The sequence below is a fragment of the Ascidiella aspersa genome, chromosome 4 (assembly GCF_963924565.1).
Source record: "Ascidiella aspersa chromosome 4, kaAscAspe10.2, whole genome shotgun sequence".
NCBI lineage: Eukaryota > Metazoa > Chordata > Ascidiacea > Phlebobranchia > Ascidiidae > Ascidiella > Ascidiella aspersa.
In genome coordinates, this window is record NC_139450.1 from 1,420,313 (window position 1) to 1,492,401 (window position 72,089).

Below are 72,089 nucleotides of genomic sequence, written 5' to 3' on the forward strand. Positions count from 1 at the left end.
ACACTCTTCTCGATTTGCCAACCGGTGTGGTCAGCATCTACATGGACATGACGGAGCCCAGAACGCCTGGTTTGGTGGTGGCATCCGGTTCAAGTTTGTTTGTGTACAAAAACATGAGACCCTACTACAAGTACAATTTGGAATCCATGCCTTTGCTGCAAGATGAGGTGCAGCTTTGGAAGAATGTCGGGGAATCGAACAGCGACATGAGCGTTTCTACTTTTGCGGATGCCTTGAACGACCTCAAAAAGCAACACCCTTCTTCTGAGTTCACATCGCAGACCGCTCATTTTCTTAAGCTTGAATCGCGAGAGGAAGCCATTCAATTTATTGAGGACCACAAGAATGTGCCGCTAAAAAGAGAGAATATCGTTACTTGCATCACCACGATGAAAAAGTCAATGGCTGAGGATGACGCCATATCGTGCATTGTACTTGGCACGGAATACAAAGAAATTCAGATTATAGATTGCGAAGCATTTACCTTGCTTAAGAAATACAAAATCCCTGGAATCCCTGTTGTAGCAAATGTTTCTGGACTGTTTGACGTTGATTTTCGCCTATTTGTTGCCTGTCGTAATGGAAGAGTGTACTCTTTAAAAAAAGACAGCGAGTCTGCGAGAATATGCCTGGATCTAAACTCACACATTGTCAGCATGGAAAGGGTTCACAAACACCTAATTGTAGCTCTGATGAATGGCACTTTATCATGCTTCACGACCAGAGGAAAGCAGCTTTGGAGTTTGGAAATGCCAGCAGGTATTTTATGCACTACAATCATGGACCACAAGTCAAAAGGATTTAAAGCAGTCATGGTGGGCCTTGACAACAACGAGGTACATATTTATCGGGATAAAAACCTGGTTGATACAGTAAAATTAAATGACAGACCCCAGGCTCTTTGCTTTGGTCGTTATGGACGCGAAGACACAACACTAGTTGCAGTTTTGGCATCTGGGGCATTACAAGTGCTGATACTGAAACGTACCGCCGAGTATTCTGAACATTCACTCCATCGTGGTCCACCTGCATCGCAGAATGTTAAGTTGAACATTCCCAAGAAAACTCAAGTGTTTGTCGATCAAACTGTGAGGGAAAGAGAAAACGGCATCGACATGTTTCAAAACTTCCAAAGCGATTTACAAATGATGAAACTAAACGTGGCACAAATGTATCTTAAGGGTCTGCAGTCGAGCATATCGCCACTTTCTGATGACCCCGAAATGCCGCTGAAACTATCTGCGACTGTGCAAGGAATCGGGCCTATGTTTCAGTTGCTTTTAACAATCGAAAATACAGCAGCTGCGACTACTTCAGATCCGAAACTCGCGATGGGGTTAAAAGTTGTTTTTAAATATTCTGACGCCATTTATGTGGTTTCGCCAAGGATTTTAAGTCTCCCCGCAATGGTTCCAGATACTCCTTACAGGTTTTCCATCAAAGTGCAATGCATCGCTTCTGACCAACCAACACAAGATGCGATTTCAGCTCTAATCATAAAACCTGGCTCAGCATGCCCGGTTGTAACTGCTAACATTTCAATGCCAGTTTCTGAAGGGGTTGTGGTTGTTTAAAATAATTCCCTGCAACTTCACCATCATACAATTATTTTGGAAAGCTCAAGAATGAGTTAAAAGATTACATTAGTAACAAGCCGCTAACTTTAAATCATAACATATTTAAAGTGCTTCTTTCTGTGTAAAATTTAGAAAACTGTATTATTGGTGTTTGGCAATTATATTGCTCCTCTTTATTTTCAAACTTGCTATATTTGTATATATTTGTTAGCTTACTTACAACTGTTAATAGCATATATTTTTATAAATGATTTTCTATAGTTCCCCATACATTTTATTAACAATATTAAACCATCTTAACTAAAATATGATTATTTGGAATGCACATTCGTTTTGAAAATTACTATTCACTGTGTTTTTGTGAGATATATGTGACTGTAAATCATTTTACTTGTTATGTGCCTGATTAAATATCAACAAGCCTAAAAAACTACAATTGTTTTTTTAGCATAGATTTTAGACAAAAACACATTAAAGTAACCCCGATTACTGGCGGGTTAATAGAAAGAATGATAAAAATAACAAAGCTCTCTTTAATTTTACAAAAGTTTTATAGCAACTTCTAATGTGTGACAAACATTTAGAATTAGGTAAAAAATATTAAAATATACAAACGTTTTTCTCTTACCCAAACTTATTTGCCAACCATTTTATTTCAATTTATTAAAAAAATACAGTACCAATAGTAACAACTTTTGCTCTTGGCCTAGTCTGGAAAGTATTTATAAAAACCCTAGTTTATATAAGTTTTTTTTGTTTTAAAATTTTGGTAAGCTTGGCTTGTTTTTTTACCTAACTTGGTAGATCTGAAACATCTTGATGCCCCTTGGAAAATTAATTTTTTAATGATTTGTCTTGAACTTGCGTATTTTCAAATTGCCTTGTTTATAAGTAATCAGAAAATCTTTAGTTAACAAAATTTGGGGGTATCTAAGCTTCATATATTTCACACAACCTGTTATGATTAATCAAGTGGAATTCTTTGGGTGTGGTTTACCGTTTGATATTCGTTTGAACGGTTGTTGTAACTGTGAATAAATAATTATACAGGATTATTCTTGTTTGGGAATCATCCTTTTAATTTATTTAAACAAAGGATAAATCGCCTGAGCTTATTGATTAAATTGAATTTGTTGTGTTACTTCGTTACTACAACAGACTAATTAAAATTACGGGAATCCCCTATTTTGGTATGTAACTTAACTAAAAAAAACTAAAGATAATTTGAATCATTGTTGCTACACATATTAACGATTATTTCCAAGGTTGATTTTTTGTTAATTCTGCAATCCGTAATTCTACTCTACGCCTATTAAGGTTAGTTTGGACTTCGCCTAGCTATCTTTGTAAGATTTTTATGTCCCTGGTAGTTTGTGTTTTTATGACGCAATGATGAATGAGATCGTCTTTAAACTATCAGAGTAATTTCAACAAAGGCTTAAAAGGCAAACAAAGCTGTCTGGTTGCTGGCATGACAGAGACAGAGGGTAGCGTTCTTGGCGCGAAGGTCGTTGTTCAACTTTGTAGAAGTGCTCTATACTTGTAGATTGAGGGTAGATATATATTAGGCTATAGTCACTACAAGGGCGTTGTTCTTTATTTTTTCAAGTCATTTTTTGGTAAATTTGTTTGTTTATTTATATAACCAATTGGATTTTTGGGCGCTGGTCTAGAATCCTACCACAGCTATTAAATTAACGCACAATATTTGGGTTAAGGTCCCGGTTAGTGTTTGGGAAAGGGTGGGTCAAGTATTATTATATTCATTATTTAATAATAATTCTTGACCCACCCTAACCCTAACCCAAACGCTAACTCGCACCTTAACCCAAATAATTTGGGTTGTGGTAGGATTCTAGACCAGCGCCGATTTTTGTGTGAAGGCTATTTTTATTGCAAATTAGTCCAATCAAATGTTTTACAAAAATTCAAGCAGGGCCCACTGTGGAAAGTGTGGCATGTTCACCCACGAGTTCTATTAAACAAATCCAACCTGCACCCCAAAACAAATAAATATGCCCCATGTTTGGCGCTGGTCTAGAATCCTACCAAAATGCACATTATTTGGGTTAGGGTCGGTCATGCAATATTATTACATAATGAACATAATAATACTTGACTCACCCAAACCTAAACGCAAATCAGCACCCTAACCCAAATATTGTGCATTGATTTCTAATTGTTTGAACGCTGTGATAGGATTCTAGACCAGCGCCCCATAGGGGTGACAGGGTGCATCAGACGTCAAAAGTAAACCCCGTCGACATCTGCCATACTTTCCCGATGCTACAGAGTCATAGTCAGACTTGGGACTCAACTGAGGCAGTTTATTCGGCTAGGGTCTGACTTGGGACTTTCATTAAAGTAAGACTCTGTAAAGATTAACCAAGCCTCAAGTTTGGCACACCTATTGTCAGTATTAAGTAAGGAACCGAAAGGTGACATGTTGTACATATCGTGATGGTAGAATGGCATAATGTGGAATATATCCCAACCTTGTATTTTGGGTGGAGGAGTTATATGACACCCCTTAGATGAGTGAAATACATGGCTGGGTTGTTAAAGTCCGACTAGGGACTTAACAGAGAATCAGACTTTATTTTGTTGGCCCACAATTTGATTTCAACCGACTTGGCAGCCCTTAATCTATCCTAAAAAACAAATCAATAGAGGTACATTGGATAATGGATAACCACCATTTGTGTAATTTTATTGCTAATTTTTGTTGGTGTTGAGTTGAGTGGTTGGTGTTGAATCTCCAAACTCTTGTAAGTGCATTTTTAATGACACTGTCATGTCAGTTGCTTTCGTAAAATTAAACTCGGTAATTATACTCAATGTGCGGAACCTAAATTTGCGCATTTACTCGCCTTTGGATCAATGTTTGTGTTATGCGCCAAATGTGAAATGCTTTATGCCTTGATTAACTAGTTTTAAATACTTACGACTTTCCAACAACAATTATGATAATAGTTCTAATGAGGTGTAACTATTTATTTTTTGCCTGATTTGAAATTTGTCAAATGAACCAAGCATTACTATTGCATTCATGTGAATCATGATTATAACAAGTATTCAAGTAAAATAATATTATACTTGTTAAATACAATCTGTTTTGAATAGTTCACATGTAACGTTTCTTTTTTGATATATTGTATTTAGTCCCATTAAATAGTTAGGTTTGCTCAACACATGCAATCAAACTTTTAAACTTGAACTTATTTATGTGTAGCTGAATACCCTGATGTTGATGTTGACTTTTTATTTATGGTCGACTTGAGTGTTTTGGTCATATAACTTAAATTGGACTTTAGTCATTGTGTCAGAGCCTCATTTTGGGTGTTTTATCAATTTTTTATAATATTCATCTAAATTTTTGCATGTAAAACAATTTTCTTAGAGGATGTTACACTTTTTTTAATTTTATATTTGAGGTAATGTCTTGGCTCAAAGTTTACTTACTTTATTGGGACTTAAAAGTTTTTTTTAAATTACTTAACTAAGACTTTGATGGTCTTTCTTAATTTACATAAAAGCAAACAATAAAATTAAATATAAAACATATACAGACTATTTTTATTTTAGGAATTTGACATTATTATCAAAATGTTAAAAATCGTTGAAACATTTTTGTTAAAAAATATATGCAAGAACTATGTGGTTTGCTTTGAAGTAACTGTTTTTCCTCACAGGACACAAAATACTGTTTGTCATTTCTCTTCATCCCTAATTACATGTTGGACATTAACAGCCGTCATTTCCTTTCCTTGGTAGTCGTCTGTGGGACAGGGAATGCAATTAGGGTAATAGGTGGCCTCCAAGCTAATGATTCTCTTTTCCAAGACTGTTTTAGCAGTGCCAAACAATACATTGTATGTATTTTACTTTACTTATGGTAACTGATGATGCCAGTATAGGCGAAATATATATTTTCTTGTAAAAAGTTTAGGCCAACAGGTTTTTTGTGTCTGATCCTGGCTTTACTTGGGTTTTTAAACTTTGCATTTTATTGGTAATCTACTGCAAGAGTTGTATTGTAACTTCCATCCTTATGAAAATACGTACGTTGGTAATCGTACATAAAAATATTTGAAATATGGTAAATTTAGACTTGTATGTTTTTTAATTTTTTAAACAACTTAAAACTTGAACAACTGTTTTTGCTCTGTTTATACTAAGGCTTTTAGCGTCGATCAGTACACAAAAAGTCTCTGAAACGTTTATTCAAAACTACAGCGCCTCCTTGAGACAATTCCTCCGTTGTTTTGTTTGGTTCCAATTGAATTGTAGTAAGTTGCAGGCAAACAAATCAAGTGTTCCAACGTCTAAAAGGCGCTAACGAAGTGCGTTCAACGCCAAACTGGGCGCTGGTCTAGACTCCTACCAAATTTATTTTAACACTAACGAAACGAGTTGTCAAAATTGAAACTGCAAGGAAGGCATAAATATGTAAAAATAAATATAACAATATTACTTGACCCCCTTTGATTAGGAATATGAACCCCCGGACAAAAATGTAGTAGGATTCTAGAGCAGCGCCACGAATTGAATTATTTGAAAACGTTTATTTCAAAACTACTATACCTCCTCAAATCGATCCCACAATTGTTTTTGTTTGGTTCCACTCGAGAAGTAGTAAGCGTGGTGTAGGCAAACAAATCAAGTGTTTCCAACGTCTAAAAGGTGCTAACGAAGCGCGTTCAACGCCAAAATGTACACACAAAGGCGCGAAAACATTGATTCCAGAGGGACTGACCGAGGCAAACATTTAAACAGGACGCGTGAAGTTGTTGTGCCATGACAACGCTAATTGTATTTTGTCGGCCAGTTAGGAGACTTGCACTTTACATGCCCCCCGTCTTGCACATAGCACCAGGGGTGCTTTTAAGTGGCCTTGGAAAACTTGTCATGCGGTTTAGAAAAGCGCCGACGTGTGGAAAAAACAACAAGTCGCTAAAATATGTTTGTGTACATCGGTATACGCGTATGATGCAGTTAAATCTGACAGGCTAATATGCAGCGTTTACTGATGTTAGTTTTCAGCTAAATCTGGATAATCAGGTGGCACTACAAAAAGACAAATACCGCTATTTTGAATGAGACAAATACAGCCATTTACTAAGATTCATATAAACCAGTATTTCTCGAGTAAACGCGTATGACGGCAGTTAACTTTGACAGGCAAATATGCAGCTTTAGCTTGTAGCAGTTTTCATGTAAACGCATTGAGTGGATTTCCTTGGATGCGAAATTTCATTGCATTCCACGAGTGTCTGCATTTAGCGTTCAATTTTAATGAAAATCACCTGAACTAGAAAGGCCTCGTATAGGTCGGACTTATTGTGAGGTTTAAAAGACATGATTTTTACTAGAATTATTTCGTTTCACAAGTTATGTGGATTTGTTGCCGTGAAACACATTTTTCTTTTGTGACCTTGAAAAAACTGATGTATTAAAAATATGAGGTTGTTCAGAGGCTGACGTCAATCAGTTTGAACAAATGCAGTTTCTATAGCGAATAAAACAATTTGACTTGTTTCGGTTTTTTGCCAAGCGACATCTCTTTACAATTTCAAACCAGTCTGGTCAGATATTTAATCTGACTTATCTCCTGCTAAAAAGGATTTCCGATTCGCCATGAGCGAGTCTGTTTCCGTAGATAGCAGCTCGTGGAGAGAACAACAGCATGTCACTTGTTGTGAGCAAGAATACGCGCATATTAGCAAATTAGTCGACGCTGGTCTAGAATCCTACGACATTTTGGTCCTGGGGTTTATTGCTAACATTATTTGGGTTTGGGTGGATAAAGAATTATTATATTAATTTTCTCAGCGGCAGTTGGAAATGTAGGCGCAATTAATTTGCAAATTACCCTACTTTAAAACCAGGTGCTATGCAACTGAGCGACAACTGTGAAAGCGGCAGGTGGTACGCGAACAGAAACCGGGCGGAAATCTGTCTTGTAAGACTCGCAATCTTCTGATTGAGGTTTCAGCAGCTTGCTGGCATAAAGTTTATAAAGGATAAGCAGAGTTTTATTTTTTGACAGATATAAATTGTGTCAATAAGAGGCCGAGTTGTGACTGTAACAGGCAAGGCTTTAACTGTTTAAATTTTGTTTTCCTTAACGTTCTAACAATATCGAAAAGTTTGTATCACTAGTGCTGTTTTAAGTTACAATACAGAAGCAGGAAGTTTAGATGCAGTTCACCTTTCGAATAGATTTTAGCGTTATGGGTCACTAACCTAGAAAAGTCTGTTACGCAACCCATGCTTTACATTGCGCCTATCACAGGAACCTTCGCCTAGTGAAATAGCTGCTATAAAACTCTTGTTGTAATGGCTTGCACTTTAATCACTGTTTGCTTTACTGAAGTATTTCGACCAAAATGACTTGACTTAAATCCTTTGGATAAACGGCTTGACAAATAACTTGGGTTAAATTAAGAGTTTTTCATTAAAATTTATCTTAAGTTTTGCACACTAAAGATTTGTAGGTTTTGCACATGAAAACATTGGTGTATATTTGTGTTATTTTTTAGTTGAATTGTTGCTCATAACCGAACGAGTTTACCAATTTTAATAGTTTAAGAGTTTATTTTTATGTCAATTACATGACTTGAAATTGACTTGATCTCATAATGACTTGAATTGACTTATTTTCGCAAATGACTTGACTGGGACTTAGGTCTATTCAAAATGACCTATTTACAAAACTGTTGCAAATCTCTCACGTTTCACGTTATCCGTTTAAACCGGCAAACTGCATGAAGCGGTCTAATTGTCTTTTAGCGTTCCCAGTCGCTTTGTCTTTGAACCTTATAACGCTGCTTCCGCAAACATTCAATTCTGTTTGCTTTGGCGCCATTGACCCTAACGACTTGTAATCGGTTCCTGTCGGTTTTAGATTAGGTTTGCCCCTTTCACTATCAAAAGTAGATCGGCGGTAATTTGTACTAATCATATCGGTCGTTTTGTCAGCCATTATCAGCGCCGAAAAAATATCTGAAACCCTTTTTTGGAGTCTTAGCGTAAAATTCTCGGTTTACCTGTGCTATAACGCAGTTTTGTCAGTTCAGGTTGGCAGATGATAAAAACTATAACGTAAAGATCGGGGATCAGCCCCCCCCCCGCAAAAAAAAAGTTGAACTCTGTTTAGCTGCGTAAAACTTTTGGTTCTTATAAACAGCTATCAGTTCCAGGTAGGCAGCGGATAAAAGGTGAGAAAATCAAGAACGGGCGCTATACTCCGAATTTCCCACGATTTTCTCGACTTTTCCGGCAATTTTTTACAGTTTCCGTCAAACGAGATAAAGTTTTGCGACGCCAACGCGTATTCACCGAAGTCCAGTCGTGATTCGCCCGAAATTAGCTTAATTCCACATTTAATTTCCCGGCTCGCCCCGCGGCAGCCGTGTGACTCAGTGAGAGGCTCTGCATAAGTTCGTTCAATGTCGTGGATAGATTCATCACCGCTGAGGTTTTTCTTGAAACTGGACCTCAGCGTTAAGGTGTCTTCTTAAAAGTGATAGTTCGACCACCAGTGATTCATATAGGCCTTGTGTTTCTAGAGCACATCATTTTTGTTGCGTATTTTCTGCATTGGCTGTCTGTCTGTGAAGCTAACAACTTAGTCACAGGATGTTTTGTTTGCCAGGAACCATTGTTTTAGAGGCTATCGGAACGCTGTGACATTATTTTACCTAGAAATACAAGCCCTTTGCTGGTTGCGGTTCTAGCAGCTTACAGGCATACAGTTTATATAGGATAACCAGGATTTTAGTTTTTATCAGATTTGAATTTTGGCAATAGGAGATTGAACCATGACTGTAACTAGTGCGGCCAATAGTACAGGCAAGGTTACAACTGTTTATATGTTGTTTTCCGCAGGGGTTAAGATTTCGAAGAGTTGGTATCATTATTGCGATTTTAAGTTACAGAACTAAAGCAGGAAGTTTAGACGCAGTTCAAATTTCGAATAGATTTTAGCGTTTAAGGATCCTTTACCTAGAAAAAGTAGGTTTAGCCACCCAGGTTTTTCATTGCGTCTACAACAGGAGCCTGTTGAGCCGCTGTACACCTTTACCGCAAAATTATGTATTAAAGTCTTGTTAGTTAACTCGCCATGCTCATCGACCCAGTATGGCACAATACACATAAAGCCAGAGATAAAGCCCGATGAACCCAATGCAGGAATCGAAATACGTCAGAGGTGCGTAATGGGTGACCTCACACATATTTGTCCTGTCTGTCGGCGATGCATTGGGCCGATCTATAAGGTGTATTCTGGTGGAATATCGAACACAATCAGTGCTGTCAAACGGTCCCTGTCCATTTGACTTTCCACGGGCTTATGTTATACTAAAATAGCTCTATGTCGCATATACGGGCGAAATTGTCTACCAAATATACTGTTTGGTGTATGGCGTTTGAACAAACTTTTGATATGTGTGTGTTGCCTGACAGTTAAGATGTTATATGATGCCTTCATCGTGACATAACACTAATCAGGTGATTTTGAAAATCTCCCATATTCGGCTGACTATAGTCAATGACTGTAGGTCGCATATATACGGGCGTTCGCTTAATATCGCATATACGGGCGAATTTGTTAACAACCCTGGTGAATAACTCGAGGAATTTATCGAGGTTAAACGAACTCGGAAGCGACCGTTCCGCTTGGCTAGCTCTGCTCGTGACGCAGGTAAAACACGCGTCACGGTGACGGTGCTAAACTGCCCGCCAAAAAGCAAAAACGCTCCGTGGCATTCAGGTTAGCATTAGCTAGTTGTCGACTGTTTTCTTGGTTTTGATGTTCTTTAGAAGGCCGTATAAGTTCACAAAAAAACAGGTTTTGTAAACCTCGCGTGTTGCAGTATTGTTTACATAAGCAAATTGCATTTCAGCCACGTGTTTTTCAGAAGATATGCGATAAACGAAGTTCTGTTGTTAACTAACAAAGTCAGAGCCAAGTTCAAAACATATAAATGAGTGAAGTCAAGTATATTTTTCTAAAAAAATACTGAATAGAATAGTTAAAAAGCAAGATGTTAACAAAAAGTCAGTTTAAAGTGCCAAATGCTTGATCGTCCGCTTAGTTATGTTGCTGCAATCTCATCAACCAAGCTGCAAAAACAGCGGGTGTGCAGCGCATAGCAATTCGGTCAAAAGATCTTGAGTTTATTGAGGCTTATACTGAACTGTGGCCCACCTTTGCTTGTTTGCTGCCGCTTTTCACAGCGCTTATTGACCTTTGACCTCCCAACGAGCGGCTTGTCAGGCGACCTTAAGGTTGGTTTATGACGCTGTTTTCGCTCGTTACCTGTTTAACACTTATCATGTGCTTTGGCCAATTGTCACGGCGGTTGCGACATCTCTTGGAACAGCAGCGGCCCAGTTTAAAAAAAGGCTTTATCCCTCGCTTTAACCAGCGGTTCTTAAACTTTTTTTACCGCGGATCCCTATTTTTTTTGCTTCGTGTAGACCACAGTGGGCAAGAAAATATCAGAGATGACGTCACAATACAAATAGACCTCAGAAATCTGCTGATTTCAGGCTGAAAATGTGAAGGTTAATGAAGTCGAAATACATTCAGTAAAAAACGGTTTTATTTTTATTAAACTATTTTCTTTGAAAATTAATTACTTCTTTAATACACTAATAGTTCAATTAAGCCTTTTTAGACCCCCTAAAAGTAGACCACCAAGGGGAAATGGGCCCAAGTTGAAGAACCCTTGCTTCAAACTATGGTTTTCCGAAAACATTTGTTCGAAACCGATGTGTAATACTAAATCGTGGTACTAGAGTGGTTCCGGTACGATCCAATATTTAACCTATTTAGGACTTTTTGGCATGATTTGCAAAGTTGTTTTTTCAGTTGTGTATCACGAACAAACAGAGCTTTCCAAGCGTTAAATCACCTTTTTCTTAACAACCGGGAAAACATTACGTTTGCACGTTTTAATTTGACAAATTTTGAAGCTGTTGGTATCATACGCAATAAGACCAGGGGTGAGTGACCTACGGCTTAGGGGGCAAATTCGGCCCGCCAACGCAAATCACACCTATTTGTATCGAGTGTAGCATGTAGTTAGACCCCTTTTTATTTTCGAAATACCCTAGATTTATCCCTGATTAACTGTCGTTGCGGTTGTTATAATAATATGCGTAAAGTCTACAAAGTTAAAATTTAACGGCCCGCAAAGACATTTCAGAGCTTGGTTTGGCCTGCGACTAGAAAAAGGTTACCCACCCCTGGAATGGAGGTGCTTTTTCCCCAAAACAACCGGGCTTTCAATGTCGAAAAAACGACGTTTAATCGTGCTGTGTTCCATTCATTGGCGACTTATTCGCTAGATTCAAAATTGTCAGTTTTACGTTATATACCACTTTTTGTAAATCTAACTCTAAAATTGCCCAAGAATATATTGCAAGAAAATTGGCTGCTTTTAAACAACCCACGTAACGTGACCTGATATGTGCAAGACTTACGTGCCCACGCCGGCTTAAAATATTTGGAAGCAAAGTTGCAACACCTGTATCTATATACATAGTCACAATATCAAAGCGTTTTCAATCGTACAAATTCTACTCGATTGAGTTAAATTAATGCTTAAAAAAATTTAAAAAAGACGACCTACCTCTATTTTTTACCTGTAGAAAAAGACTGAAAATCAGTAAGGAAAAATCAGGCCGTCTGTTTGCAAACTGACCGCTTAGACTGGCCTCGGGTGTACAAGAATAAACGCGCATACGTTAGCACAAAGCCACTTTAACTTGTCATTGGCCACGGTACGCTGCCAATCACAATGACCAAGTGTCGACTTGCAGGCAGAAGTGATTGGCCAAATAGGATTGTTCCGTCAAGGGGTAGCGTGGTTTCAAAGTTTTTGGTTACTTTACCCTTTTAAATTTTGTTTATTTGTCTGTTTAATACCAGGTAGAAAAAAGAGAAAGGTCTGCAAACAAAGTACCAGTCAAGTCAGTTGCGAAATATAGTCAGTTGAGTCCATTCCAAGTCGTTCTCTTAGCAAGCCAAGTCATTTGCATCAAAATGAAAATGTTAGCTGGAACCCCTCCTGAACCTTATTTTCATTGGCAAAGAGTAAAAATCTAAACTTATAGCGAAAACTGTTTACCAGTAGAAATTCGGCCAACCAAGTAAAAAAAATAGGTAGATCCATTTGACTAAACATGTTTAACGAAAACTTAGTCAAGTCAAGTCATGTCGCACAAAATACTTCTGTCAAGTCAATTCATTTAAAACCGTGACTTATATTGGGTCATTGACTTGAATAATTAAAACACTTACATGTGACCTACCTTGCCCCAACAAAATTCTACTCAGTTATAGTATATAGACTACTTTAACACATTTTCAAACTTATTGTTAATATATAGTTAAGAAATGATGTTGAAGTATTTTCCGTACCTGGTAAACTTAGAGGTAGTTACGGGTTTGGCTATACGTTATACATTCCTACAAAGTTGGAGCCCATTTAAACAGGTAGCTACATTCTAAAACACAGTGGAATGGCAAGGGACATGCTATAACAAACCCCTTTCTCTACGTGTAGAGGTGGTTGCGGGTTTAGGTATACGTTATACATACTTACCAAAGTTAGGGCGAATTTAAGCCAGTAGTAACATTCCAAAACACAGTGAGGTTAAGCGGCAATAAGGGACATGTTATAAGGAAGTGCTTCCCAACCAGTGGGTCAGCATTTCTAAATATTACAGTTTCTATTAGATCGGCAAATTATTGCATTACCGTTACATAGCATTTGTGCAACAATATCACAAATACATAACTATTAAATGTGTTTTGTCGCATTACCAATTTCAGTACGTATACGCCAGTAGTAAAGATGCAGGTTTTATGTAATCATATTTCATTGTATGTCGCATAATAAAACTTGCATTAAAAGTGGGTCGCGAACTGAAAAAGGTTGGGAAGCACTGATATAAAGGGCCCCCTTTCTCTACGTTCAAAGGTGGAACGGTCTGTGCCAAAGATCACTGGGGCATACGTCACGTCTGTTGTCTTGCGGGATATCTGGAGCTTGAAAGGAATGTGTTGTGTTTTGTTTTGTGGCTTCGTAGCTTTGTGGTATCCACGATAGAGCAGATGGGACACTGTTTACGCACACTGTTTGTTGAGCTTCCGTGAAAGCCTAATTAGACTTTGTGTACCACTAAAAATGATCGGATTTTTTGAAAAATAAGTTTAATTGAAATAGCACTTTGCCATCTCATTGAATCAAGTTAGACTCGATTTCAGTCCCATATTTGCTCAAAAGTTGGACCAGAAACAACATGACGTCATCTCTTAACAATTTTATGAAAAAATGATTTAAAAGGTCCGTGTTAAAAAAATCCAGAAGTCCCTCGACATAGGAAGGATTTGGTCACTTAATGACCTTTGCCCTACATTGTTTAAGCCTGACAATTTGTGTTTCAGGTTCGGGGTGCTTATGTGTCGCGGTGAGAGCTTTATATTGTTTCGCTCGAGTGACGTTTAATTTCGCATCAATTGTACACAAAGTATTTCCGCCCGCCCTATTAACCTACTAGTGTTTTTAGAAATAGCCTAAACAAAACAATTATTGCTTGTATTAAACACGTCTGATATAGCAATTGGTTCATAGGCCAGTAAAAAGTATACGTGAGTGTAAAAACGATATAGACGAGGAAACAGCTGTAAATTACGTATGTTTTCGTTAATAGCATCAGATACGTCAAACAATCAGCTAACAGTTTCTGTTATAAATGTTATTACGTCATACAATAGTTGTCCCAAGATTAAGCTCTCACGTATTTAAGGGTCAGAATTCTATAGAAATCCCCTAAAGTTTGAGGAAGTAGCCGGTCGCTGTGTTTCTTGAATTTACTGCAACTGGCTTAACTTTTACAGGTGCTTAGAAAAGTTGAAGCCAAAGTAGTTTCTTTCTAAATGCTAATAACTGTAAAAAGCGCAAATGTTGTTCGACATCATCTTAATTAAGACGTTTCGATACGAGTTTGTATCATCTCCAGTTAATGTGAGTAAGAAGTAAATCAAAGCTTCACTTATAAAGGTGGAATGATGCTTTGATTTACTTCTCAGTCACATAAACTGAAGATTATACAAGTTCGTATCAAAACGTCTTTATCAAGATGCTGTCGATCTACTTGACCTTTTTTGGCTTTGCAATTCATTATCAAGCTACATTACAAATCCGTGCGTAGTGAGGACACGACCCACGTAAATGTTTAGCTGTCATAAAGTTATTTCGTTGTAGTTGATTTGTGTGTAGGTTATATTTCAGCAGTCACAACGTGAAGCCTGTATTATATAAGCATGTTGTACATTATTTTGCTTTTAAAACATCAAATACGTAGCGCTAAGACAAGTGGTGTCCCTGCTTTGGACCCCGAAAAAAAACTCGGAAACCGCTGACTTAAGTAGGCGTGCAGTTTTAAGCAAAGAAAGTTCGATATCACGTCTTAGCAAAAAAAACAACAAACGTGATCACGTCTTTAGCAAATGTCGTATTCAGGTAAAACGGTCATCCATAAGAATATGCTGATTCAGTTAAAACGGTCGTAGATTAGCATGTGACGCATTTAGGTCTATACAGCGGTCACACACAAACTAGAAAATAGCTCAAATGACTTTGGAGCACAGTAGTTGAAGGTTACAGTAAGTCGTAAAATGAATACCAAAGCCCATACATAAGTAAGTAGCATTTTAAACGTTTCGATTATTTCTTTATTTATTTTATAAAGAAATATTTGAAACGTTCAAATGCCACCTACTTCTATGTGGGATACTATTTCTATCTTAAATGAAATTTTGTGTTCTATAAACCTACTTTAATAACTAAATCAAAAGTTTGCAGTTACGTAAAAAAACAGTATGTTATGACGTGTATTTTGTGAAACTTAACAAATCGGTGTTACCACCATTAAAAATAACAACCACGCGTCACAGAGGCTCCTATGACGCAACAGACAGATTCAAAACTTGCCAGCCATGTCTTGTCGGCAATATGCGAATTAAAAAAAAACTTAAGGCATGTTGTTTCTAATGTTGTCGGCCATAACAAACCCCCTTTTTCTTGTGTTTTTCAGCCTCTATAACTAGGTCCACCGTCCGTCGTAGGTTAGTTACAGTTGTGTGCAGACTGAGCTCTTAAAGTTGTGTACAATAAGGCACAAGAACATGTCAAGATCTGGCAGTTTCATATCTCCGCTACATCAAAAGGTAAGAATCGTGCCCGTTTTAATTTTAAATATTGCATTTGGCCAGATTTCTTAGTTATGGCTATCGATATTATTATCCCCGAGTGCAACTGAAACTTGTGATTTTTGGTATGACTTCATAAACCTCTCTGTGACGCACTTTTCTGGAACTTTCTTAATTATTTATTCGCACCTATATAAACTGTTGCTACCAAACAGAGTAATAATACTCAAAAACAGCTCCTCTGGTAATTGTAACTGTTAACCAACGTTTCAGCAACCCATTCAAATTGGCGACGATAGTATTAACATGTTTACGTCTGATGTCCGTTATAGTTGTCCAGCACTTGGCGATCAAAATGTTGGAACGACGAAAAGCCGTATGGGTTCTTTAAAGTTTAAACAACATAAATTAGTTCATATGGATTCTTAAAACAGCAAGATTTTTTTTTTGTCATATAGAAATCTTATGAGACCATTTAATAGATTTTCGAAGGGTCGATGGACTCCACCATTAGGAAGCACTAAAGAAGACCAAGTAAAACGGCTGATTAATAATTCATGCCTGAAATCAGTGCTTCCAGTCGCCCACTTTGGCATTCGTAGCGTTGTAGCACCTCAAACTTCAAATCTAATCGATACTTATCTCGTTTTTCAGGAGTATATTTCCGTCAAGGTTGAAAACCCTATGATACACAATACCCACGATGAAGGGAGATACACAACATACGAGATTTCACTTCAGGTTTGGTTTGCTTGCTTTTTTCTTGCTTGCTCATGTCTGATTAGAAGCTAATTTGCATTTCTAAAGGCAGTTTGTATAGCACGGCTATGCGAAACACTGTATTTTCGCTTAAAAATCAAATTGACTGTCAAACCAAAGTAAACCTTACTTTTTTTTTCATTAAGATGATGTCGATTTACTCAACCTATTTGGTTTTCACATTTATTTCAAGCTACAATACAGATCCGTTTATGGATATCGTCGGAAAATGAGTTAATATTCTGGTCATTTATTTTTTGACAAATAAGTTGGTTAAAAGCCGTCAATCTAACAGTTTTACCAACATGTATTTTATTATAAAGGAGGGTTTAATCATAGCGTGTTAATTTGTAGAAAAATCAAGCTATTCTCCGATATTTTAGGGCAACTGCCTGCCACTTAAAGCTCTTTCACGTACACAGTGAAGTTGTCCGCAGAAAAAGTGCAACTGTGCTTAAAGAGAAGCAGTTTATTAACTTAAGCTTATGCCACTTCACGTTCAAGTGCTACTTAAGTTCACAGTGCCACTTTGGGTCAGGTTTGACATAACATCAACACGCCTAACTCGCCTAACTTGCTTTACCCAGTTGGTTTCAACTTTTTTCATTCCACGGACTTTTTTAACACATATTCAAACTCAATCTCCCTCCTAAGAAAACAGCACCTGCTAATGTAGCTTTAAATAAGCACAAAAAGAGAGTATAACCTCTTTGCAAGTTTTGGACCGTTATTTTCAAGTCAAGTCATTTTTAAAAATTAAAAGTCCAAGTCAAGCGCCAGTCAAGTCATAATAGTAGCAAGTCTATTTAACGCTTTTTTTTTTTATATACTTGACAACAAAATCGGAAGACGAACGAGAATAAAAAAACTAGCAGCTATTGAGAAGCGACAGGCCAGGCCCTTAACTTTATGTATTGTTAGTTTTTCAGAATTTAAAGCCACATATACTCTAGAGTTATTTTATCGACGTAATCACAAAAACAATCACAGAAAGCATAGAAATTGATGTCTAATCCTTGTATTTTGCTTCAATAGACCAACAGCCCTTCTTTCGCCCTCAAAAGTTCGATCGTTGAGCGAAGGTACTCGGACTTCGTGTGGCTTCGACGAACGCTGGCCAGGACTACCGATGTGTAAGTGTATTTGGAAATTTACAACTACATTCTGCTGTTTGTTGGAGTATGTTAAGTATTAAAAACGTGCTAACGAAGTTACGGGGTCTTTATATGCATACCAGGCAGTGTTATTTTTAAATGACTTAGATCCCAGTCAAGTAATTTGTAAAAAAAACTTCAGTCCAGTCAATTCTATTTTATTAAATAACAATTTATAACAAGAGCAAGTCAAAGTCAAGGCCTTGTTATAAAAATTAAACGTTAAACTATTAAAATTGGTAAATTTGTCCGATTATGAGCAACTCTACTAAAAAATAGGAAATTTCCATTATATAATATACTCATCTGTTTACGTGCAAAAGTCGAAATAAATAGCTCAATTTTAGAATAAAATGTTTAATAAAAACACTTCATTTCAACCCAAGTCATTCAAGTCAAGTCAAGTCATTTAAAAACAGTGACTTGAGTGCACTTTCGTCAAGTAAGTCAAATTACAGCACTGACACCTTTACAACGTACGCCGTACGTGCCTATTTGACCCACGCGCTATTTTAAGCGCAAGAGTTGAACGATTTTTGTTGCATTGTACTATTTGCGATTTATTCAAATGTAAAATCTCGGCTAATTAGGCTCTTCTAGTAAAATTCATGACAATGAGGCTATAAAAACCGAAGAGCGTGACATTGTTTTTTATTCCCGAATTTATCACGCAAATCGCAGGCAAAAGCTCATTTTTTAAACTTCAATGGAAATCATGCTATTGTAATTTAGTAATGTAAAGCAGAATTTCGCAACCTTAAGGCCGCTGTTTGATTTGGTTGGCTCGCCGACTGCAATAGTTCACATGGTGAAATTTATCAAGACCGGTTCACAGCGAGAATCCTTGAAAATTTAAGAAAATTGTGGGAGAAATGCGAAAACATGCTTCATATTATTCGAATTCGAATTTACTAATGCTATTTTTGTTATACGTAATAAGAATATCAAAGCCCATACAGAAGTAGGTATCATTTTGGACGTTTCGAATAACTCTTTATTCATTTTCAACATAGCTATGGATTCAGGTGTAATTTGCGCACGATTTCAATCAAAAACAACAAGTGTTTTAAGATAAATTGTTTTATGACGTCACGTCATGACGTAACATTTGAAAATGACTTCCCCCCCAAATAAAAAGATCCTGGTTCCCTGAATTACAAACCATTCACCAACAGTTATTGCTAACTGCTATTTAACCGCTTAGTGACCTGTGTGCTGACCCGGATCTAGCACAACAAACCGCATTCCGATGTCTTGTGACTTGATACGAGGTAGTTGCGAAATCAGCGCAGGTGACAGGCAGGTCTGTTGAACCACTTCCGCGCTGTCGACAACTAAACCTTTATTGTCCCGTGCACGAGCTTTGATTTTGCTGACTCTCTTAAAATGCTGTTGCGCCAGACAATGTGGCGTAATTCGTTTTACGGCGTTTATTGCAAAGCGCTTCGAGGAACTGCAGACAGTTAAATGGGAATTAAAAAATTAAAAGCCCATTTTTTCCCGAAATTGCTCAAACGTGTGTGTTTAATTTTCTGTACTGTCGAACAATGTCATTTCGGGCCGAGTAGGAATGTCCATAATATCGTATCGGCACTCGTCCTGTTCTACCACGTAATCAGATGCTATGTTAAATTTATTGTGCATTTCTGTCATGTTTTTTGATTGAACTTAGAATTTTGTTTTTGAAAATTTTTTTAAGAAAAAGAAATGTTAACGAAAAGGTTTAATTAACGGGCGCTTTCTATAAATTCTCCGAGCCTCAAAAAAGTTTGCGTGTTTTAATTTTGTGTTCCTTTGTTGACCATAGCAATGTCGTTATTTTGTATCAGTCGGAGGTCGTAGTTTTGTCCAAATAAATCTAATAGATCCGATCCAAAACTCCTTTATCAGTGTACAGGAATTTATTAATAACACAAAGGCTTACACAAGTGGATTCATATCTTAACTCGAATAGAGTTCAAAGCAATGTTAATAAAACATAAACAGCACCAAAGGTTATTCATCATCGCCAAACACTTTAAAGTAACTAACAATCTAAGCTTCTACCGCGACAATGTAGTAACACCAACTGCCGTAAGGACAACTACAATGCCAAGGCACCATGTGCTCTTTGACCTTTAACCGTATGACCGCAATTAATAGAAGGCTCACACAATTAAATAGGTCATAAGGCACTTACATTAAAATGTGCTTCAGCAAACACACTGTTAACCTTAACAGTTAATAATTAAATCGCTATCAAAATAAAATAAGAAGTAAGGGATATAGCTATAGTGACGTTCTAAATATAAGTATATTGGGAGCCACAACCAATCCAATTCCGCTGATTTTGTATTTTATTGACCCAGATTTTTACGGCGTCTGATTGGTCGCCCGTCGGTGGGCGTTGTCGGGGTTGGGCAGGTTCGCAAAAATATTGTTTGGCTCTTTGGTGCGTCGTCCGATCGAAAACACGCTGTTGTTGTTATTCTCGGGGCTTTTGTGACTGCTGTGTGACTCTCTGCGACTTGTCAGTATATATTTCGCAGTTAAAAAACACAGAAAGTCTCTAGCGATGCACAGGCGAAATAAGTAGCTGACATACCCAAGGCTTTGGTAGGCCCATTGTGCTTGTCGATTTCAAAACTTCAGCCCTCTTTTAAAAATCCCCTAGAATGCCGAAATTGGGCTACATTGTACTGGAATAAAATTGAATCAAAATTGAAGTTTACCCATACCCTTAATTCATTAAAATGGGGATCCATTTTGCTTTGGACCCAACAATTGATTGAAAATTACAGATTACCCATACCCTTACTTTTCTAATATAGGGCTACATTTTGATTTGCTTGGACCCAAAATTGACTTAAAACTAGCGTTTGGCACATACCTGTTTTTATACGTGATCGACCTTGGTCCTTAGTGCTATGTTACGGCCAATAAACACCCAACATGCAAAGAAATTGCTACAAATAAAAATGTTTTAATCGCACTACTTTTAAATAGACCTATAAGTGTCGTCAAAGTTGCTTGGTCGCGTTAAGTCATGGCAAGACCTCATTTGTAGACGTCATACCTACGTCATCGTTCGGTGTGCGGTCGCCAGCCCATTTGCAAGGTCGATTTACGTCATCCGTTAAAATCTTGCGAATGACGTCACGCAAACCCCTGGGAACAGTTTTGTGACGTCATTGTCGCCTTGGTAATACCAACTGGTCGTCTAAATTAAACAGATCTTCTGGTGATTGTAATTGTTAACCAACGTTTCGGCAACCTATTCAAATCGCCTTCTTCAGGGTGAATGACACCTAACCTTCGTATAGTACAACATATGAAAAACACAAAGGAAAAAAATTGCTACCAGGCATAATGATTATAATTAAAAACAGCTCCTCTGGTAATTGTAATTATTAACCAACGTTTCGGCAACCTATTCAAATCGCTTTCTTCAGAGTAAACCTGCTTTTTTATATTGTTATTATTCCTGGTAGCAACAGTTTATATATTGATTGTGCAAATAAATTATAAGTACGTTATAAGACTTGCATCAGATTGGTTAATTGGTCCACCAAAAACTTTTCGGCACACTGGAGTACTTTTTCCAGAACACAGTTTGGAAAATAACTTTTTTTTAAGCACTTAAGCAAAAAAAATACGGCCTGTTGGGAAAATTAATGTTTTTCGAATTGCGATTTAGTTTAAAGTACGCCGACCCATGCGAAAAAATCTAAACTTATTTTCTCTTCAGGAAACCTCCAACTCTTCCGTTCGGGAGGATCTTCGGACTTTTCACTTCTTCATTTCTCCAGGAACGGCAAAAAATCCTCACCGAGTTCATAATGCTGTAAGTTTAGTGCAAGAACGGAGTTGCAGATTTCTGCGCGTAACATCGTAGATCGTATATCAACCAATTAATTGTATGAACATTGTTGCGTTTATTGTTAGTTTTATGCAATGCTCTATTTGTGTACTATAATAACTATATTAAAATTGGACAACTCAATATGTTAACCTAACAAAAGTTAACGAAGGCCTTTTCGCCATTATCTTAAGATTTGTTCGAAACGTTTAAAGTGCTACCCACTTCTGTATGGGCCGTGTGCACTCAAATTTAAAAATAGTTTACTTCGTCTTATAAAACACCAAATATAATAGAAAATTTAAATACTACCTTCCCTCGCAGAGTGGTCCAGGAGACTCAGTTCCTCTCCAACACTGCGCTGCATCTTTTCCTACAAACCAACCTCAAGCGTCAACAGATGGACTCCATACTTAAGGACGCCCGGCGCCGCGGTTCCATGGACTCCATCAGCCGCGCGGTGTCGCTGTACGGCGCCGTCAGGCCCACCAAGCCCATCAAGCTTTCATCGTCAAGTTCCAATCTCAGCGATCCCGCTTTAAGCCGCCCAATTCCTTACTCATCGTCGGCGCCAGTCTTCGGCCCCGCCCACGCCACGCCGGCTCGCGCATCCGAACGTCTTCGCCAAATTTCGGAAAACGCCGCGATGATGACGTGCGACGTCGGCAGCAGTTTATCGAGCAGCGTCGGCAGTTCACAGGGGCTTCCTCGCGACAACAACAACCCTCTCAAGGAAGGGGACGACTGGGTCGTGCTGGACCCCCAGGAGGATGACGTCATAACTCATGACGTCACTGAGAACGCCTACACCAAGGTGACGTGGAAGGTTGGCGGCGGCAGCGGCCCGGGAACGCCGCACAAGCGACAATCGCCAAAGTGGGACGAGCGACACATGACGAAGTTTCTTACGAGCGCTGGAGCGGTCGCAGTTTCCGAGAGTCGACGGTTGGAATCCCCGAGTGCAACAGACGCGAATTTTGTTGACGAAACGCTAAAGAACGAGCTGGTTGAGACGCTCAGAAGGGAGGGGTCGGTTCATAGATCTAGCTCGCAAAATAATGCGAGTAAGAACGCTTTAAAGGCGGAAACACTGCCATGTGAAGCTTCAAGTACGGTTAGCGTCGATATTCAAGTCGATCAAGCTATAGAGACAGTTCCTGATAGAGACAGAGACAGTTTCCAAGAAACCAAAATACCCGAAACGCCACAAAGTGCCGAAGACGCAACTGAACAATCTAAAAAGAAAAACACTGTTCCCAAAGAGGTTGAACCTAAAGTGGAACCGGTGCAAGATCAAGCTGCCACTCGCGCCGCTTCCCCGTCCATTCCCATCGTGCAAAAGCCTTTTCTCGCCACCAGTGGGCGCTCGCGGTCCGCTGATGACGTAGCGACGGCGCGAAGCGATCCGAAAGCACGCGAACATTCGCGAAGGTCGTTCGGGGACAGCAGTAGCAACATAGGTGGTCAGCTGTTCACGTCGTCACTTGATTCTGGAGTAGGCGCGAGTGATGATGACCAGCCAAAGCCTTGCCCATCGTGAAAGGTGAATAGCTGAAACGACTGGTGGCCTCGACAACGATCCGAGGGTTTTGAGTTTCGGGTTCGAATCCCGTGGATGGCGAGTTTTGAACCCGGTCGAAAACAGTCGCAATGGCGCGCGATAAAGCAGGAAATGTCGGTGTGTGGCAAAAGTTAATTTGAGCTGCCAATTTTAGCCGTATTTTAACGGTTTTAAGTATTTGACGCACAAAACGCCCTGCCTCTGCCGATTTCGTGTTTTTCCACTGCCACCTTCCATTATGTTTTAATCTAGGCATGTTCAGTGCAAATATTGCATCGCTTTTTGTGACGGCGTTAACCTTTGTGGAAAATTAACTTTTGTCCTTTTAACTTTTCCGAATCGTTTTCATTTTTTAGCGATTTTTTATCGTTCGAACGTATTTTAAGAGCACTTCTCAATCAGTGGTCCGGAGAACTATTTGTGGTTTGTATTGTGTAACTTTAATTTTCAGAAGTTGCGTAAACTTCTCGTTATTAATTCTTGAAAAAAACTTGAAGCATAATGGTTGTAGGTTTACCGCACTATCTTCAAAATCAATAATTCGAAATGTTTAAAATGGTACCTACTTCTGTATGGTTCTTACTACGTGTAACCGTTTTCATCCAACCATGCCATCATTTAAACGCTTAATTCCACTAAACGATAACTAAACTATTCAAAGCATCAAGTGTTAAACTATCTGTACGTCCGAATCCCAGAAAATGGAATAAAAACGTCATTTGGCAACGTTATCCTTATTTGCATAGAAGGGCCGAAAATTTGCATAGAAGGGCATTATTTCAATTGTACAATTGTTCTTCTGGCAAAATTTTATTAAAGTGCCAACGTTTCGACGACCTATTCGGTCAATCTTCTTCATACCAATATTATTGCAACTATAGGCGAAAATTTATATATACCAGAATAAAGGAAAAACAATAATTCAAACCAAAAATGTTTTGGGACCCATTGGATTAGAAGTTCTCATTTTATTTGTTGTTATAATTGAGGTAATACTATTTATTTTTTCTCAGTGAAGCGACGTATTCTTCTGCGTTTCATCAAGGATTAATTTAAACGTGCATTATGTTTTACTTTTAATCCCATTTTACTATTGCGGTTTGGCACATCGGTCTTTAGAATTAGATAATTTTATCCTGTTTACTGAGTCCAGTGTTACTTTTTAGGCTTAAATTATTGCATTTTATCGGCGCATTACTGATTTTTGCCTTCAAGTCGATTCAAAGTAATGACATGGCGCTGTTTTTGTCGATACAAAACAAACAAAGAGCCGAATTGACTACAGTTGCAACTCCAGACATTTTTGTTAAAGGTTTATTATCTTGCCGTCAAGTATTTATGCAAAAAATGCATTCTAAAAATCTCGTCATCTCGTCACCACAACTATGTAGAGCAGTGATTCCCAAACTGTGTGCCGCGGCACACTAGTGAGCCTCGAGAGATTGCCAAGTGTGCCGCGAAGCTTTTTGTAATTTTGGAAAATAAGTTAATTTGTATTACCAATGGGCATACACGCAAGCATTTTAGACTTAAATACGCACTATCTATTACAAATTATTCATATTGAGACATTTACATTTAGTTTGTCGTGTGTTAAGGGCGATTGTAAAATGACTCTATTGTTGTTCTGTTAAAAGTGTGCCGCGAAATATTTAAGATATTTTTAGTATGCCGCGAGCCAAAAAAGTTTGAGAACCACTGATGTAGACACTGCTTCAAAGTCCTGTCGTCTTGTCTATTGCCATTAAGTGAAAATAAATGCCTCAAACTGAAATATATGAATATTGCAATAACAAAATACTGAGAGACAGATATGTCTTCGCCAATTCCCCTTTTTATTTTGTTTGTTTCACGTTCCTTAACTTCCTGCTTAATCGTGGTAAGCAACAGTAGGTTAATGGTTTAGCATCCTTGTGCTTATGTGATATTCTTCCTTCGTATTTTGCCTAAGTTGCGACTTTGCCAATTCGTTTCCGCGCACTTTAAATCACCAAGTATACGATGTAAACGAGGATGTTGTACTCGTGATGCAACAAACATCAATGCATGGTTCGCATCGTGACTCTTAAATAATAAATATCGCATCAATATACGGCTGTAGCTTTTTGGTAGAAGTTGGTCAGAAAACATAAAATATCTCATGGCAAGAGTTAATTATGCTCTTTTATGGATTGAAATCCGATGAGCAACGTTTTGTTTCAGTCAGACTTAAAACAAAGGCCTCTTTCATCTAATGAGTGACCCCACCAAGAGAACTTTGGTAATTCTCATTGAAAATCCCTTAGGAATGCTGCACGCGTAAATGCAGTCGACATTGTCCACATAATAGCCGAGAAACACGCCAATTGTGCACAGAAGTAAACTAAAAGTGCCGAATCTGATCTGAAGCGTATCACTGTCCACCAGCCGGCCGCTGGCCCCGCCCCCTGGAATGTCTCCGAACGCTAACAGTCATCCCATTACCGAGTACAATATTTATAAATTGGGGGACATAATCTCTGTGGCCCGCATGGCTATGCCTATGCATGCGGCGGTGATCAACAATCATCTGCTTCATGCCGTTTGAACGAACGCACATATTGTGACAAGTAAATATCCTAGTCAACCTGGGCAACGCCGGGTATTTCGTCTAGATCTTATTCTGTGGTGGATATTATTATGTGTTGTGGCTTTATTATAATTTGCATGGACCTTATTTAACTTATTTTTTAATAAAACTTACAAAGCGTTACCAAAAAAAGTATCCAATTATATAGTGAGCTTTGCAAAATTCTCGTTTAGCTTAAAATTTCATCCAAATTCGGCTTAGATTTTTATCCGTTAAACATTTTTAATGATTGCTTTAATAACCGCGAGTGGGCGCCACGGAGTCAATTAGTGCATTGTATGCACAACGGTTGAAACTGACTTGTTATCAAAAGCCAGGAAAAGAGAATCGATCGGAGTGATGTTTTGACGAGGAAAGAAAAAAGCACATGGCTCTGTTGCGACAGACGCTTGTTATTTATGTGCACTTGCAATTGAGGTGCTTTGCAAAGCAGTTTGGGGCGTAGACGTCCATTGCTTTAGGAAAGAAGCTAGCCAAGGTAGAGGCGTAATATGCTGAACTTTAAGAAATATTTACGTAAATCATTATGTCATTTTGTCTTTGTAGTTTTTTGTCTTGTCTTGCAAAGTTAGTTACTTTACTACAGGACGTTTGATTTTAAAGGCGACCTTGAACCCTGACGACATTTTTGTCCGGGGGTTTATATTGCTAACAATATTTAAGGTGTGTGTTAGCGTTTGTGTCGAAGTATGGTTATAGTGTTTATTTTCCCATATTTATTTCTTCCTTGCAATTTCAATTAATTGACAACTCGTTTTGTTACTGTAAAAAGACTAGTAGGATTCTAGATTTTTCAACTTATTCTATATATACTCTTGTTATTTTATGCTTTTCTGTACCAGTTTACCGAATGTTTTGCCAGAAATGAGGCACCATAAGCAGTTGTGACCAAAGCAGAAAGTTTGGTTAAATTTTGGAGTAATAAATGTTTAAAGCCAATGAATATGAGGTGTTGTAATTTATTTTATGTTTTTGATCAACCCTATCCATTATGCTCTGTCAAATTTTATTTATTAACAAGTAGCTCTTTTGGAGTACAAGAAATAACGTACTAGAAGTACTATATTTCATGCAACTAAAAGCGGCTGTTTAACTTTTTAATTTTTTAGATACTATAAGCTAAATAAATTTAAAAATAATGATTTGGAGATCAGCAGTATGCTTTCTTATGGTTATTTTGACATCTGAAATTGCTAATTCAAAACTTGTGAAGCTTAAAGGTTTGTTTATTCTTGTTTTGTTATAAAATCTTGGCTTAATAAATCATAAAGTTATTAAAAATATAATAAAATCTTGTCATATAAATGGTATTTTTTCAATTTATACTTTTACACTTTTTTAGGTAGTAGTTTATAATTCTATTAATGTGTTTTAGTAAATATGTGTACAATATTCAAACATGATTGTTTTTTAATATTTCACAAAATTTATGTATTTAAATTTTTTTTTTTATTTGCTGATATGTGATTATTTAAATAAAACTTATTTAAGCAAATCTAATCAGTGAGTTAAGAATTTAGTTTTTTCTCATTGATCTGTTAATATTTATTTTGATATTTTTTTAGGAGGCAATCATCACAATCCGCGCATTGAAAAGAAATTTGTTGGACGAATAAGCAAGGATTCGCGCACTTTAATTCTAGAGCCTCCATTATATGCAATAGATAAAGATGCTCCAAACCTTCCAGGTAAAATTGTACTTTAAGACGTCAAACATGCGCATTAGGTAACAAGTTAAAATGATAAAGTGTAATAGTGTATAAGGTTTTTACTGTTTTTTTTTTAGGAAAGCAGTTAATTTATCAAAAATAGAATCAGCCTAATAATCACAAAAAAAAATAACTTTAGAATGGATAGAGACGCCTGTTTTATTTATTTTATATAATAAATTTCTTATAACCAGTTAGAGGATTTTTATATGATTCTTAAATCTAATTTTTATATACCGCCCTTATTACGCATATTACATATTAAGGTTTTTTCATTTAGATTTTTAGTTTAAGTGTTGTAATATTTGTGTGCCTGAGGCAACTTTGTGTTATTTAAACCTTGTAGGTTTGATTTGTGGATATCGCTTGCATATGATCGGAAGCATAGCACAAGATGATTTTCCTTTTGGATTACAGTTTTTAAACAATGTAACCGGAGAAGCCACAATGTTTTTAAAGCCAGATTACTATTTGGATTACTGTAAGAATAACTCTGCCCTTAATTTTGAAATATCCGCCTTTGACTGTGGACTTGGATTAAAGCCGAATGGAAAAGTCATAAAACAGAGAAAATCACACAGGTAAGATAAACACAAATAGGCAGCATATGTCAAACATTTTTAGCTTGTGGCACACTAAATAAATCTTAAATATTTCATGGCACACTTTTAACAGAACAACAATGGAGTAATTTTACAATCGCCCTTACCACAAAACAAAGCATTATGTAAATCTTTTAATAATAATAATTTGTATTTGGATAGTGCGCATTTAAGTCTATGCATATTGGTAATACAAATAACTTATTTTAGAAAATTACAAAAACATTTATATCAAAAAATTACTTGACAATCTTTTGAGGCACATTAGCATGCCGCTGCAGACAGTTTGGTAAACTGAGCTAAAGGTTTAAGTGATTTTGGTTTGAACAACTAAATAATACGTCTGACAAACCATTTGCAGATCACTGGTTGAGGTTTTTGTTGAAGATGTGAATGAGCACAGTCCATATTTTCCAAATGCTAATTATTCATTCAACATTGACGCACAAGTGGAGGCCGACCAACCATTGGTCAGTCTGCAGGCACAGGACGATGACTGTACGCCACAATACAGCAACATTTGCCAATATTCCGTTATTGGGGAGTCGGCAGCCTGGTTTACAATTTCTCAAGATGGTCAGTTTCAAAATATATATTGTAGGACAAAAATAGGTTAAAAAAATGTCAAAAAATCTGGATTCGCTAAAATGTACTTTTCAACTTGAAAAATGTATTTTCTAGAGTTAAGATTTACTGCTACTTTCGATTTCTCTGGCCTTGTTGTTGAAATGTAACTTACTTACGCAATTTTATCCTTACAGAATTAAAAAGAATAGAATTAAACAAAATGTTAAATGTTGTCTGCCTTTGTTAAAAATACTTGTTTTACACTTCTAGAATTTTTTATTTATTTCTACGGTTAACTGCTACTTTGCCTTTTCCATGTCACTAAACAACCTAAAAAAGTTAAAAAAATTACCATATTGTTTTGTAATTACTTTTTGTGCGCTTTTTCACATTTTAGTTTTAGTAGATATACTATAGGCAGATAATACTCGGAAATATAATACCAGTAACTAAAATTTTTTCAAAAAAAAGAATTCTGTTTCATATGTGTAACAAAACATCAGCAGCAGTACTCTATTAAATATTCGATTACATCATTCTATATTCCACATATCCAATTGTGACTTTGTAATAGAGATAGACCGATATATCGGTTTACCGATAATATCGGCCGATATTTGGCTTCTACCGATATATCGCTATCGATAAATGTAGGCCGATACTTTTGCCGATATTTTAGTGCAAAAATATGATATAATTTTTCCTGTACGACAAACAACTTAGCAATTTTTTTATTAAAAAAATTTTTGTTTTAGCATCACACCAAGTTAATATGCAAAATAATTGTTGAATAATTGATAAAGGTGTATATACTAAAACATTATTAGGATTTTATTTTCAATTAACTTAAGTTTTAAACATTTCTCAGGTATATAAAAAAATCGGTATCGGTATCGGGTATCGGTTGAAAAATTGTAAAAAATCGGGTATCGGTCAAAAAAATGGGCATCGGCCGTTCTCTACTTTGTAACCCTGTCTATTCGGTGTCAAATTATCTCTTTGTTGCTGCATTTGTTGTGATTCACCCCAAAACCACTGAAAACACATTGCAGGTGTTCTGGTGGCCCTGCAACCAATAAAAGCTTATCACAAGCCCAAGCAGTTCAAGGTATCAGTGGTTGCTTGGGATTGTGGGGGCCTCAAGTCCAAGCCTGTTCATGTGACGGTCACAGTTAATCCGACTTGCGAGGCAAAATGGCAAGGTGAGAACCCCAATAAGCAGCTTACCTAAAAGGCTTCCTGATTGCACTTTATCATTTAATTGATTTGTAATCCCTTTAGTTATAAGCTTATTTAAGCTAATGGAGGAAAGTTTGTTAAAATTTTAAGCCTTGTAACAAATCGAAAAATATTTCCAATCCTGCCAAAGTGGTTAAATATTAAAATAAAATAGAATTTTATTGCTTTTTTCATTAGGTCTGACTAAAATATAATGATATTTTGAACTTCTTCTTACAACATCACTTCATCCAAAGTCAGTCGACACTGTGCTTAGACTTATAAATTATTCAGAATCCACCGACTCTGCAATTTGCGCTTCATGCAATATTGATAATCCCCTTATTATGTTATCCCTTTCTTCTACGTCGTTGCTGTAATTATTATTAACTTCCATTTGATTATCTGATCAGCGGAATATTGATTAAATGGTCAGAGGCCTCCAGCCATTGTGGACATGTAATCTTATAATTTATTTAGTAAACTGATTTTCAAGATATCTTAAAGAAATTAGCTAAAGAACACTGACACTGACTCCGCATGCATATTTAATTTAGTTTTTCTTCATTTTAATTGGTTAACCTGTTCATTCAACCTGCTGCTTCGATATTAATGTGGCATTTGTATAATATAACCATATTAAGGCAAAGTAGACATTTTTTGCTGGTAAGCATTCATAACAGTTATATATATATATAAAACGGTTAAAACGGCCATAAATAAAAGAAGGCTTAACAAACTAGGGGTTGCTACTGTCGGTGTCTTGTCAAGATTGCATTCCAGTGCATTTGCAAAGATTCTAGTGCAAAGATCTTTGGCGTAAATTGCATTCTCAAAACGACGACAGTGGCGTTATTTATCGTGAGATATCGCTGGTCTAGAGAATTTACAATAAACAAGTGGCGAATTTTACGTACGTATCGTTTTAGCGCGATTTTTTGGCGGCAACAAATTATAGAATGCAATCGTGGCACAAGTTTTAGGGGTCGCCAGTAGCCTTCATCTATTTCCAATAAACTTTAACACCTATACGGGAAGCCCTGATATGACACACTCACCCTGATTACTAGAAGCCATAGCGAATATGGATGACGTCATTATGACATCTTAGATACGGTATTTTTTCCGGGACTTTTTGTTAGTTCACAGCACCTTTTTGTAATAAAACACCAAAAAATCTTCTGTTAAAATTAGTTTGAGGTATAGGCCTTTCTTCACTTTTTTTACTGGCCACACATACCGAAAGAATCACTTTTATTTGAAATCAATGTCGTCGATTGACTTAAGAGGGCAAGGCGGATATTTCTTGTGACAATAAACATTTAGTTTTCCATACATATTTACACTTATCGCGTATAAAGCAACACGCACATATAGGCCTTTCGTCGCCTTTATTTACTGGCCTGCATATGCCACAAAACCGCTTTTATTTTGAAATCGTTGTTGAATGACGTACAAGGGCGAGGCGATATCCCTTGCGACAATAAACATTTAGTTTCCTATACATATATAATATACAGATCGCTTATAAAGAATTTCTATAGATAGAATATTATTTAAGCTACAGGTGTTGAACAGGTACAGTGGTGTTGATAAGGTGTTTAGGTTCAATTCGGGGCTGCAGTCTTGGCTAGAAAATTATCTTGTTGTCCACGTTTGGTTACAAGGGCGAGGCGATATCTCCTGTGACAATAAACATTTAGTTTTCTATGCATATTATAATATACGGATCGCGTATAGACCAACACACACTCTTCATATATGTTTATATATATGTTTACAAAAAAACTAACACACGCCCTCCACAAGGTATTTCCTCACGGATCGAAATGACGTCACTGAAGTCGCAGTACGTTCACCTGATGCCGTCTGCTCACCTCATAACCTGCTTACCAGCAAACCAAGTATCCAGTGTCGACTTTTCGTTGTCGCTTGACATGGCCGATGTTCAGAGCGTAGCCGGCTGTGACCGCGACGCCTACGCTACTCAAGATGCGAGGAAAATGTGCGGTAGGTGTCTCTGTGTTGTGAATTGCATTAAACCTTTTTATTAAAAAAAACTGAAAAAAGCATTTTTTTTATTTTTATAATTAAAAAGAAATAAAAAATTAGACAAAAAAGCGATCCGAGCAACGATATTATACCTTTCACGATTTTTTCGAAATTATTGTGCAAGCGAGGTCTCTCTCTATATCTTTGGAACACAATACACTTTTTTGGGGTAATTTTAATAAAAGTAGCTCAGCCATTATTTTCGATAAACTGATGATGTCATGAGGTTTTGCCGAAACGTTTGTAAACAGCGAAAATGACGATTTTACCGAATATTATGGCTTTATATCTTAGCTATTCTTCACACGATTAATGTTTAACTGTAATAGAACAAAAGATGTAAACATTGGTGGACCCTTTATATAGCCACATGCAGGGATGTGTGCAAATCGTTCCTTACACCACAAAAACCCTGTGAACTTTTGCTTCGTTGCTTGATGTCGAATCAGGCGTTTCTCGTGTTTACGTTGATCGATGTGTTTCAGATAAGAGCCACCGAAACATTCTCGAGTTGATGCCATCATTACCGGAGTACCACGACCTAATGGAGGCCTACACATACGGACAACCCTACAACAACGATCTGCCTGTGTTACGGGTAATTAATGGCAACTTTGCCAAACACTGTTTTAGAAGTAAACTATATCAGTACTCGCAAGTTAAATAAACAAAAAAATATTGATGTTCCGAGTTTTATTACAGTTTTTGTTTAAAACTGATGATGCCTTTTCACAAGGCGAAATGTATATTTCTTTTAAATTTTAGGAAATGATTTTATGTTTTTATAAACAGTCTTAACATCACCCCTTTAACTACAGTATGTATTAATTTATTTCTAATATATATAGGTCAAAAGTTTGATTCCTGGGTCGCATTTAAAGTAAAAAGCATACCTTTTGTTGTTTTTGTCTTCTAATCTCTTTTTTTAGTATTCAGGGGCTTAAGTTTTATCCTGCTCGCAAAACGTGTTGAAATCTTTCTAGACCAGTAATAAAACTACGTTAAAAGAAAACCAACGTTTTAATTTATTCATGCGGAAAAAATCTGATTCCTGGCTTGCATTAAAACTTAAATACCTCCTTGTTTGTTTGTTTTTAATATGGTGACATTTAAAAGTAGTCTTGTGCAAATTGTAGTAGTTAAAGCTACTCAAAAAGCAGTTTTTTTGGTCTATTTTTGGCCACTTTTGGTGCATTTATGTGTTTATGTGGTAAGTTGTACAATGTTTATGTGTATCGTTTTCTTACTATAGGGCGAGGTTATGAAAACAGGCATATAATCCTAAAATCATTGATTTTTTTATGTTTTATACAAAGATTTTTATGTTTTATACCAGTTTTTATAAACAGTCTTAACATTATTCCTTGTAGTAGCTTATTTCTAATAGAGCAAAAGTCTGATTTCTGTCTTGCACTAAAACATAAATGCCTTCTTCGCTTTCCTTTTTAATCTCGACTACATCATTTCTCTTATTTAAGGCCGAGGTGTTGAAACACGGAGGTCGCATCTACGAGTTCAGCGGCGCCGGCCAGTCGTTCGTGGTGGACAGCGACGCCGTGACGTCACAACTGAACGCCCTGGACCCGCTGACCAGGTTCTCGGTGGCGTTCCGAATGTTCCTGGAACCGGGCAGCGAGGATCGGAGTAACAACGATAAGCAGACGATTCTTTGCAAGGCGGACAGCTCAGGTGATTTTCAAGATTGGTTTGCAATTTTACAGCCAGGATTTCATATAAAACCCAATTGAAGTAATCTAAAGAAGTCATATATCTATATAGCACACACTGTTTTTCCGCGGACCCCTTAAAAATGTTTTGCTTTGCGTGGACCAGTGTTGGCAAGAAATGTTTGGATATGGCGTCATAAATTTACGTCAGAATACAAGGGTCCATGGACCCCAGTTTAAAAACTCCTGCTATATAGGGTAATCAGGTGGCACTATATAAAGACAAATTGTATTGAAATCTCGACAAGCTTTCGCACAATCGTGCTTCATCAGGTCAAAGTAGAAATTCAGCAATAATATATATATATGTTTCTCTATTAAACAAGGCAATATTTTCGGGGGCATCTCACCAAGGCTGGCTTTGATATGTTTGCATTTTGTTTTCATATTTATTTAACGATATATACGGAGAGAAGCTGTTAATCCTGACCAGTGTGGTAATGAATTATTTTTTTAAATTACTCAAGTCCCAGTCAAGTCAATTGTAAAGTAACTCCAGAATCAAGTCTTTCTGAATTAGTCAAAGTCAATTTTTTTTAAATAAATAACAAATCACGCCCCAGTCCAAGTGACCAGATGCCCAGTCAAATAGTTAGAGCAAGTCAACTTCAAGTCACGTCATTGTCAAAAATAAAACGTTGAACTAAATAAAAATTGTTGAACTCGTAAGATTATGAGCAATAACTTAAATAAAAGCGAACAAAAACGCAACATGTAGCACGCAAATTAGCAAAAAGAAAACAAAATAACACAAAAAATTTTAATTTCGTAAAAATGGTTTAAGCATTTATACGTCAAAAATTGCTTACTTTTGTTTTTTGTGTTTGCTATGCAAAATTTGACGTGGAACGGAATGTAATTACTGACTGTAAAAGTTTAACTTTTAATTTTAATGCAACGACTCGACTTGAATTGCTTGCATAACTATTAACTCAAACGGTGACTTCAGTTGTTTGGCAAATGACTTTACTAGGACTTATACACCTTGTTTACAACACTGTAATTCTAACATAATAAGGCGAAGTCAAAACCAGCTGAAAATCACGATTGTCAGAAGATTAATTTCCGCGTTGTTTTGACAACTTTGGCCACAACGACTTATCAGTAATAACCTTCGTTATAGGTTTGAGTCGACAGCACCTGACAATCTACGTGCGTAACTGTCACATCATGCTGCTCATCAGGGATGCCCACGGACAAAAGGGCTCTCTCAAGCCGGCGGAATGGCATTGGAAGCTGACCGGCTCAAATCAGGTTCGTTGCCAGCAATCGATCGGCTTGTCGCAAGAAATGCACATCAAAAGTGGATTATGTTTGGCGATTGGGAAAGAATCGTGGCTGGCTTTACGGCGCGAGGAAGTCTTAGCGAAAGCGCCCGGTTGGTCCTATAGTGGGATTGAAGTAGGCATATGGCGTTTATATGGAAGATGAGGCTACCCTGTATGTTGCACGGCAGTGTACTTCAACCTTTTTGGCTTGGTGAAGTTTTTGTGACAAACTCGTGCACCCTGTTTACTTTAAAGGTAAACTGTGCTAAAACGCGATAAAAAAATCATTATGCTTAACAATATCATAATGTCAATTAAATCGAGCGGAGCTGCCCAAGTTTTACAAACTGTAGGCGAGAATTCGATTATGGCTGCAGGATGCTTACTATTGCATGTCATAAAACAGCATTCAAACAAACTTTTATATCCTGAATGTCAAATATTAATGATTCATTAAACGTTTGTGATGCCACCTTCTATACCTTTTCGTACTGGTGCACCCCATGCATATTTTGACACCGGTTGAAGAGCACTGGCTTACGGCGTAATTGTGTTGCGGCAGTTTGGTCTTAATCATCGGTTCTCAAGCTAGGGGCCGCTGACCAACTGGAGCTGCGAACGGTGAAACAATTATATGTCACGGCCTATTGGTTGAGAAACACCTTTTAAAACGTAATATAGCAATTTTCTCGATAAATTACAATAACTCACACGATAGCGTACGAACTTCGACGATTCGTACAAATGCGGTCCGTTCAGCAGTTTCAGAAGGTCCGCATGAGATTTAGTCTACTCAATATAAAAAACACATACCGAAACCGACTGGATGTAGTTCCAGACGCGAGAGTTGCACTATCCAAATACAAGCCAAACATTGATGAGTTACTTGCAGCAAAACAAGTGCGCCCATCCCGTTAAACGCTCACCATATTTTATAGTTTTTACACATGAGGGTGTATATGGCACAATATAAGTTCTTCTTGCAATATAATATTTTTGATGTAACATGAATACACAACACATTTGGTGTTCGACCTGTGATATTTGTGGCACTTAAGTCATGTCAAATGACTTGGCTTGACTTATGTCTTTTGGGCAAAAAAACTTAAGTTGACTTAAGTCTTTTAAACAAATGACTTGGGTTTCAAATGTTTTTATTTAGCTTTTTTTGTAAAATTGGGTCATTTATCTGGGACTTGTTATTTATTCAATGAGAAATTACTTGGACTTAAGTTATTTTACAACACTGGGCGTCAGCATATCGCCCAACCCTTCTTCCATAACCGACTAAAAGAGAATTCATCACTTCACGCGTCTTTAGGATTTGCGTATAATGGGAGCCGAATACGAACAAACGGATTGAACATCATTTTGCGCTTGATGGAAACCTTGGCTTAGTGTAAATGCCGCTTTGCTCAACCAGTCAGGCGACAAAACGCCAAAGACACCGTAAATATAACAAGATGATTTGACAAACTTTTCACTATCAGTTGCATTAAAAGCTCCATGTTTTAAAGGTGTTTTAAAATCTGTTATACATGGCGAAATGAAATTATACTTGGCGAAATGAAACACTAACTTTCAATAACCATATGTTGAATAAATAACAATGCACAGGTCTTTTGAACGGTTTGGATATAGTATAATTATTTAAAAACAGCTCCTCTTGTAATAGTAATTGTTAACCAACTTTTCGGCAACCTATTCAAATCGTCAGGGTAAACGACGCCGAAAGCTCGCAGTACAATATAAAATATAGCTCGTTGCCTTTTAAATTGTCGTACGTTGCAAATAAATGGATAAAAATTCAATATTCTGATGCATAACCACAAACTCCCACCAATATTCAAACTTTAGTCTTTAAAGTATCTGGTTTCCGTTACAATTGCTACATTTAAGTCTCTCATTACGAACAGCACCACAAAAGTTGTTATTTTTTGCCGCTTTAAAACAGACAGCGCCATCATTTGCTTTTTCCTTATTCAGTATGAGGCCAAAAGTTTGTCGAAAGTCAACAAAGTGAATAACATATTAACATATTGGCTTGACTCGCACCCAGTACATGGATTCGACTGAATGAGCCACCACGTCGTGTATTTGTCTAGTGGTGTGAATCACTTCAGAATAGTTTTGTGAGACACGTCTAAACACGACTGTAGCGTACAGTCTGACAACACCTTCGCTATTAAATAAATCATTAAGCTGTGTCGCTTCTTATATCCCCAACTTGTAAATTCGCGTTGCCAATTTACAGCCACCAATGTTGTGAACAATACATTTAGAAATTATTTAAGTCCTTGTAAAATAACTTAAGTCCAAGTCAAGTCATTTGTAAAATGACTTAAGTCCAAGTCTAGTCGTTTGTAAAATAACTTAAGTCCAAGTCAAGTCATTTGTAAAATGACTTAAGTCCAAGTCTAGTCGTTTGTAAAATAACTTAAGTCCAAGTCAAGGCTTTTGTAAAATAACTTAAGTCCAAGTCAAGTCTTTTGTATAATAACTTAAGTCCAAATCAAGTCTTTTTAAATAAATAACAAATCAAGTCCCAGTCAAGTCATAATTTGTGAAAGTCAACTTCAAGTCAAGTCATTGACATAAAAATAAAACGTTAAACTATTTGAACTAAAAAACTCGTCTGATTATGAGCAATAACTCACCGAAAAGTAACAAAAATCCAACATATGGCAGGCAAATTGTTTTATGTGCATTAGGATAAATAAAGCAGTTTTATATAAAAAAAAATACTTAGTGTCAAAATAAACTTAATTTAAACGTTTTAAAAACATTACTTTTTGCAATCCCTGTATTGAATCTGTTAAACCTGTGGTATATCGCAAATTATGGCTGTAATTTCCATATTAATTTTGTATCGAATGAGAACTGTTACCATCCTAGTATCGGACGAGTACCGATACACTCGGTGTCAGGTATCGGTTCCGATCCGATATTATCGGACATTCCTAGTGGTGCTGCTGTTCTCTTATCGGATCGTTACTTCCGCTAATACCTACTTAGATCTTACGATTACCCGGTTTCTTATTACAAGTGCGACCTTGGACAGGAAATACGACGCCGCGCACCCAAGCTCACGTAAAGCAAAAGGATTAAGGCAATATCGCTTCAGTTATGAGAAGTGCCTTTGCCCAGATACGCGCATAAGCTGAAGGCATCACCAGCTGCTGCTCGAAAGGATTTGTTCGTGATCGATTTTTACCGCTCCCCGCCAAGATATGCTCGCTTTTCCTGCATAATTTGTCCACCGCCAATGCGCCTTTTTTCGGAGTGTTTGTGTATGTGATTTTTTGTGTGTGTTTAACTCTAGATTATGAAAACTCATACATTTATTTTATTAGCAATCCTGTTTCAAATGTTTTGACACAGTTTTGGATAAAATATTTTCATTTAGTGCAAACGGTATAAAGAACATCAAAGAAAGCTGTATAATTGTGGACGAAAGATACGACCGCTGGATCTCATGTAAACTGGCGTTATTACCGAGGCAATTAAGGCAACTTATAAAATTGAAACACGGCATTACGACGTTTGCTGCATAATTTATCCACCGCCGATGCGCCTCTTCTTTTTCAGTGTGCTAGCGCGCGAGCGGGTGTATTTTTGTGTGTTATAACTCTGGATTATCGAAACTCTATATATTTCATTTCAATACCAATAGCCGTTATTGTGGGCGAAAGATAGGACTGTCTGATCTCAATTTTAAACTGATGCGACGAAGAAGGGTTAAGAAACACTGTTTTAACGGATGTTAGGCTATCATTTGCACGCTATATAGCTTAAATCTTTGATTGGTAATTTATATTATAGAGCACTCTGTCTTGTATCATCATCAGTTAATGTGACTGAAATCGCCAAATAATTAGGCCTTGAGCCCTAGGGCCTGTTATATCGGATTCTAGTTAATTTTCGCCCCGTATTTTTCCACCACTCGTATACCAACCATTTAAAATTGAAAGCAACTTCTCAAGTTTTGTACAAAAGCCAGATGTCGCGGTATATGAATGAAATAAATTTGCTTTGATTCAAGGTTTAGCTGATTGCTTTTTGGACACACCGCTTATGCCTCTGAAACTGTCGGGAATTAATCTGCTGTCGATCGAAAGCATAGAACGTTTTATATGATGGGTTGTTAATTTTGACAAAGTGCCGCATAAGAAGCAGAACTATCTTGGAGCTCTTGGCCAAATAGAGATCTGAATTACACGTAATACAAAGTGTGATTCATTTTAAAAGCTGCAAACAGCATTATTTTGATCCGCTTTTCATATCTATTGTAGTCGTTTCCAGTTACATTCTTGTACATTTGCTTCGGGTTAATTTTCCTGTGTTACATAGTTATTATTATCGGGATCTCGTTCTCCGATTTCCGTCTTTTTGTATAACCCCTATCTACTTGCACCTGTCTGTCTTAGAATCGATTCAATTAAATTTTAACGAAGTTGCGTAACCGATTGTGTAATACTAGTTGCAGTATCTCTATTTTGCTAAATTATGCAACGGCTTTTAATTTGAAACATATGTCTGCAATGGCTTTTCGGTGGGCTTTTAATTTAGGTTTTTTTTATCACATTTACCCAGGTTGAATAATTGCTGCAATCTTAAACTGACGGGAATATAGAAATTGGTATAAGACGTCAGCATTGATGTCGTCATCCTGTCTAAAAGTAACTAATCGATATCTACGTATTTAATTTCTGAAGTAATTTAAAAGATAGAAAGGCGTTGCTAAACTTCAACTTCAACGACCGAAGTTAAAACACTACTGACTATTAAAGAGATACGCGTCTCATTTTGGGGAAAAACGTACTTAAAAAGCCGTCGGACCCGGATCGGATTTTAACGTCACAAAGTTGCGACGTAATGTGACGTCACAGTTCGACGTCATAAAGAAGTAGCCTAACACCTCATAGTTGGTTTATTTTATTTCAGTTTTTTCTAGTTTGGAGAGGTATACCAATCTAAAACTGTTTTACAAAATGGGCTAAGTTAACGTGAAAATAACAATAGTTGCAAAAACAAATATCGGGTATCGGTCCGAAAGAGTTATATCGAACGATCTCTACTTATGACGTCACTTTGCAGAATTGCACGGGCCGCTGGTTTCGCATTCTCATCAACGTCGACTTTCTAAACGCGAGTTTGTACGTGGACGGGCGAGGGAAAGTCCCCTTTCTGATAGCCGACGACTACCCGATGCACTCTGGCGCCTCTGGTGCCCGTTGGAGTGTGGGCGCAGCTTGGGAAGGTGAGAAGTTTATTATTGTTTAAAATTTGATAAACGCAATTTCGCATGCTCGATTGTCTTTAATGTTATTGTGTATAGGGTAATCAGGTGGCACTATATAAAGACTAATTATATTCTCGACAAGTTTTCGCACAAACGTGATTCGTCAAGTCAAAGTAGGATGTATTTCTAATCTACTTCGACGGTTTTTTTTTGACCTGATGAAGCACGGTTGTGCGAAAGCTTGTTGAGAATTCAATACAATGTGTCTTTATATAGTGCCACTTGATAATCATATTTAGAATTAGACAAATACGACCATTTGCAGAATTTGTTATTGTTTAAAATTAAGAAAAAACGCAAGTTGGTGTGTTTTGATTTAAGGCGCCTGGTAAGCTGTGCTTGATTCATTGATTAAAAATGAGCGAAACAGCGTCATGAAACACTAATTGTTCAAAAACTAGCACAATGTTGTACATTTCTACTAAATACAAACTTACTTTGTCAAAATTGATACCTGTTAACCTTGCACAGTTCATTGTACGTTTTTTGTGACTATAGTTAAATTGTGTAAACTTTTTATTACTTGCGGTCAAAGCACGTTATGCCGTGACATTGTAGTTGTCCTTACTTTTACCATTTCAATTTGTGTACTTCTTGCGTTTTATTTGGTTTTATTTTACTAAATGCCACAAAAACACAATATTTAGACTGGCGGTTGCTTACGCTCCTTCCCATGCTAAACTTTTAATATGAATATTAGTCACTGAGAAAGATGTGCTCTGACTAATATAATTTATTAGTCAATAACTTTGAAAAAACGTTGCGCGAACCTTTTTAAACTTCTCCACAGATCACTAAAAACCACTGGGCATAGTTTTTTAGCATAATTTACATCTGTATTTTTGAAATCCTGACAACCACTTGCGACCCCCAGGTTGTTGAAAACAACTGCTATAGACCGCAACCTCATTTTGCACAGGTCGCAGCGGCAAGTTCTCACAGCACTTCGCAGGCAAGTTGTCCGACCTTGTGTTGTACGTTGGGAGACTAGAGGACCCCAAGGTTCTGCAGTGCGTGGACCGCTGTATGGAGGGGATCTCCCCGTTGCGATACTACAGCTCGAAGGGAGGCGCGAACTCAACCGAGGTGAGAATTTTGCTTCGTTGATTTTCTTGTACTTGCAGCTCAGTTGATTGTTTCTCGACTTGCTTTCCTCTGAGCCTTTGTAACTCAGTTGGTAGAGCGACGGTCCCGGTATGACCGAGGTCGTGAGTTCGAACCTCACTGCAGCCTAGTTTTGCGAACAGGATGCAGCAGAAAACGGTGCTATGGTTGTTTCTCGATTTGATCCTTTTCTAGCGCGGAACGAAATAATACACTCTTTGGAGAAACAAACTTATTTTCGAAATGTTAAGTGAAAAACGAGTTAACGAAATTTTGTTGTTGTTTAATTGTAAGTTCATATTTATCTGGTTTGATACTAAAAGTGTGTTTTTGTTACATGTGTAGCTTATGGCTATGTCATCAGTTAGCTGTGATGTTTTTGGCGTTAAATAGATATATATATATAAATAGTAATAATAATCAAAAACAGCTTCTTTATCTGGGAATTGTGAAATCTTCACCCGAAAGAAGGCGATTTGAATAGCTTGCCGAAACGTTGATTAGAAATTAGAATTACCAGAAGAGTTGTTTTTAATTATTGTTAAATAGATATGTCACCAAAACAACCTTCAGAGTGAATATTGCGAAGTTTAATCACAGAGTTGCGAAAGGTAACAATAGCATGACATAAACCAAAGACAGTTGCAGTAAAATGTTGTTGGTAATCAACCCCGCCCCTATAAAGGAGGTAGCACGGAATACTTTTTCTAAGCGCGCCAGCAAACTCATAAGCTAAGCAGCGACCTACAGGTTAAAGCCTAACATAGCGTCGGTTTCGGATTCTACACCGGTAATTCCGCTATTTGTAGTTGTGCAAGAGAGGCCAACTTTGAACTAAGCTTGTTCCGCTGCGCTTGAAAGCACTTTGTGGAGTTTAGATCAACTAATTATAAGCAAGGGTGACATATTGCCACAATATTCTCAGAGCAACTTAATACCTGTGGCTGTTCACGCCAGCAGTTATTGTAAAACATTGGCTAAATTTTTTTTAAAAACCCAATCGGCCAGAACTTCATAATAGCATTAGCAGCGCAACGCCATGCCTCATCCTGCCAGCAGGGGCGGTTCCACGATTTTTGTTTAGGGTGCAAGAAAATAGCTTAAGGGATGACGTCACCAACTTACGTAAAAATGTGTGTTAAGTTGCGTCATACAGTTATGTTAAAATATGACGTATTCTTGTATTAAATAATGACTTAAAGGACTTTGGCTGAAAGTGTTTCAAATGAAATTATTTTCGTAAACGATGGTTTATTTACCCCACAACAAAGATGCGCTTGCTTAAGCTTCTCTTTATCCTAATTGCAATGCAAAATATTGCTAGGAATTGGATTAATTTGTTTTTTTCTAATATTTATCATTTTTATACCTAACGTGAAATTTACTTACCATGGGAATGGCTTGAACTGGCGCTTTACTTTTAGTTTTTTGAAAGTACTTGACATAGACTTGAGTTATAGTCTATATTTTAACAACACTACTGTTTTGATTGATATCGTTTTGATTTTATCAGTGAAGAGCAGTGGTTCTCTTCTTCAGCCTGTGGCACAATAAACGAAAATAAAATTCGCGTCACACTTTTTGCAAAACTATACAAATAACACTTCAAATTTAACCCAACTACACGGCAGTTAAAAAAGCAAGGTAATACAATATGGTTAGCAGTTATCTTAGGGATACAACCAGGTCTCGCATGTTCATGCCAATTTGTTATAAAAATAGTTTACCCGAAAAACTACCAAAACAAACTTTAGAATCTCTCGAGTCAAACTTTAGTGCAGTGATTTTTATCTGTTCCGTGGAACATTAGTGTTCCAGAAAAGATCGCCAGGTGTTACGCGAGAAATTTAATAATTTGACTAATGTGCTATGGAACCCCGGTCTAAAATCACTGGTTTACCACTACGGACGTATCACGTATGTAGCTTTTGCTTTAGGAAGGTAATTTTCCACTGTCACAAGTTTTAATTTTTTTTATATGATTTGCCTAATTTATTGTTATGTAATAATAAGACTCGCTGCGTTATAATAGAATTGGAAAATAGTCTGATTAAGTCAATGACTTAAGTCATTACTTATCCAAACAAAACTGAAAGGTAATATGTTGTTGTGTTGTTTATTGTAATGCATTATTATAAACTTTCGTTGGTGTTTCGAAAAAAATAATACCTAAAGTGTTGCCTGGCCCCAAAAGGTTGAAAAACACTACTATAGGGTTCCAAGGCAAACAGAGAATCAGCACTGTCCGAGAATCACAACTGCTGCATAGGATTGTTACCAACTTCAACGCCAGCGTGTTCCCTGGGATGCAATCAATCTCTTTTAAGTAGCAAGCTCCCGCGGAAATACATTGCCAGACACGCCAGCGGCATTTGCTTAATGAAGACGATTGACAAGCGCCTAAACGCGTCACTCACGCGATTGCCACCTAGTCTAAAGTGTCCGGTGTTTGGGTGATACCCTGTTTTAGGTGATTTTATGGTACTCGTCCGGCTATATGGCGTACTTGGACAACTATATATATTTTAGCGTTTAAAAATTAGATTAAAATCAAAATTAGAGCATTTTAGTGTTTTTCAAATTAGATTAAAAATAAAATTACCAAATTCCGAAAAACAGCAAAACTACAAAATAACTAGAATTAAGTTACAATCAAGTTAATGTAAATTACAGTTTTATCTTAATTAATCGTGATTGCTAAATATTTCTGTGTTTATAAAACTGGTACTTTTTAACATGTTGCCTATGCTTTTGTCGAAACCCCTTGGAACCGTCCACCCCTGGTTCAAAAACCTGCTCTAAACTAAAAAAAAATGCAAATAAAATCCATCAAGTGTTCCAACATGTGAGGACGCTGAAAAGGATAACCACTGCTCTACGTGGATATTGCATATCGATTTTACCAGCTATAACGAAAGCTCACAAGCTGTGTGTTGTTGTCTGTGACTTAACCTTCCCGTGAGTATCCACTGCGCGGTTTCAGTTTAAGAACCCCTGTTCTAGGCTAAATTCGCCCCTTGAAATATTGATTTCGCTTTTTCGTGATATCTTCAACGCGTTCCGTGCTCTAAACTAATTTCCGCGATTATTGTCAAATAATAACCGAGTGAGATTGGCAAGCCTGTCCCGAGAGACCGAATGTCTTCTCCGCGCGTTATTACTTCATTAACCATTGCGTTTGGTGCCGAAGCCGTGGTATGACTTAAAAACGTCCCTGTAATATGTTTTTTTATTGGCTTGGGGATTTTCGGTTCCCAGCGCGACATTTCTTGTAAGATACATCGAAACCCATTGCACACTCACAGAATCTGTCGATCACTGATGCAAGCATGGCAGGCTAGAAAATCAACAACGGACGGTCCCGGCTTGGCCGGAGGTTGTAAGTTCGAACCTCACGTCAGGTTTGTTTATTTGTAGCCTGTCGTGCTTGCATCATTGATCGACAACTTCGATTAGTCTGTAAGCGTTTTTAAAGTAGTAATACATAAGTTGTAATCGTCGGCCAAAAATCAGCTTCAGATGACTCATGAAAGTTTGAGAACTGCCGTTACCAGTATCGGTCTGACCTCGATACCACCCTAGTATCGTACGATTACCGAAATTAATAGTCATGAACTTACATAGGTTGTCGAAACGTTGGTGAACAATTATTATAATTACCAGAGGAGCTGTTTTTAGTAATATATAATATAGCATATTTTTTTTAGTAAATGTATGCCTGGTAGCAATAGTCCATATAACACATATAGCATCAGGCATCGGCTCAGATCAAAAAAGCAGGACATCCTCATATTTTACCTCTGTCGTGCGAAAAATTATTATTCGTTTTTTATTGCTTAATCGAACGAAATTAAAGTTGACCGAATAATAGAACACCCTGTCCGCCTTTTCAAGCTTACCATACAAACCAAGCCTTAACATGATAAAAAAAACAAGAAAACACGGCCTAAAAAGCGGGCCTGGCCAATTTCGTAAAGGTCACAACCGTACCTGCTGTTAATGTGTTTTGACGGGGCGCTTCTCTTAGATAATAACTTCGACGAAGACATGAAAGGTCTCATTGAGGCGCAACACCCAATTAATTTTTAACTGTTTTTTCAAAATTATTTTCAAAATAACGTTGAGCCATCCAATTTGAGTTCATTAAAAACTATAAATTGTCTTTGAAAAGTCTTTAACTGTATTTTTTTATTTTTGTTTTGAATTTTTTTGTAACATTTTGAATTAGTCATTAAATGTCTTGAATTTTGTTTAACATTTTCTGGCAGCTGTGGTTTTGGTTAAAGTGACCAGTTCTGTTGCTCTTAATATGTTTCGACGGCCCTCTCTGAAATCGTCGCTTTCCGCAAATTCAAGCTTAACCCGTTCGCTCGACGAATACATGAAAGGCTTCATTGAGACGCCTCGCCCGGCTTGAATTTGATCTTGTTGAAAGACGGAAAACCGCGCTGCCCGACCCCCCTGCCGTTACGTCATCGCTTATGTATATAGACTTTCGCGCCCCGCTAACTCTGGCGCCTTTTAAATAGACAAGTTCCTGTGCGGTTTGGGAGTGTCTCGACGCAAAACTGTCGCCTCTACGTCCGTCTGAACCGCCGATGTGGCTGGTTTTAAGCCTTATTCGAGCTATTTGAGCCGAAAAGTTACTTCCGAGACATCTTGTGCTTGTATAAGGTCGTTTTTGGTCCGAAATTTCAAAACGTAACGATTTTCAAAAAGCGTTTATTTTAAGGACAAAATGAAAGCTTTTAACTTGCTTGCACTGTATTTTTAAAATATATTATTTTCGCACTTTTTTTCAGAAATTTTGCGAAAACAGATTGATTAAGCAAACATTTTACCAATATATATATATATATATCGCCACTGTCTGCATTTGATTTAAAGAGATTTTTTTTTTCCAACATTTAAATTTAAGAAAATCTATAGCCCCGTCTAGTTGTGTGTTGTTAATGACGCGATTTGCGCCCGACTGACAAAGCGCGTTTTTTCCAGCGGTGTTTTGCAGGAACCAGAGATTCGCCCCTTTAAAAAAAAATTTACACTTGCATATTTGACCACGAGAAAAGCGGATGCTTTTAAAATTGGTTGTTTTATGGTATTACGATATGGCATGACGTCATCCTTTAAACTAAAATCCCAATTCCACCCTTGGTTTTATGTCGCCACTTTTCATGAAATTTAATTTAATGGGTTCTGTGGCCTATTGACTTATTTTAAGTTTCAATGCGGCGAAATATAATAAAGGGTTGGCCATTCTTGGTCTAATATATTAGCGTCGAACATCCACGGAAAACTAGATCCACGTGAAAACTGGACAATGCTTCTTGCGCTTAATAACGCCTTTAGAAACAAGTCCCAGGTTGTAAGAAATCGATTGTGGCTTATTGAGCGTGCTGCACCTTTCCGAGATACGAGGACTGCGGTAAAATAATGCGATTCGGTATATTGGGTTGCGTCAGTTCGACTTACGTAGTCAGCTCAAAAAGGTCATGGCACCTTAAATCTTTGAAAGACGCCCTTGTACTTTTTGTGTATTTAAAAGATGGCGGTTTTCCACTACTTTGCGAGTTTAAGTGTCTACTCTAAAAAAACACAAAACCTTTCAGTATATTTGTTACTCTATATAGGCGCAAAATGTAAACACTAAACATTGGCTACATAGAGCTGAACGTCTAAAGTTGTCTCAAAAGCCAGATACCCAAAATATACGCAACCAAACAAAAGTTTGTATTATTTACTTTTCCTCGTGCACTCATCTAATACGTGATGTCGGCGAAGAGTGGGCGATATTTTACAATTGGACAAAGCAAAATATTAGCCTACTTTAAATTGTTTCATAAGGCCTCCACAAATATTTTATAATGGGCCAATAAATCGTGTTGCACACTCATTAGTGCGTGGTGAAATCTGTTGATGACATTACTGTTATTAGGAACCGTTTTTTTGTGATGCATTTATTTGTGCAACTACCAAGCCCGAAGTTAAATTCGGTTTTAGTTTAAATTGCATTTTTTTTAGGGAGAGGCTAATCATGTGGACATCAAAGTAGTTAAAATCGACATATGATCCGGTCAAATAGCCTAGGCACCTCCTGTGGCTGTTTACCCGGCTAACAAAGTAATTTAAATCGATTTTCGGAAAAATATTGAAATTATTCACAACTCTAATACTACCACCCCCAAATCCCAAACTATTAAATAATCGCGTATTGGTGCAAGCGTAAAAGAGCGAGTCGGTCAAATAACAACTTCAACTTTTTTATTTGTGTTGCCGTAATCCAAAATATTTACTATTCGATGCAAACTTGTTGTTACCTGACCTCTACCGTTACGGCGAATTTCGCAAATCGGTTGCACACAAGTATTGCGACTGCAAGCGTAACCTGCAATAATAACACCACGACTTTTCCCTTTCTCGAACGCCACTTGAGCCACATCAATAATGGATAGCCGCTAGTACAGCGGTGGGTGGCCGCTTTTTTTCGGGAAAGTTTACGACGCAGACAAACCCGTTCAATTCTGGCACTAAGTGTTGAGCAAACAGACTTGAGGTAAATGGAGCTTTTGATGTGTGAAAAGCTCAATAAACTTTCGTCGTCGTTGAATAGGAACGAGTTTCAATAAGCAATTATTATGATGTCTTCTCCTCCAATGTGTTGCAATTGTATTAGAAAAGACGTCAAGATTTGACCTCATAAAACAAGTCGACTTAAGAAACCTGCTGTTTTGAAACTAAAATGATTTCCCAAATCCAAATACATGTAGGTAAAAATGGCCTACTACTTGGGTATTTTCTTGCTGGACTCCGACTATTGGCAAAACTATATGAAGTTTAGTTTTAACTATTGTTAATTACAACCAAAAAGACAGTTTGATTTTTGATGCGTTTTTTTATCAAAGTCAGTACATTTTCGTTGATAGTTAAAAAGGAATGTTCGCCTTCCTTTGTAAGATTTCCAATAAAATTTTACACGAAATTTGTTCCTTATTTTAGAATTGTTTATATTTTGATTGTAGTTGAAAATTTTATTATTAATAATATTTGATTTGATTATTATTTAAAAGAAAAGGGGCTACTTTAAACTCGAGTTTATTCTGTAGCTAACGCCAACGGTACTGAAAACTTGCAAACCCACCACTGCATCATTAATTGAAAGCACAACTCCGTCACTTTCAAGGTCATTTATTTTTTTCAAGTACGTCGATCCCGAGTTCCGCTTGACAGCTTCTTCAAACGGAAGTGACGTCACAGGCCTGACGCGCGAGCTCCGTAGTTTGGTTTACTTCAACAACCGAAGATTCCCGGCCCCAGGGGCCAGAAGGGTCAGACTCGAGACCCTTATAAGGTGAGCTCACCATGCATTTTGTCTTGACCATACAAAGCATTTCCAGGTCAAAACACCCTTAGTTTGTTTTTACCCTTAATTTAAATTCTTCTTTCTTAAAGTTGCCATATTTTAATACAATAAGGGTTCCTTTTTATTTAACAGAATCAATAATTTTAATCCTTTATAAAGCATCATGGTAAATCATCAAACCTCGTTTTTTATTAAAAAAAATTAAAAAAGGTTAATATAACAAAAAGTACCGTTTTGAAGTCATTTTGACAAATCATTTGACCTTGGTTTAGGTTTCACTTAAAGTTGGACTAAACTGGTTTCAAATTGCTTGTTTTACTAAGACGTAGTAAGCCCATACAGAAATAGGTATCATTTTAAATGTTTGGAATATCTCTCTTTATTCATTTTTAACAAGAGTTATTCGAAACGTTCAAATTCTACCTATACCTCTGTATGGGCTTTTACTACGTCTTACTACAACTTCCAATCATTATGATCCAATGCTTGTTTACTAGTTTTTTTATCGCCGCATAAAACTTGTGTTAAAATACACCGGTGACGGCACAGCGCCTTTAGCGGGGATAGTTTCTGTGAGGTCAAAAGGCCAGAAAAAGACTCAGGGAATTTTTTAACGACGCATTTGAGGCCGCGCCTCGCCTGCTATCGAAAGAGCATCGGGAAAATCGGTCTGCATTATTTATTGCGTCAACGCTGCAGCGCAGACGGCGAGCGCGGATCTTTACTTGCATAAGTTTATCGACTGTCGATAAATATCTGGATGTCGCGAAATCTTTGAATCTTAAAAGTTTTTAAATGCATTTGAATTGATTGGCACATCGAAAAGTCTTTGAAAAATCTTTAAAAAAAATTTTCCCAAAATTCTTTAAATAGTTTTTGAATTTGTTTAATGTGCAGCTTAAGTTATGAGTTTAGCAAGTATCTCAAAATACTATTTTTAAACTTTCTGTTTTTCTGTTGACTATCGCATTTTTACTGTTTTATTTTCATATTATATTCAAAACATGTCAAAAGCTTAAATTGAACCAGCCGTTATTTGCCTTTGCATACTTACATCGGTATATAACGAAGCGCGCACATAACAGTAAGCAATTCAACAAATCATTGACAACACCAGTTCCAAACAGGAGTTACAGCCGTTACAGGGTCGTTTTGTAAGGAAATTAAAATTTTTAAGAGATCCAAAGGTAATCTCGTCCCAATAGCTGCAATATGACGACAATTAAAAAATAAATGCAATATAGTTTCAGGGGCATTTCGACAGAAAACACATTCGTCGGTGTCAGTTTTTCCCAAGGAGTGTAATGCTTCGTTTGTTGCAATGTGCACGAAAGGGGTTTTCCTTGCTTGAAAAAAATTAGCATAACCACCGCAACAGTTTAAACTTCCAAAAAGTCACAGGATTTTTCTTAATTTTTTTTTCTTCACTGAGAACGCTTAAAATCGTTTTTCGAGAATTTTCGAAACAGGTTTAGTGCGAAGCCTGTATGAGTGCAGGTTGTCTTTTGATTACCGATTGGTATCTATTTACCGTTTTTTGATTAAGTTGAAACGTAAAAAACACACAAAAAATATTTAGCTTTTATGAAAAAGTGCTTTAAGCGAAAGTCACTGTTTTACAAAATCATTTTTTTTTTATTTCCCTCAATTTCCGTTTTCATCGCAGCTGCACCGCTAACGCCACCACGTGTCCGGTGGTGCCGGCGGTCGAGGCCTACGTCATGGTGGTGGCGCCACCCGACCCGGGGATTACCCTGACGGGCCCTGGCCACATTGCCCGATCCGCCCTGGACATTTCTTCAACCAGGAACGTTCACCCCTTTCGGGATATCTCATGCGTGACCAAAATCGACATGGAAGGTGAATGTTGGTTGCTGGAATGTCCGGTTTTTGTTTATGGGAACACACAATAAGACCTATACAAGGCAATAAAATCTAACGCAAAATAATCAATAAAACTATTGTATTAATACCAACGACATAATTAAGCCAAATTTGCAGTAATATCCACGACATACTTTATCGTTTATATTAAGTTGTGCTAACTAACTGTTTTTTTTTTTCGGAAAAGTCGTGGAATAACTGTAATTTATAAAACACTCTTTAATGGTTTTAGTTCTCTCTGAAGACACTTATGACACCACTACCTTTGATCAACTCCCTACCTAAAGCAGCTTAAGGTCGCCCAGTGACTGTTTTCCTCTTTACTAATTTACAGATCATCGCGACCTGTCCGAGATAAACCTTGACTGTTGCGTCATAAAGGAGCATTATGGCGTCAGAGCGGCCGGAAAGTTCGGAATGGCGTCGAAGAGATTCGTTCGAAAACACAATCTTAATCTGGAAGTAGTGGAAGGTGGAATTACTATTAGGGGTAAGTGCTTAAACATGATTTCATCTGTATAACAAGCGATGAGATTCGTAACAGATTTCCGTTAACAGTTACTTATATTTCTTTATCTTCTAGCAGTGTTATAACAAGTCATTTTTGAAATAACTTGAATCCCAGTCAAGTCATTTGAACAATAACTAGTCAAGTCCCAGTCCAAGTCATCGGTTGCCAAAGTCAAGTCATTATGAAAGCAAGTCAATTTGAAGTCATGTCATGGACATAAAAGTAAACTGTTAAACTATTGAAATCGGTTAACTCGTCCGATTATTGGCAACAATTTAACTAAAAAAAGTTGTTTAAATGAAAAACTCCTAATGTAATTCCAATATATTTGACAAAATAACTTAAGTCCAAGTCAAGTCATTTAAAAACGTTGACCTTAGTGCACTTAAGTCAAGTCAACGGCTTAAGTCATAACAACACTGAAAAAAAAATGTACCTTTTGTTGTGTTTTTTTTCACAAAATAAATGTTCTTCGTCGGGCGGCAGGTTTCCCTTGACCATTAAGGGCCTCTTGATATCCTGATTGACTGATCATTTGACCAACTATCCACTTTTCCAACTTAACAGTTTTCCACTGGCCGTAGTACGCGATCCTTCATTTGGATTGCCTGTATATAGCTTGACCACTTGAACGACTAAACTATTTGTTATATTTCATAACAACCTGTCCACCAGTCTGCCAGACCACCTGTTTTCTGACATCTTATCCAACTGACTTGTCCACCTTTCCCACAGTCTGCCAGATCACCTGTTATCTGGCCTCGTGATCACCAGATCTGACCACTTATTCAACTGACTACTTGTCCACATGACAATCTGTCTTACTGACCACTCGACTACCGGTTCACTCGCCTACCTTACTGTATGACTCCCTTGACCACTTGAGTACATAACAATATGCCCACCTACCTGCCCGACTGTTCGGCCAACCTTGTACTGGACCACCTGTCCACCTGACCTCATGGTCACTAGGCCTGGCCATTTCTCCCCCCCCCCCCCCGACAATCTCCTGTTTGCCCGACTATGTAACTGTTTAACCAATTGACCACCCTGAGAACCTAACAAAATGACCTCCTGGCCACTAGACCTGACCATTTGTCAACCTGACAATCTATCTTACTGACTACTAGACTACCTGTCTACCCAACTAATGTAACAATCTGGCCAATTATTTATTTAAACACCCGGACATCTAACCACTTGACCACATGTCCATCTGACCACCTACATACCTGACTACCTGGTTACCTGACCACTTGATCATTTAACTACTTTTCCAATATCAAATGGCTTAACTTTAAGGATTTTCATAAGTGAAGTCTGCATATTTTAAATGTTTTTATACAACAGGCTGCATCCTGTGCTAACAACACATTTGCTAGCCATGTTCATGTAAGCTATTATTGCAGTTTTTTTTCAATTTTAATCTATCAGTGGGACCATAGTTAATATTTCTTAAGAGTAAAGTTTGTAAAGTATAGTTCGTATTTTACAACATACAGTGCTTTCCCAAAAGAACGCTTTCCGCCTTAAACTTTAAACCAAGTCGTCTGTGTTTTGAATTTTCTAAATCCTACTTTCAGGGGTACAGACCTTGGGGGTGTACCAGCGAGCACTGCGTGACGTCACTTACCGCGACCCCTACGCCACCGAGAGTGATGACGTCAAGCGCGTGATGACGTTGGTCTGCTCCGAGCTCAACCAGCGATTTCGCAGCAACGTTTACACGCTTGTGGTGAGTTTAAGCGACAATGTTGAAAATCAAGTCGTTTTGACTGAAAAATAAGCTGTTTCTCACGACGTCATATTTTCGTGACGTCATATTTTTGGAAAAATTTGAGCTCCCATTTGAAAAGAAAAAATGACTTGACGTAAGTCTTTTGAACAAAATTACTTGACTTGAATTAAGTCTTTAAAAGTGATTGATCAGGATTGTTTTCATTAGGTATTTTTACATTTGTGGTTCATGCGTTCATGCGGATGCAGAATTTTCTGTGAGTGACAATTTCAGGGAAAAGGTTTACGTAGGGCGTGTGACTAAAAATGTTTGATTTCGTTGTAGACAGTAATCATTTACTAATATTATGGGATAACTTTTCCAGTGTTTTTAATGACTTAATGACTTAACTTACATTCAATTAAGTCACCGAAGCTTTTGAGTAAAATTTTGAGTAAGATACCAACGTTTACTATGTGGCCAGAACCCAAACCGAGCGTTATCGGCGTTTTGCTATGGATTCTACTTGATGGCTCATTATACCGGCTTGAATCACTGTGTTCTTTTATCGTGTGTTCTTGCGTAAGGTTGGTGTTACGTGTTTATCAACACTTAAACACCCAAATTGATTAACTGCCATAAGCCAAATCTTAGAGTTCATATTAATATTAAGTTATTTTACGATGTGATAAATAGGGCTTTAGATTAGCGCGTTCTAGCTTTCGCATAATCAAATGTATTGTTGGTTGAATAATATAATATTTCATGATGTAACGTTTTCCGTATTGCGTTCTCTCGCCTCGTTTCAAACTTGACAGTTGGAGGAAACGAAAAAATGAAACGCTATATCTTGAATATAACGGTTTAAAACAGTAACTTAAGTTCACTCAAGTCAAGTCATTGACAAGTCATTACAACACTGTTGTTACGTCACACACAGCTGACTATCCTGAAGCCAGCAATTCTTCTGGGTGAAAAGGTCAACAATGAGCGTTTGATGGCCGACCAGCCATCCCCTCCCCTACCTGTGGGCCTGGTGGCCGCGTCCTACTCGGGGACAGTTGGCCTTCAAGAGGTGGTCCGGGCCTCACCCGACGACAGAGCCCTGGCCGCCGACCCAAGACAAGGTACGACACCTGGTGGAAGTTAGTTTTAAATTACAATTTAAACCTAAATTAAAATAGTGATTTAAACTTAACAACGAATTGATGCGGTTTGAACTAAATTGATTGTGAATAAAATAAGTGTAACCCAAGTTCAAATTAGTTTATTTTTTTTATATGAATTCGGTAATTTCAATTTCAATCCAATTGGAAAAATTAAAATGATCTAATTTTCATTTTAATCCAATTTTAAAAAGCTGAAATAAATCTAGCTGTTCAAGTCAGGTTTTGAGCGGCCGTCGCTGTTACAATTTAGTTAATGAAAGCTTTTTTGCCAAACAATCCATTTGGCTAAAAATGTAATTTCCGGTCAAATTTTACATGTTTAAAGTTATCTTAAAAACTGTTTTTAATGTTATTCAACACTAACATTTGTGAGTACAATATTTTTATAAATTGAACGATATGTCTGTAACAAAAAGTTGCAAAGAGGCGCCTTTCTTTGAAAAACAAATTAAGATGACCACCAAAACTGTTCATTTTGTGAATCTGGTAATAACTTTTTTTGATATGCCTAAAATTATCCAAAAAGCGGTGAAAAAATCCATTACCATTGTACTTTTGTCCACTTTATAGAAGAAACTTTCCTATTTTTGGACGAAACTGTCCTCATTTTAAGTGATGGAATATGGTAGACACATACCGCCACCCTGTTTAGTGTAACACGAAAAGTCGTCCTCTGTTATATGTGGTTGCTTTCGTCGATTGCAGATCGTTCGTTTGACGTAGCGACGCCAGCCATCGTGGTAGGAGCTTGCGTGGGCCTTATGGCGCTCCTAGTGGTCGCTGCGGTCGTGCACGCGCGGGCACGAGTGGGCGATGAAGAGTTCGAGCTGGAGGCTGAAAAAGAAGTGACTGAAGACGACTTGGATTGGGATGATTCGGCGATGACCATCACCATTAACCCCATGGAGGTAACACTAGCTCAAAAACAACTCCCCTGGTAATTGTAATTTTTAACCAACGTTTCAGCAACATATTTAAATCGCCTTCGCCAAGGTGACCACCAAGAGATATATAATTATAATTATTTATAGTTTTATGTTTTTACCATTAACAAGTTGTACTAACAACGTTTCTGCATTTTGCAATACCTTTGTTTCTGCATTTTGCAATATCTTCAGCTTGAACAGGAACGAAGCTGTCTTTATTTTCCCTTTGCTGCAAATTTATTTCCTAATCTGGCCTACAACGATTAATAACCCAACTTTTAAGAAGATTTTTTTTCTTATTTTGCCACTCTCCTAATTTTTTTTTAACGCTTTCTAAATTATTTCCCATCCCTTTTATTTAAAGAGCGCCTTCTTCCTTTTTATTGCTCTTCTCTTTATTTTATAGAAGGCCTTTTTCATTTTTACTAGTCGTAATAAGAATATCAAAGCCCATACAGAAGTAGGCATCATTTTGAACGTTTCGAATAACTCTGTTGAAAATGAACAATGATTTTTTCTAAACGTTCAAAATGATACCTACTTCTATGTACTTTAAAATTCTTACTTCGTCTTACTACAACCTCCAACCTTTATGCTTTGATTTTGTTGCTATCAATATAAAATATTTTTCTTACTACATTCTTACTACCGGTACTTCTAACTACAACCTCCAACCAATATCCTACAAATTTTTTTACCAGTGTTCTCTGTATTATCAACTTTTGTCTCTTTATTTCAATAAAACATATTTTTACCACCTTTTATCTCTTCAATTTTAAGAGGAGCCTTCTTATACCAATTTCTCTCAATATCAGTCTTACTACCACCTTCATCCATTATGCTACAATTTTTTTACCAGTGTTCTCTCCATTTTAATAAAACATATTTTTTTATCTCTTCTATTTCAAGAGGAGCCTTCTTACCAATTTCTCAATATTTAGGCCGGCGCCGACGAAGCCGATTCCAGCTGCGGGGAATTCTCCGATCTTGATCACGATGACGTAGAAGGTGAAGACGCCGGTCTGATGGAAGATGGCGTCACTCTGGTGAAACGACCTGTGGTTGGTTGTTCATCAAAGTACGCCGGAAGGCCGAAGTCACATTCCCAATCGCGGCATGGCGACGACGATTTTGAATGGCGTCATTAGAGTATTGTTACGTCATAATGTGGGTTTGGGAGAAGTTGGTAAACCCTTTTTGTGTACGATGTGCAACTGTCTGTACTGTATTGTGAAGCCAATATGCCATTGAAGAGGCTAAAACACGATTTTTTAAGGTTTTAGGGTTTGGGAAATGATATACTGTCTTAAAGCAACCATGTGTAGCAAAATACAAAAACTTCTTGATGCATAAATCTATGTTATCCTCTTTCTCTGTATAAACCAATCCGTATTTTATTCAAATACTCATGATGACTGTGACTTTAATTTTTACCTTCGGCGTTTTTTTTTAAGTTGATGTCATTAATGAATATTTGCTATTTGAACCTTAACAACAAACAGTTCATACTTGGCTACCCCTGTCTAAAGCCCCTTTTGTACATAAACGTACCGTATAATGTTTTTCGCTTCGCCCAGCCATAAAGGGTCATTGGACTATGGGCCACATGTATTTATCAAGTTTTTGAGTTCCTTGTTTTGGTAAATCACACTATACTGTTGAAGTGTTGGTAAGATTACATATTGACGTGTTAGTCTGACTAAAATCGCCATTCACCACTAGCTCTAATTCAATAAGTCGTTTCAATCGAGTTGTTTTGCACCCACGGCTTTTTATTCTGTTCTTTTACCTTTTCAGTCCATATGCTACAAGAACACTGTTTGCACATTTTTACACGACAACCAATGTCGCCTGGTACTGACACTCAAAACCCGATAACATATTGAGAAACGGCACCGAAGACATTACCGCGTTCCATGAGACTTCGCTTTTATCTTGTATTTAAAGTCAATTTTACCGCACGCTTAGTTTCTCAACGTTCCCATCGTGCTGTGCTGTGGTATTTTGCTGCATGAGTTTTACTAGGTTTGCGTCGCGGACATCACAAACACAACACAACTTGGTAAAATTTTATGTTCTAGTGAAAATGTACTTTGAAGTTTTAAATTAGATTTATCTTTGGACAATTTCACCATTCGCTTTACTTTATGTTCGAGCGAAAATGTCCTTTAAATTACCGGTCCGTGGACCTCTGCCGGTCCACAAGGAGTTCGTTACCAGTCTGTAGGACTATACTTTATCAAGTGTCCACCTATAACGTTCGTAATTTATCGTGTTGTCACTCTTTTCGTTTTTTCTATGGCGGAATTACATGCTGTCATGTTACTTTTAGAACTATAGTTGCAGAAAAATGCAAAGTTGTTATCATCTCCATTATTGAACCTTTGTTGTTTTTCAAACAGTCCGCTGTATATTTCAGTTTTAAACCGGTCCGCAGGGCAAAAAAGGTCGCCGACCCCTGCTTTAAAGTATAAAATTAGATTTATCTTGGATCGTGGCCGGATAATTTCCACTAAAAGTCGCTTTACTTTGCTGTGATTTGAATCACCACCGTCGCTTCATTTGCTCTGCAGTATTCTACGCTTTGACACTTTGTTCTTTTTTATCGTGTTGCTCAGCAGTTATTGTCGTCGCTGTATTTCTAGATTTCGTACAAAGCAGTGTTTTTTCGTCGCTGTCACAAGTAAACAAATCATATGTCTGCTTCGATAGCAGCAGTTTTGTGACGTTTAGAGTTCTTTTTATATTCCTAAATAAGTTAGGCCTACAGCCCAGAAGATCCATTTAGAGCAAAAACAAACTATCAACATCCTAAAGGGCATATGAATATCCTACATGCAAAACTGTAAACGCAGTAAGCGTTTATTTAGCACTTTTACAAATAACTCGGTATTTTTGCAAAATATGGAAAGGTTAAACCAAGACATTTAATAAAAGTAGTTTACTTTTATTTTTCTGATTACTTTCTACTTGTTTGGTTTAATGATGTTGAATTGGCTTATATAAATACATCTTGAGTCTCGTCATAATAAAACATTCATGTCATTGTCGTTAAGCATTGGGGTTACCATACGTTTTGGTTTTCTGGACATTCGTGAAATTTTATTGATAGAATTTAAATGCGAGACCTTTTTCTGAAGCATTGCATTTGTATGTTAATCGTTAACGATTATAAAATAATTAAGTCCCAGTAAAGTATTTTAAGAAAATAATAAGTCAAGTCTCAGTCAAAGTATTACCAGAGCAAGTAAAACCTAAATCAAGCCATTGTAATAAAAAAATAAATGGTTACCGGTAACTTTTAAAATTGAGAAAATTGTACGATTATGAGAACTAATTAATTTAAATAAAAAATAACAAAAAGAAAACATATTGCAAGCTAATTGCTTTACAAATTTAGATCAAAACCCCAATTTAAAAAAAAAAATTAAAAGAAAACACTCAATTTCAACCCAAGTCATTTGAATTAATGACTCAAATTCAGGTCAAGTCATTTTCCCGAAATAACTTAAGTCAAGCCAAGTGCTTTATAAAGTAGTGGCTTTTCCATTTAATTAAACAATTACAACACTGAGTAAGGTAAGTCCCAGAACTTGAAGCGGCTTTGACTTTTCAGAAGGACAATTTAGTTCAGTCCTGCACAGTAAAACGGAAAATTAAGAGTGGGTGATATATCACATGGAGATTTAGCGTCTTTGGCGCATATAATTATGAATAGTCCGTTTTTTATCCTGTACCACCGATAATTTAAACAAAAAGTGAAAAACAATGACAAAATACTTGACTAAGGTAAAAAAAAAAGCAACAATAAGACATAAAATGGCGCTTTTTATTTGTTTTGAAGTAAGCATTCTATCCAAGAAGTCACTTGATGTTGCAAATGCAAATTAGTCATCGCTTCATTGGTTCATTGAGGAGACTTTCGTTACTTAGAATTACCGCGGAACTGCAGGTTTTGTTTACAGGATGTGGGTATTAAGTTGCACCAGTTATTGAAAACGCAGCTGTTTCTTCTATGCACTCATTAGACGCTTCTGGCTGTTTTTATTTTTGCAAATGACGACCAACAAATCTATTTTTAGTATTCAAATGTATTTTCTTTTTTTCTCAACTCTTGTCTAGAATCCCACCACATTTTAGTGCGGGGGTTTATATTGCTAACATTATTTGAGTATGGTGCGAGTTGCGTTTGGGTTGGTCAAGTTACAAGTATTATTATTATATGCATTCTCCCATATTTATTTCTTCCTGAAATTTCATTTTACAACTCGTTTCGTTACTGTAAATAAAAAGGTCATAGGATTCTAGACCAGCCCTTTTTATGGTGTATTTTTGTTCATTGTGTAAATTGGTTAAGAAAGTTGTAAAAGTTTTAATGAACAGGGACAAAGTGGCATTGTGCTTTCATATTCATTGTTAGTAATCTTAAGTCAACGGTCAACCCTTGCATTTACAGTTTTTCAAGCAATATGTGTGACTCCGGAACCCCATTGTTTTTATTCCACTTTCTCACCAGATTTGCTTGCTTCAAACAATTACTTTAAACTAGCATAAAATGTGGCCACCATTGTTATTTCCCACCAGATTTGCTTGCTTCAAACAATTACTTTAAACTAGCATAAAATGTGGCCACCATTGTTATTTTACAAGGAAGTATGGCCTTTTCTATTGTATAACTGAGGCAAGGATTTTAATGAGAAAAAAACAAGTTTTAAAATGCAGTTAAGTCTATGATGCTGTGTCAAAGAAAATTAAACTGAAATTCTGGAGTCCAGTGCTATGCCAATGTTGTTTTTTTTAGCAAAACTTTGTTAGATTTAATAAAAATAATGTTAGGTGTTACGTGTTTATCAACACTTAAACACCCAAATTAATTAATTGCCATAAGCCAAATCTTAGAGTTCATTAAGTTATCTTACGAATTTTTAAATAGGGCTTTAGATTACGCGTTTCAGATTTCGTTTGCCAAATATGTTCTTCAGTTACATAATATCATATTTGATGATGTAAAGTTTTCCGTATTGTTGTGTGTAAAATTCCTGTGTTTTCCTGCTTCAGTTCGCCTCGTTTCAAACTTGACATGTAATCTTTAATCTCGTAATCTATAACTGTCAGTCTTGCAGGCAGTGTTCTCACGTTCTGCAACACAAGCCACTTGTTTTGCTGGCCTCTGACTCCCGCTGCAATTTGGCCTTAGAATGGCCGCTGTAATGCCTAGCCATGTTTTAGAGTGCCGGCCAGTCTTATTGGCCAAATATTACGTAACTTTCGTGTTCTTTTTCTTACTACGTATTGGCTATATACATGTCGTTTCTTTTGCGAAGTTTTAGCCGACAGTCGCTGCAATAGGCGGTGGCTGTCTGTCTCACATTTACTTGAAAATAACGTTCACTAATGCTATTTGATAACGTTTTAATTCGTTGTAACAATATACTTTTGATTGGAATTTTAGTTGTGGTTATGACAGGTAGCATATCTGACCAGAAGCCTTTGCAAACAACAAGAACTCGCGCGGTTGTGTCCCGCTGGGCAACTGTATGGGGTCAGGGGCCAGGCCCCAGTGCACAGGTCGCGGTGGGGGCGCAACATAGGTCAGGACTTTATGAATCATGTTATATTTTATGCATATAATTGAAGGTTTGCACAAATCAATTATTATTCGGTTAAAATGTTCTAATAAAACTTTAATCTTTTTGACCTATCATTGTTTGCAATATTCAGTACATTACCCACTGTAAACTTTAAATGTCAATGTCTTTTTAAAATTTATATTTTTTTTTATTGACGTGTATTCGTTGTTTTATCACAGAACTTTCATGGGCTGTTTTGTCTAATGCACATATTTCTTCTTATTGGTTTGTTTATTTTTTTACATGTGTGTTAATCAAATTCTACATATGCCTATTTAAAACTAAGTTAAAATTTAAAAAATTACATAAAATATTAAATTCAATTTTAAGTATAACATAATCCCTAATAGTGCATTATTAAAGTGTATAGATTGGAACATGAAAAATAAGGACTACCAGGCCATGCCACCCAAGTTTTTTATATTTTTTTGGCAATACTAGAATGCAATTGTGACCTATTTCATACCAAGCTGGCATGGTGATTCCTAGTCTAGTTAACTTGTTATATTCTGAGATTCCCAAGGGGATATTTTATGACAAATTTATCACTATTTCAAGGAGTTGTTTAATTAATAAGTATTAGATCTTTAACTTTCGATGGCTGCCTAACTGACATCATCAAACTTTATTATTAATTGGTCAGGTTTGAGCGACAGACTTTAACTTTTTGCATTAACAAAATTTACTTTTAGTATGTGACAATGACATTATACTGTTTGTCATTGTGTAGTTGTACAATATACACTGACCATAAACTTGTAATGAATGTTGCCTCCATCAATTTGCTCCAAGGAGCAAGTGTGTTTTTTTAAAGTGCACTTCATGTGGCTGAAGACTTGATGTTCAATTACACAATATTGAGATTAATTTCCTTTAGAAATCAATATTTCCTTTTAGTATTTTATGGCAATCAGGAGGTGCGTTTGAAATGTAAAAATTTCATTGCAACAAATACAAACCATTGTTTGTATGTCTAGTAATATATTAATGAGTTTTAATACGGAAGCTGGTAACTTCCTATGTGCCACCTACGCAGGTCTTGTTTATTTTGATTACAAAAAGAGCTTTTATCAAACATTTACTCCAATCTAAAGATCGTAAATATGGAATTTGTTATTTGTACTCAAAAAATCAAGTGAAGTGTCTAAATGTTAGGGCTTGGTTTTGTTAAGATTCAACAATAATGTTATCATGTCTGCTTAGCAAAGTATCTTTCCTAGGCTAGCTAAATATAAACAAATAAAATCATCTATTCTCACCTTTAGGTAGCATGCCATACAGTAAATTACTGTTGTATTCTTTTTAAACAGGCACCTAAGGCAAATGTTTTTCCTTGTGTAGTGGTAAAAAGTCAATAAATATGGATGAAAGTTTGCAATCCACAAAACCAAATGAGGAGACCACGCCACCAAAGCAACCACGACCGGAAACGGACAGTCTCGCAACTCCGTCACACCTAACAAAAAAAGCGTCCCTGCGATTGCAAAAGCAAAGCTACAAGATAGAAAAAAAGAAAGCGGAGAATGAAATAAAAATGACCGTCAACAACCCAGCTGTAGTTATACTGTCAGATTGGTTGAAGGTGAGAAGCACATTGAAAAATTGGTCTCGCATGTGGTGTGCCCTTAAACCTGGTTTACTGGTGATTTACAAGAACTCCAAACAGAAACATTGGGTTGGAACGGTTTCGCTTGCTTCTGTAGAGATCATTGAACGGCCGTCCAAGAAAGATGGCTTTTGCTTCAAGCTTTACCACACAATGGATCAATGCATTTGGGCGGCAAAGGGTCCAAAAGGTGAGACCACAAGCTTCCTGGCGAGCTCACTTCCGAGTACGTATCTTATAGTTCGTGCACAGTCTGAATCTGATGGCCAGTGCTGGATAGACGCATTAGAGTTGTCCAAGAAATGCTCAAACCTCTTGAAAAAGCCACTCGACAATTCATATATTCGCGTAGCAAATCCTACTTCCGGTAAAGGGATTACAGAACCAGCACTGACAGATACATCCTCAATTGGTGAACTTGCAAGTGAAATTGCAGAATTAAGAGAGAAGATACCAATGTTTGTTGGAAATATTCCCTCTGTTGAAGGTGTGAGTGAAGAAAAGTCCAGCGATAATTCAGAAACTCAAGCAAACAACAGAACGAGTGTTGCTGATACTATCGAAAGTATTGAAGATTCCACCGAGAGCTGTTTCTCTGACGATAGCTCAATGGTAAGTCCAAACTGCGAGTATGACGCCAAAGATTTAACTCTCTATGTGGAACAACCTCTTGAAGATTTGAGTGCTATTGGAGAGGACTGTCAAACGGAGACCTTGGAAGGTGAAAACAAGAGTTTGCTATGGATGCTCTTAAAACAAGTTCGACCTGGCATGGATTTGTCAAAGGTGGTGCTGCCAACCTTTATCTTAGAACCGAGATCTTTTCTAGACAAGCTTGCTGATTATTACTATCATGCCGACCTGTTGTCCCAAATTGCAAAGTTCGACAATGCCTACGAGCGCATGAAAGGCGTCACCAAATGGTACTTGTCCGGATTTTACAAAAAACCCAAAGGCCTGAAAAAGCCGTACAACCCTATTTTAGGGGAAACATTTAGATGTAAGTGGCTTCACCCAGATACCAACAGTTCAACATTTTACATTGCGGAGCAAGTGTCCCACCACCCACCGGTCTCTGCCTTTGTGGTGAGCAACCGAAAAGATGGCTACATCGTTAGCGGGAGCATTTTGGCCAAGTCCAAGTTCTACGGCAATTCTGTTTCGGCCGTGCTGGAAGGTAACGCTATGCTGGATTTTCTGAGCCATGGCGAGCAATATTGCCTGACAATGCCGTATGCTCACTGCAAAGGAATCATCTACGGCAAGATGACCATGGAGTTTGGTGGCAAAGTTGTCCTTGCCTGTGAGAAGACGGGATACAGCACTGAACTGGAATTCAAGCTCAAGCCGATGTTCAGCGGTGGCAGCACAAAACTCAATGAAATCACAGGAAAAATTCTACTCGGGAAGCGAGTGCTGGCCACATTGAGCGGATGTTGGGACCAGACAGTGCACATCACAGACCTAAGCAAAGGAGAAGTGACTGAGTTTTGGTCGGTGAATGACGACGTGCGGAAGTCCCGTTTGCGACGACATGTGGTTGACATTTCACAGCAGGGCGAGTTTGAATCGGAAAAACTTTGGAGGAACGTAACGGCGGCAATAAACAACCAAGACCAGGTGGCAGCAACTGAGCACAAAAGCACCCTCGAAAATGCCCAACGACAAAGCGCTAAACACCGCAAGGAACACAATGAGACATGGAACGCCAAGTACTTTGAGTTCGATTCCGAGATGCAGGAGTGGGTTTACAAATACCTGGACGCTCGACCTTGGGATGACCTGAACGACATTGATCAGTTTGAGAGCAAGGGAATTATTGGAACAAGAACCAGGCATAAGACATCACCGCTAAAACTAATCTCCAACATCGGTCCTTCGACGCACACCCTGGTGAAGAAAATTTCTTTCAAAAACTATGACATGGAAGTTCCGAACAGGTCAATGAACTTTTCCTTCAACTCCAACTCGGAATACGTTGACCACCTGATGCAGGCGCTGCAGCCTTATTTTGAGAACCAAGAGAAAATGTTGAAGAAGCTTAATCGGCTCGACGTTCAGCTTCAAAACATGAACCAGAGTATGGAAGAAAGGTATTTTCCTTGGCGATTGATTATCGTCACTTGTGTAATTTGTGTCGTTGCACTGCGCATATATTCTCATTTGTAAAGTAATCTCACCCATTAGCTCGACAGGCCTTTCATATATACCATACTTTCTCAGTAAGCAACTGAGATAAAGCTATGCTAAAAAACATCAACATAAAAAGCTCATATTTGAATTTGTAGATATTGTAAAATATGTCAGTTTTGTTTTTTAAACTGTACATAGAAAGGTTCAAAAATTTGTGTTTCCATATTTGTTTAAGAACATTCAATGTTAAATTCTGCTAACAACTTGTCCCATGTGACCCCGAAGCTAATAGTATTGTCCGAGATCAACGATATCCTTAAGTGAGGGATCTGTGTCTTATTGATTTTTTTTATTTTTCATTGATTTATTGACTGCAACTTGCCTGGTGTTCTGGGAGTTTTATATAAGCAACAACATATCAAGTGGCAACTATTACATGACGGCTTTTGTAAGGTTTTACCATGCAAAGATAAAGTTAAAGAAAAATTTTTTTTAAACATATGGATACACCATACTTGTGAATTACAGCATGCCTGTGTTGTAAACGAGTCATTATGAGATGACTTTAGTCCCATTCAAGTCATTTTCAACAAATACCAAGTCGAGTCCCAGTCCAAGTCATGTTATTAGTATCCTACTGAAACTAAACTTTCAAAATGGTAAAAACTTTTCTCTCTGAGCGAATTTTCGATTATGGCAAATATCAAAAACAAAAAACAAATTGGTGTAAATGGCTCAAGTTCAAGTCAAGTCATATATCCAATTGACTTTAGTCAAGTCATTACAACATGTTATATTTGGTCTGTTGTTGTTAATCCTTTTACTTTTTTGGCCCTTTACAAGAAAAGTTTGGTGAACCCTGGTAGAGAGCATAGGCAATTTTATAATTTTAAAACCTTTGTAATATAGAAAAAAATGATAGCAAACTCACACAGGTTCAGAATTGGGTAAATTCAATGAATAGATTTTACCTGACACATTTGTCACAGATCCTTTCTGTTTCCATTTGATTAATAAGGTGCTATTCGGCCAAAACATTTTGAAGGAGAACACACGCTGAAGTAGAAATTTTAAAACCGCTTGGTTTTTGTGGAAAATAATTCAAGGCCATTATAGAATTGTAAATTCCTCCAAAAATACAGACCTTTTTATCGCATTACTTTTTCTCATGTTTTCACAGTTTTAAATGTTGGTGCTGCTGAAGGTTATATAGTAGCATGATTGTATATATAACTAGAAGCGCTTACTTGAATGATAACTAGAGATAGACCGATATATCGGTTTACCGATAATATCGGCCGATATTTGACTTCTACCGATATATCGGTATCGGTAAATGTAGGCCGATACTTTGGCCTATATTTGAGTACGAAAATACGATATAATTTTTCCTTTACAACAAACAACGTACATATTTTTTCATCGAAAAAAAAAAATTGGATTTTAGCATCACGCCAGGTTTATATGCAAAAAAATAGAATAATTAATAAAGGTATGTAAATCAAAACGTCATCTGGATTTTAGTTTCATTTAATTCAAGTTTTGTATATTTTCCAGGTATATAAAAAAAATCGGTATAGGTCAAAAAAAGTGATATCGGTCGATCTCTAATGATAACTGTCTTTCACAATTCAGTTTTGCAATTCCTTTCCTTACTAATGTTTTAATTAGTTAAATATATATTGGTCCTGTTTTTGAGCAGTCCTCATTTCAATCAGAGTTGATTTAATTTCTATTCCTGTTTTAAATGGGCCTTCCGGACTGTTCAAATATGTTTTGGTGTTTTGTGGCTGTTTTATGTACATGTTCCATGCTATCCATTGTTGTATTTACTAATGTGTTTTAAAAACACTCCTTACACAGAAAGATTTGATGTACTCTAGGAATAGTCTGCCTTTTAAATTAACACACCATGTGCAATGTTTAGTAAAAGCATCTAGCTGTTCCATATAAAACTTTACGTTAAAATTAGTATATAGCATTTTTTGAGACTTGTTTCCCGAATTTCTTTATAAAAAACATGTTGAAGCCTGTACAAACAGTTTGTTTTTGTAACTATTTGGGACTGGCGAAAAAGGCAAAGCTGCATGTTAATGTACTGGAAAAGTCACACACTTACAAAGCATATAATGTTTATTTAACCCTCCATTTCAACAGACAAAAAGATAATTTTTTAAATAAGGAAAAGGTTTAACCAACAGAGGGTGTTTTATCCAAAATTGATAAGAATGTTAGGAAATTACTATTGCTAAATTTAAAGGAATGCCATTTTTGTGAAATGCATACTAGCCTGACATTGTCTTCAGCGTTCCCGTTCTCCTGATTTGTATGTAAAAGACTTTGTAGGCCTATAATCATTTCTTCATGCTTATTTTCACTGTGCCACTTTTTGTTAACAGCTTTGTATGAATGTGTTAGCATATGACATGACAAGCATTTTTCCATCAGGATACATGTTTTCATTGATCGTTTTTAGTCCAGTTCTACTTTAAAAGAATGTATTCAACTGTTTTTCATCTCATTAAGGTAAAACTGGTCTAAATGAGACAAGAATTTTTGTTTTAATGTACCCAGCCTCCATTCTGAAAAAAACATTATATTTTTTAATGCAGGTTAAATTCGGAACCAAGATGTTCTTTGCTAAAATTATGACACATATAGTTGATGTTCAAGTGGTTTAATTTCTGTTTGTTCCATTAAATGTAACGCAGGGCGTTTAGACTTAAAAGTGTATTTGTTTTTAACTGGCCCTAGTAAGAAAGTCACAACGTGCTTGTGTTGTATACCATGGTGTTCATTGGTGAGTGTTTTTTGTGGGAAGAAACGTTCACCCTTCAGGCTAAACTTGCCAACGCGTCGCTTTTAGAATGTATAACTTCTTTTTTGTCACGCCATAGCGCAAGCTTGTTTTGTTTTGCTGTTTTTTTTTTGCTTAATGCTATCCTTCCCATGACACTATGTTTTCCTAAGTCAACGAAAAAGTGTGTGCTGCCCATCTTCAAAAATCTAAATTTCTGGCTTGCTGCTCGCTTTAAATTCGGTCACAAAGTGTTTCAGTATACATGTGGCAGAAATCTTGGCAAGATTTACCAACGCTAGGTTGGGTTTTTGCAATCGCCCACTCCAATGCGCTCCTGGTGAGTGCTGATTGACATCCACTAGACCGGCTGACAAATGCAGCAAACATCGCTTGTTGTTATCAGACCTACTTGCCACAACGACAACGACTGAAGGTCAATTATTGCATAAACCGCTAACGATTAAAATATTTCAAAAAAACAATTTGGTAGGACAAAAATTCGCAAACCAGGTCCCAATATATTTTGGCCAGTGTAATTTTATCCGGGCTAGTGCTGATTGGTAGACGCTCGATTGGCGAGTGCAAATTTTAATTTAATACCATCCCTGCAATGTTGTGTTTGATAAATTGTTAAAATTTGGATAAAATTGAGCTTGAAAAGGTAAAAAAAAACGGTATTTCTGCGGAAAAAGATAAAAAAAAAGCGGCTGGCATACGCTATTTTCGTCACAATGTCTTATTTGCTTACAGTGTTCTCACTTTGTTCTGTGACCTTTGTTTTATATCGCTATAAGTTGCTGACCCTAGCGTTTGATTGTCACTCGTCGCAATTAGTCCATTGCTCATTGTACAACGAAAATACACGGTCACTGTGAAATTTGCTTGTCATTTTGTTTAAACCGCTTTTTCCTGATTTGACAACTCAATTTTCCCGTATTTAAAACAACTAAATACGAAGCAACACGAAGGTGACGCCATACGGTACACTCAATGTCCGTGAAAATATAATTTATTTGTTACTGTTTTCTTTAGATTAAGCGTTTAAGTCTAAACAGAGTCGAAGATAGACAACATCATAACATTATCAAATCTAAAGTTTGATGTTTGCAGATAACAACAATCGGCTAAAAGGAATTTATTTAAAAAAACTGAATGCCTTTTTAATATCTAACCCAAAGATTTCCAATATGCTTTCTAGCAAAGCCATTTTTTTAAAGTTTCTTAAGGCAGTGGTCTCCAACCTTTTTTATTACCCGACCTATAATTGTATACAAAATAAAATAAGCATTTTCAGACGATAGATCGCTTTAGCCACGACATCCGCTGACAGTAAACAGTGCATAGCGCATACACTGCACAATAAAGGAGTATATGCGCAATTCACTGTTTACTGTGAATAGAGATAGCAATGCATTTCACACAAACTTGACAAACGATCTGGATTATGTAAGGGCGACCAGTATTATGCGCAGTGTTGTAAACAAGTCATTTTGAATAGTCCCAGTCAAGTCGTTCGTAAAATAAATCCAAGTCATAATTATAGCAAGTCAGACCTTGGCATAAAAATTAAACTTTAAAATACTAAAATTGGTAAATTTAATCGATGCGAGAAATTACTCAAATAAAATTTGAAAACGCATCATGTAGCAAGCAAATGGTTTTACGTTGAAAAATTAAGATATATAGGCAAGTTTATAAAAACGTTTAATAAAAACACCTCATTTTAATTTTTTAACCCATGTCATTTGCCCAAAACACTTCATTCAAGTCAAATACTTTTTTCCAAACTACTTAAGTTGAATCAAGTCGTTGGAAAACAGTGGCTTAATTTAAAAGTCATTACAACACTGCTTATTTGCATATAAGGATATTCAATTAAACGACCGTTGCCCTTTTTGTGATCGCTTTATGGCCAGCCTACGGTTTTCGCGTGCTTAACCTATTAACAGAGGTGCTTAACCTGTTAGCACCTCGTAATGTCGAGACCAGGTTTCGAACCCTAGACCCAAGACCTGACCTGACCTGGCAGTTTAAGCAGAGGGTTCGATTGTACAGCGCGTGGCACCTAATATTGGGCTCCTTAAGATTGCACGCACATGCGAACTAAACTGAATTATTTATCGACTTACACTGTGCAAAGAGTCGCAGATACAGCTGGAAAAATAATTGGGTTAAAAGCACGTTACTTGTCATTACCGAGAGTACATTTAAGAGAGGACACAATAAAAGCAACAATATCTAAATCAGAATGATCTATATTACCATATGACAACGAGAACGACACAATAAAACCAAATATACAGTAATGAGCATGACAAAACAAGATATCGTCTAAATAAAACCTAAACATGTCGAAATAAGACGATCCTAAAATTATCGGTATGAGACCTAAATGGCCAAACTTACGCCTAAACCGTAGCGAGAGGGTATCGGACGATTGATGGCCTCCGGTGTGGCATCGGCCGATTTAACTGTCGACGTTTAGACGCCCTAGTTTCCACGACGCTGCTGTGGATTGTTTTCTCTGGGTTGGGTTAGCGGCGGATATAATGGGGTTTGAACTTTGAAATTGGTTTTGGAATGAAATTTTTAGGTGAGTTAGTGATGTAGCCTACTGAGGGGTGGGGTTTAGGGTTAGGTAAAAGGCTGTGTAGGCCTTATTCTGGCTATTTAGGCCTTATTCCAACGAGTTTGGGTCTTATTAGGATTTATACGTTATTCCGACTATTAGGTATTAGGCGTATTTTGGTTTTATTCCGAACTGTGTTTTCTTTCGACGTTCATGTTGTTCCTATTTCGGTTTTTGGCTGGAGCCAAATTTGACTCGCTTCGTGCCAATTTAAATGCCTCTAAAAATTTAGTTCATTGTTAGGACAGACAATATTTATACAAAGCGCGTTCTTTATATTATAGTCTACTTAAATTGCGCAACCGCAAAGTCTGGCTGCATGGTGGAATTTTATCTAAAAGTTTACGGTATTTTAGTTTAGAATTTACAATAATCGGATTCAAAGTTTTACTTTTAAAACTTTTAAAGAATGTGGCAAAGTTGGAAAAAATTGCAATAATTTGTAAACAATCCGCCTTTTTGTGTTTAGTTTTAAAACATCTGTACCTAATTAAAGAACATTTAACCCGCCATCTTGTTTATTTTTCAGTTATAAGTTATGGGTGCCCCCTACTTAAAACGCGTCACTTAGGTATCCAAAGCAATTAATTAAAACCATAACGACGTTTTCTTTTCTTAAGCTGGTCTAGTTTTCCCAAGGTAAGTTTGGATGTATTCTAGGACATAATCAATCCTTAACAGATGTCCTGAGAGATCAGCGAACATGTGCTTTGCAGGATACAAACATATGAACCTTCTAGAAAAAATCGATGTTTTCATCATGTCAAGCCATTATAAGCTGTTGATGATCTGTTAAGATGGGAGGCGGATTACTGTAATTCTAATCGCCGGTCTCTAATATAAGCCTAATGCTTTTATGCCACACATTTCGAAAGCATTTCCAACCCAAAGGTGTTAGTGTTATTCTTACGTTTTGAGTTTAAAATTACTGCAGACACTTTCGTCGGCTATTAATAACTAATGAAAGTATTCGGGGTTATACTCGAATTTCGATTTAAAGGACAACCGGAGATTGAGCGTTTATTTTAAAAGCAATTATTCGACATCGGGTGTTTTAAATGCCTTGCATCACGTTTTGTGAACACGAACATCCAGTTCATTGTAAAACTCGGCAGAAACTCAACATCACAGTTTTTGACGATATTTATAACCTATGCTTGGACGACGTTGTACAATTTATTCCCTTATAAAAAAAAATAAAAATAAAAACTACTCTATACAAATAAAAGCAACGAATTGCGAAATTCAAGTGTGACGAGCTTTTGTTAGCGGCAAACCACTCATGCTTATGAGCTGATTTTTTAAGCAATGCTTAATATAGAATAGAGTTAAAAACGCACGAGGGGTAGTAACTTTAATAAATCACAAAACGAGCAAAGAAACTGTTTTGAAACCAGTGTCTATAGATTAGAAGAAATCACAAACCTATTAAAAGTATCCGACAGAGGGCGTTCTAAGCAAAATTGTTCCCTGAGATAAAACTGCTGGAGTCAGAAGACATATCAATAAAGCAAATTACTCATTAATAACTGTGTAGGACGGTTTGTTATAAGCAAAGTTTGTTATGGTAAATTATTAGCAGTAACATTGTCAATATATGATTACCTGTTACGTAAAGATATTACAAATTTTCAAAGATAACGGTCGAATATACTAGCTCCCTTTATACCTGACAGATAGCAACCTTCTGGATCGCGATTATTTTGTCAGTTTTGTGTATGTTTTTTGTTTGTTTTTTTGGAGTGACCATATTACCTACTTTTTAAAGAACTCGTAGTTGATAAACTTAATTAACATCTTTTTTTGTCAAACTTGTCTCTGATTTTTGCTTGTTAAAAGATTATTCGTCGCAAAAAAAAAACAAATTGTTAAAGATTGTACTTGTGTGGTGTATAACCAGTGTGAATTTCATGGCACTTTATGTCAGTCTGCATTTTGTGGCAGGTGCACACCTGATATGTTTTCTAGAGCAATTTGTGTACACACCTGAATTGGTATATATACTGTGGTAGGATTTCAACCAAAGAAAAAACATAATTGCACACCTAAACATTTGGTGCTGCACACAAAGATCCCGGCCAGTCTGCATTTCATGGCACTTCACACAGAGATCTTGGGTGTAGTACAGAACCCGTAGTTTTCAACATAGTGAGATGGCACTGATTCTAAGTGTACATATACTGCTGAGGTAGAACGCAGAAAAGGAAACAAGGAGAAATTCATTATCTTTAACGGGGTAGTTAGTGTAGAATGTTAAGAATGTAGGTGGTCAATGAAAGATAAAGCCCATCCGTGTGACTTCTGAGTGATATCGGCTTGTTATGTGATATTTCAATAAGTCAAAGTGACAAATAAAGATTTATCTGAATCTTTCGAAATGTTTCTCATCTTTGATATACTTACTGCATCTTACTACAACCATTATTCTTAAAATAAATATTTTTGACTTTG

General features: G+C 37.0%; 4 protein-coding genes across 4 annotated transcripts in view; all 4 read left to right on the forward strand.

Annotated features, from left to right (window-relative positions):
* The window catches only part of LOC146146563 (BBSome complex member BBS1-like), a 2,114-nt gene extending 216 nt beyond the window's left edge, over nt 1-1,898 (forward strand). The window contains exon 1 of the mRNA XM_083386628.1: nt 1-1,898. This exon is cut by the window's left edge and continues 216 nt beyond it. Within this exon, the coding sequence (XP_083242754.1) occupies nt 1-1,574 (1,574 nt within the window). The 3' untranslated portion in view covers nt 1,575-1,898.
* Nucleotides 1,899-15,687: 13,789 nt separating this feature from the next.
* On the forward strand, nt 15,688-23,686 carry LOC146146564 (uncharacterized). The gene is made up of 5 exons (XM_083386629.1): nt 15,688-15,822; nt 16,459-16,545; nt 17,599-17,696; nt 21,445-21,540; nt 21,880-23,686. Exons 1-5 carry the CDS (start codon nt 15,781-15,783, stop codon nt 23,093-23,095), a joined length of 1,539 nt encoding a protein of 512 aa, XP_083242755.1. The 5' UTR covers nt 15,688-15,780; the 3' UTR covers nt 23,096-23,686.
* A 3,145-nt stretch (nt 23,687-26,831) lies between these two features.
* LOC146146565 (calsyntenin-1-like) lies at nt 26,832-57,544 on the forward strand. Its single transcript, XM_083386622.1, has 18 exons — nt 26,832-26,944; nt 27,290-27,412; nt 27,780-28,014; nt 28,397-28,611; nt 29,655-29,804; nt 31,630-31,830; nt 32,358-32,470; nt 33,351-33,561; nt 34,723-34,853; nt 39,965-40,127; nt 41,089-41,255; nt 48,473-48,621; nt 50,300-50,493; nt 50,852-51,007; nt 52,612-52,763; nt 53,686-53,872; nt 54,620-54,822; nt 55,782-57,544. The coding sequence occupies exons 1-18, from the start codon at nt 26,863-26,865 to the stop codon at nt 55,986-55,988; spliced, it is 3,039 nt and encodes a 1,012-aa protein (XP_083242748.1). The 5' UTR covers nt 26,832-26,862; the 3' UTR covers nt 55,989-57,544.
* A 4,248-nt stretch (nt 57,545-61,792) lies between these two features.
* On the forward strand, nt 61,793-64,817 carry LOC146146566 (oxysterol-binding protein-related protein 8-like). Its single transcript, XM_083386623.1, has 2 exons — nt 61,793-62,052; nt 62,257-64,817. Exons 1-2 carry the CDS (start codon nt 61,831-61,833, stop codon nt 64,243-64,245), a joined length of 2,211 nt encoding a protein of 736 aa, XP_083242749.1. The 5' UTR covers nt 61,793-61,830; the 3' UTR covers nt 64,246-64,817.
* The last annotated feature ends 7,272 nt before the right edge of the window (nt 64,818-72,089 follow it).

Bases quoted from the DNA above. Each gene is read 5' to 3' on its own strand.
- LOC146146564 (XM_083386629.1), top strand. From the start codon at position 15,781: ATGTCAAGATCTGGCAGTTTCATATCTCCGCTACATCAAAAG. The intron at 16,546-17,598 runs GTTTGGTTTGCT...TTGCTTCAATAG, and splicing joins CATACGAGATTTCACTTCAG to ACCAACAGCCCTTCTTTCGC. The intron at 17,697-21,444 runs GTAAGTGTATTT...TTTTCTCTTCAG, and splicing joins CTGGCCAGGACTACCGATGT to GAAACCTCCAACTCTTCCGT.
- LOC146146565 (XM_083386622.1), top strand. From the start codon at position 26,863: ATGATTTGGAGATCAGCAGTATGCTTTCTTATGGTTATTTTGACATCT. The intron at 27,413-27,779 runs GTAAAATTGTAC...TAAACCTTGTAG, and splicing joins AGATGCTCCAAACCTTCCAG to GTTTGATTTGTGGATATCGC. The intron at 50,494-50,851 runs GTGAATGTTGGT...ACTAATTTACAG, and splicing joins GACCAAAATCGACATGGAAG to ATCATCGCGACCTGTCCGAG.
- LOC146146566 (XM_083386623.1), top strand. From the start codon at position 61,831: ATGGATGAAAGTTTGCAATCCACAAAACCAAATGAGGAGACCACGCCA. The intron at 62,053-62,256 runs GTGAGAAGCACA...TGGGCGGCAAAG, and splicing joins TACTGTCAGATTGGTTGAAG to GGTCCAAAAGGTGAGACCAC.